Source organism: Gallinula chloropus (genome assembly GCF_964237585.1).
Source record: "Gallinula chloropus genome assembly, chromosome: 4".
Taxonomy (NCBI): Eukaryota; Metazoa; Chordata; class Aves; order Gruiformes; family Rallidae; genus Gallinula; species Gallinula chloropus.
The window spans coordinates 22944329-23014824 of NC_140088.1; the positions used below are offsets into that span (position 1 = coordinate 22944329).

Here is a 70496-nt window from a genome sequence, read left to right on the forward strand (position 1 = left end):
ATAAATACCCCGCGTATTGACGTCAGCCTAGGCCTTGAGAAATAATACTCCTGCCGCTTTCTGTGCTAAGCATGGGGAATGGAGGGGAGAGGGAGGAGGAACAGAAGCACAACCTCTTGGAAGATGAAGTCTTAATATTCTTTTAATCACCTCCCTCCCTTTGCAGCTACGGCCCAGCTGTGAAGAAAACAATGATTACCATTATCAGTGTGCCTTTCTGGCTTGAGACAGGAAAATCAAGTCTCAAAAATTCCTGTTCTTGATGATTTTTGTGTTTTTAATGAGGAGTAATGATGGGGACATACTCTGTCCTAGAGGTTGGAGGGGTAGCCTTAGAGTGATCCCAGTAATTCTAACACGAGTCTTAAAGAAACCTCATCAAAAATGCTGCCAGGACTTGGATTAGCTCCTTGGTGAAATGAGGGAAATGGTTCCTCCATCCAGAGAGGGAAGACAAAAGACAGGATTGTCATCAGAGCAGGTATCATCACAAGTGGCTTCGTCTGGCCCTTGGGAGATAGTTTCTAGCCACCAGAATTGATTAGACACCACTGGTCTGCCAGTAGAGGCAGTGAGACAAGAAACCTGAGTGCTCTGGAGAAGTTCTCTATTAATAAACTATTTATTTTTTTTAAATAATGTTTGTTTGCAATAACAAGCTTTACAACAAGACTGCTAAGTCTTAACTGCTTTCCTAAATCAGTTCCTTTTGAGTCTGACACAGCTGAAGGATGTGGTCTTGTACAGAAGGAACATCACCTTCATCTAAACAAACTGAATGGGGGGACAAAGAGGCTGTCCCAGCACTTCTCCCACAGAAAAGCACATAAACACAGTGCTTTACATTCTAATTGTTGGTATTATTTTATCTCACTATCCTAAAATTGTGAGCTATGCTCTTTCTAAAGCTGGCCAACAAAGAAGCACAAACACATTCATTAAATATACATGAGAGCTTAGAAAAGTCGGTACAAGCTGAATTTCTCTCTAAGAACTTTGAAAGGGGAAGCAGATGTTTTATTGCTGTGACAGGGCATGAGTCCTGCACTCACCTCTGCTGCCACTACCTGTGAATTAGCCAGGTGAGTGGTTTCCACCTGAAACTGTGCTATCCTTAATGCTTTCCAGCCAGTGTTGCTTGCCATGTGTCTCTTAGGGGAACACACATGGAGATGGAGGCTGTACCATGGTGATCGCCTCCCTTCACTGCTGCATGCCGTGTCTATCCTGGAAACGCAAACAGAGAGCTGAGAGCAGCTGGCTTAAGACCAGAAAGTCCCAGTTCATGTGTCAGGTTTGACCTCCCACGCTGCCAATCCAAAATACCCTAATTCAGAATTTTTCTGCCTCCAGGCTATTGCTGGTCACTGAGCCAGAGCCTGGCAGGTTGCAGACCTCAGTTTTCGGTTCACCACTGGCAGATACAAGGAGAAGGCAGTGAAGGAGGCTCTTGCAGGGTTCTCTGCAAATGCTGACACAGTTTTAACGAGCAAGTGCATTCCTCGGGACACGCACAGCTGGGAGCACAGCAGCAAAGGAGGCCAAGATTCCTGCGAGGACCCATGCCTTTCCAGCAGGTTGAAGTCATGTCTGCCGCTGCATGCTCCCCGCTGACATCCAGAGCATCCTTCAGCACCCTGGGGGGGATGCCAGAACCTCTCCTAGGACACGAGGTCTGTTTGTCTTTGCAAACTGGGGTTCCCCTTAGCCTGTACCAGGTGCCATGGAACTGCTGTGCTACTTCAGCTTTGGGGTGTTTTATTGCTCACTTGCTCTTTAAAAAATGAATTGGGGGGACGGTGGGGGACAGGGAAGATATCAGGTGCCAGGAGGTTGTTATAACTGCTTTGTTTTGCTCTATTGATACTGCATTACAAATGAGAAATGCAATAGGTGCAGAAACTGTCCGAGTCTTGCCTACTGGTGAGTACACGCAAGTGAGATAATCCACAACACATCAACACGTTTCCCAGACCTCCCCACAGCCATGTAGAACACCAGTGGGCAGTAGATACAAGTAACAAGGAAATCAGACATATATAAAAAAACCCCAAACAACACAGTTCATCACCGGCAGACTGAGTTTCGGGAGCAGGCGGAACGAAAGGGATGAACTTGCTACAAGATACAGAGATAGAGGAACCAGTTTGGAGGCTCAGCCCATCCCGATGGCACTAGTACAACTCACTGAAAGTGAAGGAATAGCTCAGCTGCTTTCTGGATAATATAGAAAGGGGGTGGGGGAAGGGAAAACTATGTATTGGTCGGTCCCCACATCCAGCAAAAGCCAGAGACACCGATTTACACACCTTGCAAAGACTGTGGCCACTTCCATACAGCAAGTTGCATACTCCCTCCTTCCCAGTATCCCTGTGTGTACCACACTGGAAAAACACCCTCTGAAGAGATGCTATATGCAAAAAAAAATTGCCCTTTGCTTCCTGCAGAGCTACATTGTCCTTTCCCATGGCAGGGATGGGTGGAACTAAATGGTCTTTGAGGTCCCTTCCAACTCAAACCATTCTGTGATCCTATACATGACAATACTGAGACCCAAGGGCTGGAGCTGGGGCTGGGCTATAACAACACGGTGAATTTCTCAGTCCTTCCTAGGCTCTAGGCAGCATTTAGGACTTCTCTGTTGATATTATCATTTGCTTCCCCACCCTCTTGCATGTCAGCAGAGCAGTGGGTGGAGGTCCCTAGACCAGCAGGGCTGGATGAGGAGGTGAGTTGAGTGCCCAGACCTGTCCATGTACCTCCCCAGAGAGCACTACCGGTTGCTGCTGCTGCAGCATCCCACGCTACTGTGATCCAGCAGCTAAGTCCTGGGAGCTGTGTCTGTGTGTAGAGGCATCATATCAAAAATCTGTAAATTCTGCCCATCCATCTGAGCAAACATGGCACCTTGGGTTTGTTCTCAAGCCTACAATGTGGGATTTCCAAGCTAAGCCAGTGACTTATCTGCCAATCTGCAAAGAGGCTTTTCAGGCAACAGAAGAAACTTGAGATGAAGCAAAGGTCCCATTTCACCAAGCCTCCCACCAGCTGGCCAGGACCAGGCTTAGGAGTCCCTGTGGCCACTGGGGTCTCTCCTTGCAAGCAGACAGAGTCCTTTACAAGCCAAAAGGCAGGGTAGCAATTTTTTAAACAGTTTCCTAGTATCCCAAAAATTGAGCTGTTCTGTTCCGGCCACATGGTGACCTGGGACAGGATAAGGCAGAAAGGAAGGTTAAAGACAGTCGTACTTGGAAACAGCATCATCACCCTTACAGGGTTTCCAGCACTGCTGCTTTGCTCTCTGGGGAAGACAGGCAGAGGTTTAGCTGAAGTATTGCTCAGGTTCTAATACTTTCTAAATGTCCCCCAGGATAGCACTTTATACCACAAATAGCAGAAAGGGACCAAATCTCCTAAAGGCAAAATTTTCAGCAGTGGCCACCAGAAGCTGTGACAAAGTCAGTCCTCACCACTTCATTGGGACACCAAAGAACTGCAGCACCTGGCTGGATGGGGACAGGAAGGCAGACACTTCCTTTCTCCACCTACAATAAAGTATGTGTCCAACAGAAGCAGCCAGCCCTGCATCTATACAAAAACTCTCTTGATCAAACACAAAAAGCTCAAGAGGAAAAGTTTTAAGAAAAAAATAAAATTTTTGCTTGTTGCTAAACTTAAAAAGAATGTAATTTAAAAGAGGAATTTTTAAGTGCCTAAATTGGCAACTCTGCTTTTGATGTGGAAAATCTTTTCCGGCCCAAGTCATCAGGGGCAGGAGGTTGTCCTCAGCAAGGTTCTTACTCCAGTCCCTTATCCCACAGAGGTAGAGAGGTCTTGGCCATGCCAGTGGGACCATGCAGCTCAGGTGGTGCCTGGCTGACTTGGAGGATTAGGGATGCTCGGGCACTGTTTCACCCAGGAATTGCTCTACTTCTGATATGCAGTATTTTACCTTACTTTTGCATGGGTGCACAATGGTGATCCCACAAAGGGATCTCTTAAAACTTATCCACCCTGAGAAAACAGGGAACTGTCTACCAGGAAACCTCATGTAGGTACATTTTTCATATTTTTTTTTCCTTTGGCATATCTTCAGCTCCTGTTCAACTTTTGGTTCTCCAGGAACAGCCCAAACTGGTAATGCTGAAGCTAAGCAAATTTGGATGGCCTCTGGAAACATCCCCAAAACTCTCAAAGAACCACTGGGCACGTATTTATCTCAGCAGTTTCAGGAGGCATCTGCCCTGGGATTGAAGTTTTAGGGATGTTTACAGGCATCACAGAGCCTCAGCCTTTCTTGCAGGATTGAGCACCCAAAAGAGGAGCTGCAACACACTCTTCCTCCACAAAGAGCGGCACCTGGCATGGTCTTCTCCCCACCCAACACTCACCCCAACAGCAAAAATAAACAAAAAGTAAAAGAAAAGTCAGGCTTCATATTCTGGATGGATATTTATTTGCTTAACAGATTTTCTTTTTTTTTTCTTTTTTTAATTTTTTTTTCTTTTTTGGTACAAAGCATCCAGGAAAGCTTTTACTTCTCTTTTTAAAAAATAAAAACTAGGTTTCTTTTAGAAAAAGACACATGAAAAGGAAAAAAAAATGTCACTTATTTGTAATTGCTCTGGTTTTATTCTGCCTTCCCCCCGCCTCCCCTCTCCCTTCCCCCCACCCCCCTTTAATTTGGACCAATTTTCTTTTTTTCCATATATATTTAATAAAATAAATAAAGGATTTTCTTTGTCGTGTATTGCAGTGCCATTTTTTTTAAACAAAGGCTTCATGGCTCAACATTGCAAGGTAATAACAAACAAAAGGATTATACATTAAAATCCTCCCCCTCTCAAGACTCCCCCTAGCCCTCCCCTCCAAACCACGAAATAGAATACAATTCAAGTAGTCTTTTTTTTTTTATGTTTTAAATGTATGGATATATAAGACAAAGCAAGTACAGAACTGGTTAACAGAGTGTCCCCATTTTATTAGCAAGTGAGAGTATATCATAGGGAGATGTAATTGATTCCCCCTTTTTACGGTTCCTAGACAGATAATATATATTATTTTAAAACCAACCTATTTTACAGCCCTCTGCCCACCTCTCAAACCCATCCACTCACCGAGTCCCGAGCCTCAAGCCAGAGACTTGCCTTTTTTTCCCCCGTCCCGTGCAGCAGTCCTAGCCCTGCAGCTGCCTGGTGCAGTCTTCCTCCTCCCTCCTCCTCCTCTGCATCCCCAGGGGAATGCCGTGAGGGGAGGAGGGCAAGGAGGTGTGGGGCAGGGAGTGGGGGGGAGTCCGGCGAGAAGGACGCAAAGGGCAAGAGAAGGAAAAGGAGATGGTGGGGCACGGAGCTGGTGCTTCTGCAGGGGCTCGGCGGCGAGAGCTGGCCGCCCACCCGCTCGCCCGAGCATTGGGGTGCGAGCAAGCTGTCAGGGTGGGGAGGAAGCGGTAGGTCCCCGGCAGCTCGGGAAGCCAAGCCCCACCGGGGGGTCCGTGCAGAAGCAGGGCCTTGAGTTGTAACTGGCAACACCTTCACCATTCAAAATAGTTTGTCTCTAGAACAGTTCCCTTTTAGTCTAAACTGTGGTGGTTTTTCTGGTTTTCTTTTTTTTTTTTTTTTAAGACAAAAAAAAAAAAAAAAGGATGCGTGTTGATGTATTTCTGTGTGTGCGTGCATCTGTGTACATGAGTAACAGCCAACTAGCTCATACGGTCATGACCAAGCTATATTTCAGAAGAGAAAAGAAACACATTTATCACACTTTTCCTAAAACGAAAAGCTAAAATTTCAAGTTCAGTATTCGCTATCTTGTCCTTCCCTCCCCGCCCTTCCCTTGCTATTTCTGGGTTTTTTCCCTTCCAACTTACTTTAGCACCATAACACATTTTAAACATTACAATCCCTCTTCAGATACTACACAAAATGTCCCATAAAAATAGTGCTTTTTTGCCAAAAAAGTTATATAATATATTATATATATAAATCAACTAAATCCGTGGCAAATGTGCAATGCAGACGCCTCCTCCATTTAAAGTGAGCATCAGCTCACTTTTTTCTTTTTTTTCTTCTTTCCCCTTTCCTTTTTCTTCTCTCTTTCTCGCTTTCTCTCTCCTTTTCCTCTCTTTCTCATGTCATCGATGATTTCAAAAAGGTGCAAGTCGATTTGGAATCTTGTAATGAAGCACACACACAAAAATGCAGATGGGGGCTCCTCGGAACTTCTTCTCAGGTACGCTTTTCTTTTAAAGGTGCAAAAGAAAGTTATTAAAAATAAGGAAAAACCAAAAGAAGAAAAAAGTGGGGCGGGAATGAGGCAAACAAAAAAATTTATCCCTCAATATTTCTCCCCATTTTATTTTTCTTTTCACTTTATTGTCACGAACGACACGGAATGGACTCTTCTTCTCGAGAAAAAAAAAAAAAAGATTAAAAAAAAATTTAACTTCATATCCTTTTTCCCTCTTGCTCGCTCTTTTGTCTTCTAGCGTTGGCACCAGGGATGTCACGCAGCGCCCGGCAGCAAAAAGTTCAAGTGCCAAACTGTCCCTTTGCAAGTACAGGCTTGGAAATACTTGGGGCGCGGGGCAACGAAACAGGCTTGGGAAACGAAACCACCCTCCCCCCCACCCTGAAAGGACAATGCCGCGGGAGTGACGCCGCTCGCCGCCGCCGCCATCCCCTCCTTGCTGTGTCAGTTTGGTTGGGGCCAGAGCAGCGTGAGGGTGCCCCACCGCCCCGCTCCTCGGCTTGGCAGCCCCGGGGATGGAGGGGCTCAGGGGCCGGGTCTCGCCAGTCCTCCCGCCCTCCCCCGGGAGATCAAAAATCAAGATGGCCAGTCAGGGTTCATTTCTGGGGGCCAGCCATTTCTGGGGAGGCTCGCGCTGCTGGGGGCCTCTGGCTGGGCAGGGAGATGAGGGGACGGTGCAGTGCCTTGGCTTCCTCGGCCGCTTGCAACCCCTCCGCCTGCCACCGGTACTGGCGAGCCCGCAGGATGCCAGGCACTTCCCGCTGCAGCCGCTGGGAGCTCTTCTTCTGCCACACGTCATACTTGGAGTACTTGGCATGCGAGGGCTTCTGGAAGCTCTCCTGCAAAGGGATCAGATAGCAAGGTCAGCCTCGCTGCAAACCTGCCCGCCCTCCAGATGGGGATTCCCCTCTTTGAGCTCCACCTATCCCATGGGAACATTCAAGGTTGTGATGGACAGGACTCTGAGCAACCTCTCCTAGTTGAGAATGCCCCTGCTCATTACAGAGGAGTTGGACCAGATCACCTCCAAAGGTCCCATCCAACCCAAGGCATTCTATGATTCTACGATGCAGCCCACCTCTGGTCCCCCATATCATTAAAAGTTGACTTTCTGCAGGGTATTTGGCCTGAGTGGCCAACAGTGGCCATCTCCAAAAGGCTCTGCAGAAGCAGCAGACCTTGCAGCTGGGGTTTGTCCTCTCCCACCCATGGTCTTCCCATCTTTTCTTTATTTATTTCCGAGAAGGGCCATCATCCTGACACAATCCTCCTACCTTGCTGAGGGCCGGCAGGCCTGCCAGGGAGGTGGCGGAGAGGTCGCGCTCGGACTTGACAGACTTGGCGCAGTAGGTTTCCAGCAGAGCCAGGTCACAGCTCCGAAAGCAGCACTCCTCCACAATCCCTCGGTTGATCCGACGGTTATTTCGTCCCACTGGCCTACCTGCAACAGCAGATCACAGGCGTTAGCCACCAATGTGGACCAGACCCTTTTCCCTACTCCACAGCGTCCATCCCTTTGCAGGCATTCTTCCACCAGCCACCGGAGACTGGTGGGTCCCACACATTTAAACACTAGCAGCACTTCTCTCAAACCAGCCAATACGTGCCCAGAAATCAGCTGAGTTTCATGTTTCTCCACAGGGACCAGTACTAGGGTCCCTTCTCTTTAATATCAAGTGCACCCTCAAGAAAGTGTGCAGATGACACCAAGTTGGGTGGGAGTGTTGATCTGCTGGAGGGTAGGAAGACTCCACAGAGGGATCTGGACTGGCTGGATTGATGAGCTGAGGCCAACTGAATGAAATGCAGCAAAGCTCAGTGCTGGGTCCTGCACTTGGGTCACAATGACCCCATGCAGCACTACAGGCTTGGGGAAAAGTGGCTGAAAAGCTGCCCATGGAAAAATTACCTGGGTGTGTTGGTCAACAGCCACCTGAACATGAGCCAGCAGTGTACTAGGTGGCCAAGGCCAACAGTATCCTGGCTTATATCAGGAATAGTGTGGCCATCAGGACTAGGGAAGTGATTGTGTCCCCCCCATACTTGGCACTGGTGAGGCCACACCTCAAGTACTGTGTTCAGTTTTGGGCCCTCACTACAAGGACATTGAGGTGGTGAAGCACATCCAAAGAAGAGCAACGAAGCTGTTGAAGGGTCTAGAGCACAAATCTTATGAGGAGAGGCTGAGGAAAGTGGGGTTGGAGAAAAAGAAGCTGAGGGGAGACGTATCGCTCTCTACAACTACCTGAAAGGAGGTTGTAGACAGGTAGATGTAGGTCTCTCCTCCCAGGTAAGAGGTGGACAGGACAAGAGGAAACAACCTCAGGTTGTGCCAGAGGAGGTTTAGATTGGCTATTAGGAAAAATTTATTCACTGAAAGGATTATCAAGCACTAGAACAGGCTGCCCAGGTAAGTGGTTGAGTCACTATCCCTGGAGGTATTTAAAAGCCATGTAGATGTGGTGCTTAGGGACATGGTTTAGTGGTGGACTTGGCAGTGCTAGGTTATTGGTTGGACTTGATGATCTTAAAAGTTTTTTCCAACCCAAACAATTCTATGTTTCTATTATTGAGACTTTCTCAGACAAATGTTGATGCCAACAGGGCTCCCTGCATGCATGCAGCATTAATTAAAGGTGCTTTACATGGCACGCACAGCGCTCATTAAAGGTGCTTTCCATGGCGGTGATTTATTCCCTTTCTATACCTCTGGCAGGGGCAGCCTTTTTGGGCACAGCTAGAGCGAGGAAGCTCAGGCCCAGCCGCCAGCGCTGTGCCGATTGCTGCGACCATCTCTGATGTTGATCCTGGCAAGCGAGTTTTATTACAAAGAAGCAGCACGGCACTGCGGCTGCCAACCCCACTCCGTTGGGTCGACACTCAGGCAGGTGAAGCGAACCAAGGCGGCTAAACTCTACCAGATGGGACAGCTCTGAGACAGCTGCAGAAAGAATACAAGCTCCCGCACCCGCCAAGAATAGCTATTAAACTTAATCTTTTAATAAGGGTTCCTCTCCTGTTTCTGCTTGCAGAAGGATGCAAAAGCCCATGTCCGGTGCAGCAACAACTGAGTGCATTTCATGTCATCGCTTAATGACTGCCAAAGTGCTCCAGAGGAAAAGCTTACATCAGTTTTACTGGTTTTCCTCCCCCTCTTGAAATAAAAAGAGATGGAGGAATTTGAATTTCTGATGCGAAAAAAAATTTCCTTGGAAATTGCGACTTCCAAAATGTAAACCAGCCCAAAACAAAAGGATTTTCTCCACACTTTTACATGCAGCGTGTTCTGTGCTTCTGCTGCTGTGGGGTTTGCAGCAGGGAGGGGCTCTGCATGCTGCCATGAGCACCTCTGACCAGCGCAAGGTGCTCCAAGGGAAGGCAGCTGAGGCCAGCACCAGCAGGGCTTGCAAACAGGATCTGGTACCATGTCCCAGGCAGGAGAATTTGGATGTGGGAAGAACTGAGAGTGAACTGTGGAGGCGCGATGCCTAATGCTGTTTGCTATGCCATGCTCGGCCAAGCCCCTGCCTCCTAGCAGGCCTGTGGGAACATGCAACATGGTCCATGTTGGCCCCAGGCATGACCTGAGATACCCCCAGGTGCTCCAAACGAAGCAGGCACTCCACTGTTTGCCCTTGGTTAAGACTTAAAGGCCCAGGGCTTGCAAGGTATTGGCCCATTTCCTCAGGGGGTACCCCATCTGGGTGCCCACCCAAAGTGCCTCGGGACAAAGTACATAGCATGGGGAGTTTTCTGTGCATACAGTGCAAACCAGTGTAAAACGAAGGCCCATGATGCAATACAAACATGCATGTGTGCAATGCAGCCCTGCACGTGTGATGCAGCCCCACATGTGCAATGCTGGACCCTGCAGGCTCTGCAATAGCGAAGCCCCTGACAGCCCAGTACCTGCACTCTGTTAAAAGCAGCTCTGCCCCCATTGGAGGGTAGCCCTCTGCTCCATGCTGAAGCATCACCACCACACTCAGAGGTCATGAGGGCAAGCATGGCATCGGGACGCGGGGTGATGGGGCAGCTGGCTCACACCATGCAGCCCACCTTCAGAAGCCATTTAAAAGGCCATTATCTTCCACATTCTTCCCCCCTGTGCCACCATACTCATTTTCTTCAGAAAGATTTCAAGCTCAAAGCTTTAGCCAATCCTGCAGGAAGGTGACAAGGACTGTTCCCTCTTCATAAAGGCTCAGCAAAGGTAGCACTGGTAGGACTTTAATTTTCTCTCTAGAAATGCACACAGCCGAGAAGCACGGTGGAGTGGGTGCTCCCTTTAAAGGCAGGGCAGGTGTGTTGGATGGCTGCAGCCACACAAGTGCATACCAGGTTAAAATGCCTGAGGGAGACAGGGAAGAGGAGCCAGCTTGGGGCCAGGTGCATATATATTCTTCTATAGGCATGTGATGCCTGGCAAGGTCCATGGGACACCTGTGCTGCTACTGACATCCTGCACCACATACAGCCCTTGCTCAGCACATATCGACCCCAGCACCCACACCCACATGCACGGCAGGTTCTTGAAGCATTGGGCTGCTTCAGAAAGGCATCCTGAGCACAGGCAGAAGCAGAGTTTGGAAGGAATAGAGAAAAAAATCAAGTCACCCCCTCTTCCTAGCACATCCCCAGAGGGCTACATTCACACTCCTGCTGAACAGAAGGTTGCACAAGTGACAACACGCATGGTTCAGGGAGAAGTTGTGGTTTTGAAAGGTTACATGTCTCCTTTTGAAAAGAGAAGTTGCCCTCTTGCAGCTATGTGTCTGTTTGGAAAGAAGGGGGGGACCAAGAAGCAAAGCAGGACCATTTTCATGGCCTTGCCATCAAGGGCACTTCCTGCCATGGGAGCGCAGGGTAAGATCACAGCAGAGCACGGTGTGAACAGCTCTGCATTTGTGAACACCCACTGTGGCACTGTCAAGGCATGCTCCCAGCAGGGACCACCGCGGCAGCACGGCCCTTTCCTCCCCGCTTGCTGCCCCTGCCTGAATGGTGGGCACACGCACAGCCCCCAGCCCCAACATGCTGCCTCTCCTCTCCTGCACAAAGTCCCTGCATGCCATTCCCCTTGCTGGCGCCGCTGCCAGCTCTGTTGTGACAGTCCAATAGGGCACATTTCCTATTACATAATTGTCCATACGGATCTCGCCAAATGCCAATACAATCCCCTATGGAAGAGTTACTTTAGGGGAAAAAAAAAATAGACAATTATAAACAAAAAAGGGATTTAGCCCAAGAAAGTACCTGGAGTCAACAGCCCATGGAAGACACACCAGGATGTTTCTAGTTAACAGCAATATCACTGCTGACCCGGATTGGGAAAAGCGTTTTGCTCTGTAACTCGGTTTATGCGCTGAGTACAGGTTGAATTTCCTGGCTTTTGCCCATGGGTGGCATCTCACTTTACTGGCACTGCCAAACCCAGGGAGCATTTTGCAGCTCTATCCCTTCCTACAAGGCAGAGCTGCACAGACAGCAGGCTGCGGCACTGCCGAGGCGCACAAGCCACTTCCCATTGGAGCAATGACCACCTCCTCCCGAGGAAACGCGCCTCCTCCTGAGGAAATGCACTTCCTCTCGGCCTTCAATGAATGGCTATGCTCTCCTTTTCCTCCACTTGTGCTCCACCAAGACCTCCCACAGCTCTGCTGTGCAAAGCCTGGCAATGAGAGCGCTCCAGCTGCCTGGGGGTATTCCCCATCTGGCAGCAGGTATCCCAACATGGTCATACCATCCCAGTGGTGGTGTGACACACCAAACCCACTCCTGCAAGAACCCGGGAGGCCATCCGTGTACCTGCGGCTCAGCCGTGCCTCCAGTCCAGAGGCAGGGGTGGCACCTCTGTGGCTGTGAGAAGAGTCCCTTCTCTGGCATCACCACCCCACTGCTTTGGGCCGTCCACACTCACCAGGCCGGATGGATGCCAGGGAGGGGTGCACGGTGCCGGTGCCACCCTGGCTGGGTCCCCTCTCCGCCAGTCAATCAGATGACAAGCCAAGTGGAAGGGGACTTTGGGTGTAAACAGGCCCCGCGCCCCTGTCGCAGGAATGTCGGGAGCAACAAGGGGGCCTTTGTGCAGTGCCGGGCCCCGTCCCAGTGCCCCTGGCCTGGCCCTCCCCCACCCCGGCACTGTTCTTTCCCCCCTGCTTTTTCCTAGTATTATTCGAGGAGCGCAAGAATGTGCCCCGTCAGCACAAGTGGCTGCAAAGAGCTAAATTCTTATCAGCTGTTGGAAAGGAGGAAACAGGAGCTGTTGTTTACAGAGAGGTCGGACGCCTCTCCCCCTGCAGCCCCTTCTGCCCTCCCTGCTAGCGTTGCATGACAGCAACTTCACGGCTAGGGCTTCCTCTTGAGCTCGGGGCTGCTCTCAGCATCCCTCCATGGGCCATGCCACCATCATTGAGGTAGGTGCCAAGGAATGGGGAAAAGGGATCTCAACCCTGTTGCAGAGCTGCAGCGGGATGCCACCACCCTTCTTGCACCTGCAAGCCAGCCCTGAAAGCATTCAAAGTCACACAGGACAGGAATCACGGCAGAGGTGGAGAGTAAAGCATGTGCAGCTCTAGCTGCAACCTGCTCAAGCACCCCCAGGATGCGGCATGAGGCTGGCATGATGCTCATCACTGTGCCCACCCTGCACCCCATGGCTGGGTAACCTACCAGCTCCTGTCCCTGCTGCTGCAGCTCTTTTGCAGCCCCATCTTTTGCAGGCAGCTTCAACATCATCAGCTCCAAGCACCTGCCAGCCATGATTCCTCCAAGGGCACCTAGGGGCTGGGACTCACTCCCCACACTAGCAGAGAGACTGACATCCTGGCTATCTGGGGGTGCACACTCCTCTGTCTAGGTTGCACACTTCCCTGTTGGGGATGCTGGGGGAAGAAACACTGTCAGTACCCTGCGTCTGCTTGCATGGATGCAAACCATGCTGTACTTCAGAGGTAGCTTCGCTACCAGTGCTTCCTTGTAAGAATGCAGACCATCGTTTAAGTACTTAAATCACCACTGCAGCAAAAAAAAAAAAAATGGATTTTCATGCTAATTTTGGTTTTCCCCAAGATCACCAGTCAGATGCTTGCAACAAGCCCCATCCACCTGTACCTGCGGGGATGGGGCTGCCCAAGTCATTCACCTCCCATACCAGTGACTGCATTAGCATAGGCTGCACATCACATTATGCATCCCACATTGAGAAGTCTTCATAACAAACCTCCCTAACCCAGTTTTAAGATGTAAAGCCATGACTGTACAACATAACCGTGCCCTGTCAAGGCCATAGGGTAACAATAGTCTACTCATGAGGGTTTATGAGGCCAAGTGATGGAGGTAAAAGGAAAAAAGTGAGGGAAGATGAGGATGTCCAAACCCTTCATGAAGCAGAGCCATCACCCAAACATGTTCAGGCTTGCACAGCACGGGCTGGCCAGATGTGAAAGGGGTTCAAACATGGACTGGGTGGACTTTGCTTCATCCCCTGGCACCTGGGCTTTCAAGAAATATTCCAAAAAAAAGGAGAAATTGAGAAGACAAAAAAAAATATGGAAGAATCCCCCTTGCAAGCACCAGCCTGCCCACTTGGCACCAAGAAAATTGTCTGCCCTCAAAAGTGTTTTTATTTTGGCCTGGGCAGCTGGGTTATTTGAGGTGAAAGGAGATCAGTTTGTCTGTAAAACAAAAGCCCCATTCCCTTTCATCCCCAGAGAGAGGGAGGAGAGAAGATGAAGCACGGGAGGGAGATAGATGCTCCTCTCTATACAGAGGAAGAGGAAGAGGTGTGAGAGTGGGACAGGAGCTTGCCTCCTCACCATGCTGGTAAGGCCACTTCTGGACCAGCCACCTCAGCCGAGGTGGCACAGGGTGTGTTGACAGAGGAAAGGTGGAAGGGGAGATGAGAAGAGGAAGGGCAGCTGGTGATGAGCAGCTTTGACACTTGGCTCAGTGAGAGGAAGGAGGCGTGCCCAGAGCATCCCAAAATCACACCTGCCCACAACACCCAGGGGGCCTGTGAAAAGCATCCCACTGCTCAGCTGGGACGAGACAGGGTGATCGCCCCAGCTAGCTGCAAAGCCACCTGCAGCCCAGCTGCCGCACACAACCTGAACCCCGGCGGCTGCTGAATGTGGGATCCGTGCCCAACCTCAGCAGGCAGCATCAGCCAAGTCTGTGGGAGCATCCAGGCTGGGAAGGGACATGTGGGTTGTCTCCTATCTTTGCAGCACCCCTTTTCCTGCACAAGCAGACTGGGATGAAAGGGAGGCTGGCTCTCGACCCCACTACTCCAAAAAACACCTTGTTACTTCAAAGTGACTTTTCAATTCCTTTTCCCACAGCAAAGACAAGACTGACAAATGTGTGGCACTGTGTGCACCTGTTATCTCCATCCCCTCCCTTGCTACTGGGCTTGGCATCTTTCCTATAGTCAGCCACTCTGTGGTTCATTCCTCAGTGGGCAGGAAGACACCAGGTCTTCCCTCTCCTAAGCAGAATGCAGGGCCAAAATCCCAGAACAAGGCGTCACACTCGAGGCACCTTTGCCCATAGATTACTGAGCATCCATTGCTACTGGTTTACTCATCCTCCTCCCTGTTTACCAGCTAAGGTGTTGTACACCACTAGTGCCAACAGTCCAAAGCATCCCAGAGACAAACCAACCCCAGCCAACTGTCCTGAACCTACCCGCACTCCGCAGACAACAGCGACATTGCATTGTCTCGCACTAGCTGCACTGCAGAAGGGCAAAGCATCACTCTTCAGTCACAGGTTTACCAGCAGGTAGCCAGGAGGATGCAAAGTGTATTTTGTGAGCGGCCTAGGAACTGCCGCAATACCCAAGCGAAGCCTGCCCAGAAAGGGGGAGCACTCAGCTCCCTGCCTGCTCTCAGGATGCAGCACTTGGGCAGCAAGGTTGATAAATAAAGCCAGGGCCTAAGCTGCAGAGGCTGGCTGCAAGCATCCTTGTTACTTTAATGACTTGCCCGCATCACTGGTGAGCCAATCACCTATGGCTCCCCAGTTATATATATTTGGCCTTCCCAAGCATCAAATGTGGGACCCAGTTTCCCCATGGCACTAGACAGACCCCAAAACTGGCGCAAGATGGGTACATGGCACTCTGAGCATGTGGCTTTTCTCACTCCTCTCCTGGCCTACCACTGTGTACAAGGCAATCACAAAAAGCACCTCTCCGGGAAACCCCTCCGTTCCCTCCCAGCCCAGCTCCACCAAAGCAAGGCATTGGGCGGGGGCAGCATCCTGCCCACTGCCAGAGGCCTCCCAGCACTTACTGAAGTAGAAGCCCCTGTCCCCGCAGACGAACTGCAGTGTGTCCACCAGCTCCCCGCCACAGAGGGTCTCCGCCGTGCCGTACGCCGCGGCCGAATCCAGCGCGTAGGCCAGGAAAGCCAGCAGCAGCAGCAGCATCCGCCTCGCTGCACACATTCTCTGCACCTGGGGACAGAGGCACAGTGTTAACACGGCGCAAGAGACCCCTCTCTGCCACTTTCCTTGGGGCAATGCACCCCCCACCCACACCAAGCCTCGGGTGTGATGCCCGGATATGTCGGGATGCTGCAGGGAAGGAAGACGGACGGTGCTGAGCTGGCCACTGGTGTGAGGTTGGCTTCCTGCGTTTGCCCCATGGTCAGCCACTCCAGCCAGACAAGGTTTGCATTGAAGGAGGTTTTCCATTGGAAAACCCCACTTCAGCCTCCCTCTGAAAAGCTTTTATTCCCCTTGCTCTTTCAGCAGCATGATTTTTTATTTTTTTCCTCCTTTTTCCTGGGAAATCATTCTGATTATTATTGAGAGGTTTGGGGGTTTTTTTTTCAGTTCCAGTGATGTGTTTTTGTGCCCTACCTGAACACACATTCCCCCAAAGCAGAGACAAATGAAGTTTCAATTTGTCCTAGTGCTGCTTTTGAGGAAAGTTGGGTTTTGCCAGGGAGCTGAGGCTCGGGCAATCGAGGAGATGATTGCACAAGCCATGTTTGCTGATGAGAGCTGGGACGGAGAAGACATCCCTCAGGAGGAGAGGAGTCCCACGGGAAATGTGCCTGAGGCATCACCAAGGAGGGACAAGGGCATATCAGCCAGAGCAGAGGATTAAAAAAGAAACTCCCTGGATGTTTGTTAACTAACCCAAAGATTTCCCCTGCCTCGGCTCCAGCAAACAGCTTTAGCTCCATGTTGGCTTCTGCAGGTGCAAAGCAAAGGTGCTATTGCCTCACTGGATGAAGCAAAATCCGTAGATGTTTCACTAAGGCACTAAGAGTCCCTCACTAATGAGTGTCACTGTATATATACAGCCAAATAACAATGGTGGCCAGACAGGTCAGATCAAAATGATGAGAAGTGTGGCAAAACAGCAGCCAACCTGGGGCACTGCTAAATCTCAAGCGGAGCATCCCCTCTCCCCGCTAATGCTCAGCCAAGATGCTGGGTTTCACATGCAGCCTTCATCACCATAGTATCTGAGCAACTCGAGAATAATATCAGTTAATGAATATTACCTCACCCCCCCGGGATGCTTGGAGATGGAGCCGAAGCCCAGGATAGATTAAATGACTCGCCCAAGGTCACGGGGGAAGTCTGCAGCGCAGCCAGGAAATTAGCCCAGCTCCCCCGGGGCCCCGCTACGGTCCTGCCACCCTTGCTACCAATTTTTTACTAACACATAGCTCAAACCATCACTGCCAGAAACACACTACGCTTACAAGTCATGAGCCCTTCTGAGCAGCAGAAGGACAGGGATCAGCAACAAGAAGCTGCAAGGTCTGGGTGGGCTGAGGGGGGCACCCCCTCTCCATGAGCTTCAATGCCCATTGCATTGCTCAGCCTGCGCTGGCAGCAGCCCTGGGAACAAACTGGGCTCAAACCAGCAAGTGATGGGACCAGGACCAGCTCTTCCAGCATCACCAGCCCCTTGTGCCCACCAGACGGGCTTTGGTCTGTGTCACACTAGGATGGCACTAGGCTGTGATTGCACCACACTGCCAAGCCACAGTGTTTTGTCACTGCCAACACCTTTTCACTTTGATTTTTTTTTTTGTTTTATCAAGTGTTTACTGGGCCTCCCCAGCATGACCTCAGCATCACCTGTGCTTCGAGTGATGCCCCTGGTGCATCAACAGATGGATCTCCCATCAACAAGACAACAATGATTGTTATTTTTCATTTTTCCCTTTCTTCTCTTTTGGCACATGCAGCTCCTGATTGCTGATGTCCCTGGGGCACAGGTAGCACCAGCAGCTCATTGCCACCGGGGCAGCAGATGTACGCCAGTCACTGCCACCGCCAAAGCCACTGATGTGGGACTTCATGACACCCAGGTAATCCCCCTGTCCCCAGTTAGGCTCTTGATGGCTGTGAGTGCAGTGGCTAACAAGCAGCCAGTGCACCAGCCTCCCCCAGGCCAGAGCTGTTTGCCCAGAAGGGGCTTCCTTGGTGGCCTGGGTGACAAATGCAATTTTCCCTCCACATCCACTCTAAAGAAAGGGTTGAGATGCTCTGAAGCAAGGGGAGAGTAAGGTTTTGTCAGCAGGGCGATATCTGATGCTGGGGAGACCTGATACCTTCGGTGGAAAAAAACTTGCGCTCCTCCGAAAATACCTGCCCCTGCACAGCCCACACTGCCAGCACAAGGCAGCCCCAGGCAGCCCTCCCTGCCTCCACTGCGAGCTCTGGTAGGGTGCCCACACAGCCCGTAACTCCAGCCAGGAAGTCACCTCAAAGCCACAAGGACAGGGATAACCCCAACAATGTCATCCAGGTCTAACATGGAGGTGTAGGATGCAGAGAAGTCTCCTTTTGCTCACACATCAACCATCAGCCCTTTCCCCCGCTGTCACCTTGGCACCTCCCTGCTCCCTCCAGCAAGCGTGTAACGAGAAACCCGGCAGCAAAGCAAAAAAGCATCTTTATTTACTACCTGGTGCTGCAGCTTCTCTCCAGCTTGATGGAGCAACCCAGCCCAAGCCCATAAGCCCTCCCCTCTTGCTTTGGCCCTGCTAACCCTGCAGAAGGAAAGCCCCCAGGCTTCACCCAAAGGCCAGACAGGTTCCAGGGGTGCCATCACCAGTGCAGAGCATCCCAATGACTTTTCAGTCAATACTTCCCGCTTCTCACTCCTCCTTGGCAGGGATGAGAAACACCCATGCAGGAGAGTTCACACCCACCCCACCACGACTGCCAGAGCAGGTGCTGCTCCCCAAGAAAGAGTAGCATAGCATGGCTAGGTACCTGTAGCCCATGACCTGATGCAAGTACCATGTTGGCTGCCCAGGATGTATGCAGCTTCAGCTGCCATGGCCAAGTCCTGCTCTGCATCACGAGTCAAAGCCCTATGAACCCCTCTGAGCCTTCATTCTCCTCTAGAAACACAGGACAATGCTGCTTCTGGTTTCTATTGCAAGCTCTAGGACAGAACCTTCAGCTGTGGGACAGGAGAACATTCATACTGACAGGTTTTTTAGAAAGCCTCCTGCCTATGCAAGAGGGAGCAGGAATAGAACAGTGAAAGGCAAGCAGGGCGCTTTCCTAAAGTACAAGGTTCTGTGTCCCCTAGGAGAGAGGCTGACCTCAGAAAAGGTTCATTCTTGCCCAAGCAGGCTGAATCAGCCATGCCAGCTGCCATTCCCCCCTCACGTGCCTGCAGAGAGCTCAAAAGCTTCAGGATGTATTTTTAACCATGGGCAGTGTGAGATGTGCCAGGTGCCCAACTACCTGAGCAATAAATTCCTCTTAACAAGGGCACGGACCCCCCCACAGCATGCAAGAGGATGATGCAAGAGGAATTTCTTGGTTGCACGGGTTCCCTAGTACCATCCTGGGAATCGCACCTGAGAGCAGCCTTCTCGGTGCAGGAGAGACTCAGAGAAACTATCAAAAGATGATGCTGGCCTTTCTTCATCTGGCAAGGGTCTGCTTTGTTCTCCATCCCTCACGTCCCTCTCCTGCTTTCCCTCATGCTCCCAGGTCCCTGTGTGAAGCCAGGATGCTGCTGGAGCCAGCTTGGACACAAGCTGATGCGTGCTGGATGCTCCCTGCTGCCTTGGGACTCCTGTGCATTCCTCCCTTGCAGCACAGACTGCCACAACCATGGCCAGGAACCCAAAAAAACCTCTCAGCAGCCTTCAGACAGCAGGGATATGCCAACAGAGAGAGCCCTCTCAGAGTGGCCGCAGTATGCCAAGAGCGAGCCTGAGGGCAGGTCTGCAGCAGAGCCCCCCTCCTACCCGAGATCTTTAAAGGATTTTTTCAGGGTCTGCTGCAGAATCAGTTGGATTAAGGATTTCTGTCCAGCTGCTGGGGAGACAGGGGCCAAGAGGCCACAATGTGCTTCAAGGCCCTGTTGCCAAATCTCAGAGGACAGCTCAGGCAGCTCTTGCATCCAGGCTTGCGCTAAGCCAACCAAACCACGGTGCCTCTCTTGGGCAACAAACATCTCCCCAAAAAGGGAGACTAAACCTCCTGTCTGACCTAATTCCTTCTTCAGTCTGGCCTTCATTACAATTTAATATGAACAGAACAACGTAGGAGGGAATTGACAGATGTCCCAGTCTGCAAAATTTGGATTTGGACAGCAAAAATAAAAAAAAAAAAATTAAAAAAACACAAACCCTTGCTGCTTTGTGGAGCAGTGCAGCATTTAAATGGGATCATGGTGAAAAGTCATCGGCCCAAACCCAGTGCTGTGTGCAGGAGGGAGAAAACAGTTTGTCCACATCAGCCTCCATCACCCTCCATCCCTCAAAAAAAAAAAAAAGCAGGCAGAGTGATGCTTCTCTGCTTGGACAACTACCTGTGAGAGATGCTGAGCCTCTCAGAGGGCAGCCCCAGTGAGCGGGGAGCTGACCTGGTTTTGAGCACAGCTCTCTGAGACGGGGCAGGACACAGGCGTGTGCCAACCTCACACGTGCCATGCGAGTGCCATCCCTGCCCACGGGCAACCTCGCGCAGGGCGCTGGGCCACAACAGCCCCAAGGTGCCAAGTAGCAAAGGGCTAACGGAGGCTGGCGGAGACAGGAAGTTGCCTTGGCAGCCAGAAACCACCCTGGGGCTGATGGTGAGCAGAGGCAATGGAACAAGGTGCCCTGGGGGTACCCGAAGGCAGAGGACAGCTGTGTGCTGTGCAGCCCTTTTCATCTGAAAGAGAAAGGATGAGATTGCCAACCCACCAGTTGGAAGACTCAAGCTTCAAAACACAGAACTTTCGCCCGTCGAGCTGTCAGGCACACAAAACCGACACAGGACCAGAGGTTTTGCTGTTTAGCTCAGGCTGGAGAAAAATAAAAAACTCCCAATTCTTGGCACCTGGCTTGCATGACATTTATATGGCTGAGGTTGGCAAGGCCGCTGCTATTTTTAGACCTCACTTTTTTGTCTTCACTGCTTGTTCCCATCGGCAGCCCACTCCACCCTGCGCTGGGGGTCACCTTTCCACCTCCCATCCCACAAGCAGGCAGAGATGCCTCCCTCCTCAGCTTGCGGGACAGGGGCTTGGGCAGGCAGGGGAGCGCTGCCTGTACCCCTCGTCTATCAGTGCTGCAGCGAGGATTGCCATAGCTGTGGAAAAATCAAGCTGAAAAAGGTGAATGGGGTATTCAGTACCATTTACTCACCCCGCTGGGGAGCAAGAACGTATTGCACAAATTTTGGTATGCAGCCCAGAAACATTTGATTTATTGCATAAAAAAAAGGAAATGCAATCTTGCTTAACTCTTCTGAAGACAGCTGGCAGGACCCAGGGAAGGGATTTAAGTCCATTTTAGTAGCCTCACTTAACTCCTTTCTTTATTGTTTCTCTCTCCTTTCTGCATTCCCATCCAAAACCTGGAGTATATCAGGGAAAGTTAACAGCAAGTTAAGCTGTTAAATCAGAAATTGCGGTGACTGGAGTCTACTGGCAAGTGATATTCCCACAACACGTTGAACTTGCTTTACGTCTTGGCAGAGCAGCTTTAACCATTTCAGAGCCGGGCTGTGACGCCAAGGCAGATTTCATCCCCTGGTGCTGCCCCACATCTCCTGACCCCTCATGCCAACATGTGGAGGGAGGTTGGTATCTCTTTGCCCAGTTAAGATGCACAGCAGCCTCTAAAAGCAAAGGCAGCCCGAAGAAGGATCGGAGAGGTCAGTCCCAGGACACGAGCAGGGAGAGGGTGGGCCACTTACAGTGCTCATATGCACTGCTGGAAACACACCAACCCCTCAGTCCCTCTAAAAATAAGACCTCACCTGCTGTGTTTGCTTTATTTAAAAAAAGAAAAGTACAGAAATGCTTTTCTGTGGTGCTCCAGAGGCAAGCCAAGCTCACTCCAAAGACTATAGGAATCAATGGAAAGACATGCACTGACACCTCTGGGTTGCCTGGTCAAAGCAGCAGCCCTCCTGCCGGGCTGCAAAACGGATCACCTGTCAGAAAAAGCACTGGGACACACACGCAGACACATTTCAGTTCTCAAATTTCATGTGACTGTGGGAGGGGACCCGCAGTGTCAAATCTTTTATCCCTTAATGAATTTTCACAGGAGCCGGGATAGCCCCTTTGAAAGGCTGAGTGAACTTGTGTGGGTGTCAACAACACGGAGCAAGATTTACAGCTCTGACCCATTCACCCCCACCAAAATTGTCAAGTTGGGTCCAAAACAGCTCAGCAAAGCTCAGATCAGAAGTGTCAGTCAGTTTTATTCCTCCAGATGTCCTTAGCATAAAGTCACCCTGACAAAACCCCATGACCCAGGCTCCTCAACTCCACTCTAAATCAAGGCAAGAGGAGGAATAAAAAAGCCGAACATGCTGAAACACACACACACACGCAACCTGACAACAAATACCCCAGGCCTTGACCTCCCAAGCACATCCCCACATTTGAAAGAAAACTACGGACCTGGTACATAGATAGGAAGCCTCAAGTCGAGGCTTGAAAGCAGCGGTTCTCCCGAGGTGTCTATTTAAAACCACCCACTCAAACCTTGTTTTTACACTTGACTGCTCCACGCTGCCTAAGCGAGACCTGGCGTATCAGACACCCTCCTCAAGAACCACTGGCTCTGAGGCGAGGCAGCCACATCTGCTGGTACAGTTACGCTAAATCCGAGTTTCCTCATGTGCCCCAATTCCCTACCGCTCAACAGAGTGCTAACGCCTTTCCAAGTTGTGCTCTTAAAACAATTACTATAGGGAAAAGCAACTGGGAAGGAAGAAGAAGAAAGGGGGAAAAAAAATAAAATCAAATCAGACGGAGCGGAAGGCTGCACGCCAGCTATTAGTGCTCGCTCCATTTTGGCTTTGCTTTCTTGTTTTTCCTCTCCGTATTTTTATCCCTCCGAGACCGAGCACGCCGCAGTGTTTTGCGGAAGAGAGTTTAATAATCCCCCCGGTCTCCGAAGCCGCAGAACCGCCTGCCCCTTCCCCGCGCCGCTCCGAACGCCTCTCCGCTCCCAAAACAACCCCGCGAGCGGAGGGAGCGCCGCGGGCAGCCCGGGGCCGCGCAGCCCTGTGTGACCTCGCATAGCCCCGGCCCCGCCGCCGGGCCAGCCCGGCCCCCGCACGGCCCCGGCCGCCCGCACAGGCGCGCTGCCGCCGGCCGGCCCCGCACGCCCCTCCGCGGCTCCCCACGCGGGACCGCCCCGCTCCGCGCCGGCTCCCGGGCGCGCAAACGGCGCTCAAGCGGTCCCGCTGCCGGCATCCTCACCCCCGGCAAGGTGCGGGGGGGGGCGGGGGGGCCGCAGGCAGCACGGCGGGCCCGCTCCTGCTGCCGGGACGCGGGGCACCCCCCGGGGATACCCCGCGCACCCCAAACCGGCGGGCCGCCCCGCCAGCCCGCGGCTGGGCCGGCTCTCGGGGTCCCTCTAGTGACACGCGTGGGGACGGCGGGCAGCGGGCCGGCGCGGCACGGCCCGGCATGGCATGGCACGGCGCGGCATGGCACGGCTCTGTCCGTCGTGGCACGGCGCGGCGCGGCGGGAGCCCTCCCGCCTGCCTCTGCCCGCGGAGGGGCCCCGCGGAACGGCGCGGAGCGGCGCTTACCTTGGCGCTGCCGCTGCTACTCTCAACTTCTGGCGGCGGCGGCGGGCCGGGGAGGAAGGCAGGCTGCCGGCAGCGCTCATCCGTGTGTGCCCCGGCGCTTGACATGCTGCTCTCCTGCCCTGGCAGCGATCGCGGCTTTGGCTCGCCTTCCCCGCGCCCTGGCTCGCTCTCCTCGCCTTGCCTTTTCGGTATGTCAAGTCCCTGCTTGATTTTGTCTGAAGGATGTTATTTTGTTACGATCAGGTATTTTGTTATTCTAGAGAGCGAGCGAGCGCTTTCCTTTCCTTTTCTTTTTTCTTTTTTTTTTTCTCTTTTTTTCTCCTTTTTTTTTCTGGTTTTCTCTCCCACCCTTTTTTTCTTTTTCTTTTTTTCTTTTTTCTCCCCCTTCTTTCTCTCCTCCTGCTTTGGCTGCCCCTTGGGTGGCTCTCACTTTTGTGTTTACTGACTGCGTCCCTCTGACCGGGGCGGAGGGGCCGGCTGCCTGACTGCCCGCTGCTCCCGGCTGGCTGCCCCACGAGCGAGGAGACAGGCAGGACGCTTCGGCTGCCCCCCTTTTATACCCCCCCAATGGGCATGCTCTGACTTCCCCAGCGAGCACCAGCCCGGCCACGCAGCCAATAATGTTGCAGAGCGGTCTAACCCCCTCTCTTCCCTCCCTCCCTTCCTTTCTTCCCTCCTTCTCCCTCGTAACCCTCCGGAGTCCAGCTCGGGGAGGGAAGAGGGGACAGAAAGTTTCTGCCTCGCGGTTTCTTCCCGGGCTCTTCCCGGGTGGGGGCTTTGACCCACCCGGCCGGCCTCGGGGGGCAGTGGAGGGTTGCGCGCATCTCCCGCTGCCCCCGCAGGTGAGGGGAGGAGGTGGGGGTCCTCGCCTCAACCCCCAGCCCTAAATGTTGGGGTGGGGGGCACCCCCTGAGCGCGCCTCTGACTGTCAAATGGCGAGCCCCAAGCCCTGGGGAAGGGAGCGGGTGTGGGTGCGGTGAGAGGGGGCAGCGGGAAGCCGCCTTGTCCACCCCGCTTGTGGGGCTCTCTAGGTGCGCACAGGGCACAGGTGTTGGAGCCGTGCGCCTTACCCCGCGCCTGCCCCCAAAGCGCTCCGAAGGACTCCCCGGTGAAGGCACGGGCATTCAGGGGTGCCACCCGCATGGCCTCCCCTGGGCTCGCACGCCTGCCCTAGAGCCCTGCCCTGTTTTACGCGCCCCAGCGCTGGCGGACAAGCCCCCGCCTCAGCAGAAGCGAGCCCCTGCATCCACCCGTGCAAGCCCGTGTGGACAACATGGACGCTCCCTCTCCGCAGGGCAGCGGCACACGGATTTTGCACCCTGCAGAGCACCTTCCCGGACTGGTTCCTGCTCACTGGGTTGCCTCTGCTTCCTGCAGGCTTTTGCAAGCGAGAATAGTTGCCTTTAAGCCACGGGGACTTTACTCAGGCGCGTACAGGAGCGTGGGGGCTGACCGCGCTCCCGCTGCTCCGCCGGTGCTGCGCGGCACTTACGTTGTGCTGCATTAAGCAAAACTCGCCTTCCCCCAAAGCCCTGCCCGCCCAGTCTGCCCCGCCGGGGAAGCAGCTGCCCCACGAGAAGGGAACCCACTCGCCTTGCCCCAGCAACCCTGGCCACCTCCCTCCCCCCCTCCCCAGGTGTACACACCCCCACCACTGCCCGGGTGGGTGCCCCATCGCAGGAGCGCACAGCCCAGGTTGTACCATGGGCACACACCCACCTTGGGGCAGAGGGGAGTGGAGCTGCCCCAGATCAGGCAGCAGGTTGGTCCATCTCAGGCAGCTCTTGCCGTAGGTAGTGGCATGACAGGGCAAGGATGCAGAAGCCCTCACCCTAACATGCAATAAAGAAAACTTCTCTTTTTTTAACAACTTTGCACGTTTTTCTTTCACAGGTAGGGGCTTGGTGCAACTCTGACCAGTCGGAATTGCCCTCAACACACCCAAGACAGTGTAAGCAGGACTAGTCCTTTTCTACTCGGTTTTGGACATCCTTCCCTCCCCAGCATCCTTCCGTTGTGCTCTGGGCTGTGCTTCTCTGGACTGTGCTGCTGCATACCCAACTCAGCAGACCTGGCGTCGGGAGCTGTGGGCTTAAACTGAAACATTGGCACACCTGGGAGAGAGACAAGATGCTCAGAAGGCTCACCAGACTCAAACACAGACATCAAATCGCGGCCCCTACATGGATGTCTAGGCATGTAGAGAACTCTCCTGTCTATCAAAGAGACTGAGCATCTGCCAGTATGTGTCAGAGCTCCAGACTTGTCCCAAAGAGAAGTATCTCCATCGATGCTTACCTTTGGCTTTAAGAGTTTCTCCTAGACGCCCAGGATTTAGCAAATCCCAGTCGTGGGTCCTCGCAAACCACCCAGCAGAGCTGGTCTCCTTAACAAAGAGCAACCACCTTTACGCACTGCGAAAGCAAAACCCCATCAAAGGAGAGGACCCAACCTTGGCAGGGGGGTAAGCGGGGCTGTAAGCTACTGTTAATAGCTGAAGGAGCCCAGCTCCCTTCCCCCAGCTCACCACAAGGACCTCCTGAGAGTAGACAAAAGAAAGCTTGGAGGGTTAATCTCCCTGAGAAAAACAAATGATTTTCCAGTAAACAACTGCAATAGCAAACAATGAGGGTGAAAAATAGCGATCATAAAAAAGTCTGCTCGGAGGAAGAGGCGACCCAGTAAGAGAGGTGTCTCTGGGGCTGGGGGAAAAACAAGGCAGCAGTTTGGTGAAGCTTCAGCGGCGGCAGCGAGCAGAATAAACCCCACAAGTTGCCACTGGATCTACTTGTGTTTGTGCCTTTTGATCTTTTAATTGCTTCTTAGTTATCCTTCAGTGCAAATAAATAGTGCATTGTGTCAAGAAAGAGGAGGGGGGCGGGGAAGGGAAGAAAGAGACACAAAAGAAAGATCTGTCGCCCAGAAGAGAAAAGGAACAGGTTCTTTCCCCCCACCTTTAAAGGAGTGAATATATCTGTATTTGGGGGAGGAGAAGGGGAAGAAGGGGATAGGATTAGAAATCAAAGCGAAATTGGTGAGAAGCACATTAAGCCTCGGGCATCCTTACAGTAGGAAGAAAAGAGGGAGGTGGTAAAACCCTCTGGGAGTTTACTCGGTGAGTTATGAGAGGATCCAGGAGTGTAATATTGTTAAAGGTCAGCCTAAATCTAATTTAAACTAGGGATGTGTGACCTCCGCCCTTCATTTAATACAGTCATAAGGAACATTACACTGCAGATAGCTGGAACAATAGCTGCCTCCACCCCAAACTCCGGCCCCTGGCATTGCCTGCAAGAAGGGCCCGTGAAGGAGAGCGGGAGGACCAATAAAGCTAAGGACGTGGTTAACCTGAGGATGGTGAAGCAGGCAGAGAGGAAGAGGAGGGCTGCTGGACCACAGCACTGTCCACCAAGGGGCTTGAAAAAGCACAGCACCCCAGGAAGCATTTTGGTTTGAAATTGTATGGAGCTGGAGCAAGGCGTTGCCCAAAACAACTGCAAATGCAATAAAAGTAGCCTGGCACATCTTGCTTTTGTCTGACCTCTGCGGTCATCGGTGCAGTTAGGGAGAGAAATCGTGGTCGTGGGTTCCCATTAAATTTGCAAGGGGCAAAGACAGCATTCACAAAGCAAAATTAGCCAAAGCAAGGTGAAACTAAAGGAATCTAAAGCGGGAGCTGGAGTGAAAGCAACATCCGAAAGGTGCCCTGAAACGACCAGGGGACGCCCGGGACTTGAAGAGAAAACTTCAGCTGCTGCAGCGGCTGTGGAAGTGTCTGGGCAGGCTGCAAAGCCCCCTGACAGCGCTGCCCATCAGAGCTGATCAAAGCTGTTCGTGGGTGGCCACCAACATGTGGCGATGGGCCGGAAAGCTTTCCAGGCAAAGGGGGAAGAGCAGGGAAGCTTGGGCCAGCCTGGGTCTTGCAGGCAAGGATGTGAGCTTCAGCAAAGGCAGAGGAATGTAAATAGCTGCAGAAATGCAGTGGTCACAGGCCAGGGTGGATGTCAGCAGTGCTGCCGGTGAGCTCAGCAGAGCAGATACCTTCAGGGAAGGAGATGTTTCCATGCTTTTTCACTTCCTCCCCACCTATAATCCAAAGAGGGGAGAAGTCACCTAATCCCACCCCAACCAAGACACCCTCCGATGCTCACGTGGCTTATTTCACGATTGTACCACAAATGACAAGGTGGGCAGAATGGGGATTTGAGGTGCGTGGTTCAGGTGTTCTGCCTACAAAAGTAACCCCAGTTTGCAAAGCACCTTATATTCTCGTATGTCAAGAGTGAGGTCAACTGGGAGAAGTCTGACTGCTTTACTGACATGTCCAACAGATCCGGCCACCGCAGGTTGAGATGTCCAAGGAGAGAAACGAGGAGGGTGAGGGTGGGTCATGGGATTGGGTCTCTTCTCTTTAAACACAAGGAGAAAAAGTCATCCCCACTGAGGACAAAGTGATTAGCTGGAGTCCTATATACAGCTCTTTAACAGTAGAGGAATAATTGCACTTGACTCAGAGTGTTTTTCAGTGGCTTTAAGAAAGTGATACCTTTTGTTTTGTACAGCCCAGGAACCTGGCAATAACACCGTGTCCTTGCATGCTGCTAAAATATATTGATCCTGGGGCACACTAAACTGTTGGAACAGGAGAGATTCATTGGCTAAAGGGGATGTGATATATGGAAGGTCCCTGCGTGAAATTGAAGTCAAAGAACTAAGAGTTGGAGAAATAATTCACCTGGGGGCCCTGGTCATCAAGGAGCTAACAAGAGCAGAGGGTGGCAGGTCTGCTCAGGGCTCCTCACACCCCTGGGTGGGGAGAGCATTTTGGGGCTGTGCTCCCAGCCCAGGGGCTTTCTGCCTGCCGCAGGATTGTTATATGGGCAGGGGAAAAGCAAGATGCCCTTAGGCATCAGCAGAGGAGGACTTTTTGGCATGTTTAGAGCAAAAGAAGGACTCCTGTAACTCCTACCCAGATCGACCGATGTCCTGAAGTAGTCATTCAACTTAGGTGTTCAGGAAGAGTGTTGGCAGATGCATTATGAGGTCCTGGAGGGTGCTGAGCATAGCAAAAATGAAGTTATTCTGAGGTAAGTTATTGCACTATGCCAGAGGAGTTTGTGATAGCGATATAAGGCACAACTGTTTCCACGCCTGATTATATGGAGGACAAACTATGAATTTTTTGTGGGCTGGACAGACTTAGTATTCCTGTAGTATCTTTAAAAATTCAATGTCCCCAGCTATTAGAGGAAAGCTCCAGCCTGAGCAGCCTTGCTTGGCACAAGTCTATGGGAAGTAGGATATGGGGTTCAGGGGGTGTCACAGTGGCTGAGTGCAAGGTAAGGATTGAAAAAGCATGAATGACATTCAGCAAGTGAAATTCTGTGGCATGCCATCTGTAGTGTGGCCCAAAGGAAGGATGCCAAAAGATCCCACAGTCAGATCATCCCAGAAAGGCAAAGAAGTGTCTCTTTTCTCTTTGTCATCTGTGGAACGTCTCTTGGTCATCCCTGTTTGCCTAAGTGGTGTTCCAGCTCAACTAATGTCTTCCCAAAGGGGATTTCTGAGAAGGGTGTAACAGGGTAGATAAGGAGAAATGCCTGCCCTCTCCCCAGCTTCTTGTCATTGCAGAGGAGTCTGGAAGGCTCCAAGTTTTGTCTGACTATTTGTGTAAAAAATGTGCAACAAATAAGTAGCGGAGGAGCAAGATATGTCTGTGCCTATATTAACAGCTAAGCACATCACCATTGCCTGTTTTTCTTATTTATTTATTTTTAAAAGCATTTCCATGAAAATATTCACTGGAATGTCATGGGGAAGAGGTCCAAGATCATTTAAGGACCAAGAAAGGCTCCAGCAGGTACAATTAGTTCTTCCAGTCACCAGCGGATGAAGTTGGCTCTTCATAGCGTTGTGCAAATATAGGTCTGTCTGTGGAGCAATCTCTGAGTAGAAACAGCTTGCAAATGAAATGCATTGTGGGAGGTGGTTGGAAACCCTTTGGACTAGAAGCTCTTTGGTGCGCAGGCTGTGCTCCATAGCTGTGTCCTTGTGGCCTGACAAGGATGCTTTGAGAAGGCAGTGCTAGTAGAGGGCATCCTTGTGTCCCTCGTGGAGGAGCTGGGGAGTGGGAAGGTGATACCACCCACCTTCAACCAGGAATGCACTGTGCCCTCTAAAGGCGCCTGTGTCTCACCCCCCACCCCCCAGCACAGCACCCTCACCCACTTGGCTTCCTTCTGCATGCACTTGGTAAACTTAAGAGTTCATGCTTAAAAATGTTTTATCTTTATCCTGGGACCATCAGTATGCGCTGGTCAATCTAGCTGCATGTTGCTGGATTTATGAGCAAAAGCAGACAAGCTCTTAAATTCTTCTTCCTCAAAAAAAGACACTGCAGTTGTTGCTGAGATTGTCTCCAGCAGCCTCAGCAGAGCAGCCAATGCTGAGTAGCTGGTGGCAGTGCCTGTGATGGGCCGTGCCAGAGGTAGATGCAGTCCTTGCACCGATTTTTCGTTGGTGCCACTTCTAGGAGAGCTTTCCCCTGGCCTCCTCGAGCAGGCAGCTTGCTCACCAGAGCTACCCAGGCGAGCAGGCCGTTATTTCCAGCCCTCTGCCACGTCCTCCAGCATTCGCTACTGATGCGGCTCACGTATTGCAGATGTGTCCTTTAGAGGAGCATAGTTTGAGTGCCCATTCAATACTCTGCAGAAAATCAGACACGAGAACCACTTGGAAATATCACCCTACAATGGGTTATTTTTCCAACTGTCCGAGAGGGAAGATGGCACTAAGTGCAGACGGTGATGCATTTTAGGGAATATACGCAGGGCCCTTATTTGCTGCAGAGAGGTGGAGTAGTGAAGATACATCTCTGTTGTGTAATTAATGGCTTTGAAAAAAAATCCCTGAGCCTGTTGGCTAAGCCTGAATACCTCTGAGGGGTTCAGGAATCCCAGCTATGTATCTTTCAGGCGTTTCTTCCTCTTTTTTTTTTTTTTTTTCTTTCCCCTTTTTGTATTGCTTCTGTGCTTCATTGCAGGTCTTTGTTTGCAGCTCTTATTGTCTTCGGGCAGAGGGTTGGGTGGCAGCATGTCCCCCAGGCCAGGGCTTCCCCCCTTATCAGAGACCCTCTTCTCCACCTCTGATTGCCTTCCTGGCAGCTGGCACCTCGTCACTCCTTCAGGCTGGGGGCTTGTTGGGCAGGATCAGTGGACTGCCAGGCACAGCCACATGTGCCCTCGAGTCTGAACTGAGCAGTGAAGACCTCAGAGAAGGATGTGGGGCTGGGGTCCCACATGCAGGCAGCTGTGGATGTGGGGAGAACGGACAGCATGGAGCTCACAGAGCGCTCCCGTGCCCCAAGCACAGCCTTCCTCCACCACTGCATCCGCACATCACCTTGGGCAAGTCAATTTCCCTCTAGTTTGCATCCCCATCCATCAACTTGGGGCAGGAATAAATCTGTCCCCTGCTTCTCTGTTCCGTTTAGGGCTGGGACTTTTGGTACCTACTGCTGGCAGCAGGCATACGGGACTTTGCAATAAGGCCCCCACTGCTCACACCCTCCCCTCATTCCCATTCCTGAAGCAGGTGACACAAGGACACCCTGTGCCCACTTGCGCTGCCAGCATCCCCTCCGCACCACGCTGCCCTTGCTGCGGGTGATGGACGCCCACGGCGAGGTAGGAGGTGCGGGCAATTTGTTTTCTTACTTAAATAAAACAGTCTCTCATAATCATAAGGAAGGAGGGGAGGCAACAGCACTTGGCAAAGCAACTTACACTAAGTGCACTTCACTAGAAATGTTTATACTCTGCCGCTGAAAAATCCACTGCGCAAGGCGATAGTGTGGAGCAGCACTGGCAGAGCAGAGGCAGACGAGGTGGGGATCATGCTCCAGACCCACTCCCAGCCAGGGTGGGCTTGGGGATGTCACCAGCTCATCCTGGCAGGAGGCTCCCAGGGTCTCTCACATGGGGACAATGGGTGGAGGGACAGGGGAGCATGGGGACAGCTCTGGGCTGCTGGCACATGGCTCCACCTGGGACCATGCACCCTCCAAAGCCTCAGCGGGGCTATTTAACCTACAACGACAGGTGTATAAATGGGGTTGGCATCTCCAAGTAGTGTCACAGGGCAAAGAAGTATAAACCAGTCCTGTTTGATAGTGGGACAGGGAGCTTTTAATGGTGCTGGTGCTCTGGAAAGGCTCTGGTGGGAGAAGCAAGGGTTTGTAGAGATCCTGATGCTTCTGGAGTGGGTGACCTCACAGGGTAGGACCCTTTGGGACTGATAAGCTAATTGCTAATTACCAGGACAGTAACCCCCACCGAAAAAAAAATACATGTAGCTTTTCAAAACAGCAGGTGGTATGCTTGCACAGCACGTGCAGGAGTGCGTGTGTGTGCATACATGTATTTTTGTGCTGAGGGGGAAGCAAGTGCTTGGCTAAGTAGGTAGAGCCAAATGGCAGGTGATTCAGATGCTACCTCCTATTTCTGGCACCATTTTGGTGATGCCACTTGAGTCCCTGTCTCTTCATCAGCCAAAGTTAGCAGACTTCAAAAAGACCCCCCGGTGAAGCCCCAGTACAAGCCCCAAAGTCCACAGGCAAAGGGTTAACCAAATTCCCAAGGTAGGTGGGAGTGCGAGTCAGACTGGGTGATATCGCAGACACGTTATTTGAAAAGCTAAGAAATTGTGGAATTCCTCACCTAATCCAACTTCCCCACAGTTTAAAGAAAACTGCACCGCAAGATACCGCCATGGCCAAGGGAGACCCCCCACAAACCTTTCCCTGCATAATCCATACGTGGCTATAGGCACCGTCAGCCACCTCCTGTGGCGTTGGGCTTCTAATCCTCCGTAAGTTTGCTCCTGGCGAAGCTCATGGGCTGCAGCCCCTACCACCAAACCTGTAATGCCTTGACCCATACAAGCTGAAGGGGACCCCTCCATGCCTCTGACATCGCTTGTGGGCAACGCCTGGCCCTCCCTCACCCCGCAGTGGTCCCTCTGCCTTTATCTGAGCTGAATGCAGGCACATGCTGCTTATGCCACAGCAGCTGGAGAGTAGTTAAACCACCTGCATGAACAACTGTTCGATGACACAACACAAAAATCAGAGGATATCATGCTCTGACTTCAGCAGCCCCCAGTTTAGAGCATGCCTAGCACGAGAGGCAGCTGCAGTAGCCTCTGTAGCTACGCAAATACCTGGACATGATTAATGATTAGCAAGTGTAATTGCAGCAATGGAAATTGCATCCCTAGTTCAAATCTGCCTGCCACTCCGCCTTTTGATTTTTCCAGGTGGGTTTCTTGCTGAGCCATCTCAGTCCACTATGTAGACCTTTATGCAGAAGATTTTTTTTTTATTTTTTGGGGGGATCTGGAAGTTGCATAGATTTTTGTTTGGATTTTCTTTTGCATTAAAGGCAACCATTTCAAATATGTACAGATCACACAGGTGTTTTTTAGTCAAAACAAGCACAGTAACCACAAGAGGTGCCAGACTGGAACAACCTCTTCTCCACTAACCTAATCCAAAGGGAAAAAAAAGAAAAGAAAAACATGTTTTCCAGAGATAGAATGAATTCCTTTGTCTCTGCATGTGATATAAAGAGAGAGAAAAATCTAGCAATGGATACCAGGCATCCCCTAAATGGGACAGGAAACCTCAGTGTCGGAGCTGGGGAGTGATTTCAAGCCAGACCGGCTGGGTCCCTCTCCAGGCCTCCCATCATTGCAGGTGATGTGTCCAAAACTGCTGTTTCTCACAAGCCGTTTTGTGTGTCCCTTTCTGGGTGAACCTCACTGTTCCCAGCAAGCCAGCCCAGGGCCTTTGGGCTCATTTGGGCAGTCTGGCTACTGCCCTCGCTCCCTAATTAGCTTCCATGACCATCATCTCATATTTGCCCATGTCACAGGGGTGTTTCGTCCCAATCCCTTGTTGAGACCTCACTTGTGCAAGGCAGCAGGTCCTGCCCCAAAGCCAGAACTGTCTTGGGGAGGGCAATATTCGTGAGGATGCCTCACCAATACCCCCACACGTAGCAACGTAATCGGGGCACAAAACCCCTCCGGTGGCTGATGCCTGTTTCATGGCCGCTTTCTCCCACCCACCGCCGCCCTCGCAGCTCCCAGAGACCCACATGAAAGCAGTAATAGCACTGTTGGGGTATACAAAGTAAAAGATGACTCACTGCAAAGCCTTTGCTCCCACCTTCGGGAGGCAACCAGATAGGGAGCAATCTCCTGGGGAAGGGGGGTGGAATTTAAGTCAGACTGATTTTTTCCTGAAAACCTTTCATTTAGTCTAAACAACTGACTTGGGATGTAGGCACTTGGCTTTTAAATTAAGCATGCTTTTCTGGGCACGATTCTGCCAGGGTAGCAACGGCCAGAGCCAGGTTCTGGTCTTGGGAGCGAAAATAGTCCCAGATCCCCGAAATAAAATTGGAAATCTGTCCTTGACTTTCAGTAATTGCTTTGTGGGGGGTCTGCCCTGGCCAATGGGTGGTTCACAGGGAGGTGAGAGACAGGGAACAGCACTAGCTTGCAAGTGGGCTGTATGATTTTATATGAGGCCACTGCAGAAGGCTGGGGCAAGGGGAGCAGTTTCCGCCTGGCTTGGAGGGTTTCAGCAGAACCCACAGTTCCCACTGCTCTGGAGGATGAAGTCTTCTCTTGCTTCTGCAACAGGCATCAGGTGTTGTCCAAAAGGGAATGTGTATTAGCATGGGTGGAGGATATTATAGACTAAGAGTGAGGGAAATTTTAGAGGGCTGCTCGTATCGAAAATGGATTTGCTGACAGCTTGGTTGTACTTGCTGATTTGGAGCTAACCATAACAAAAGTCTAAACAAATCACCGCTTGAGGCATTTTGCACTGATTTTTCTTCCCTATTACTTCACTGAACTCATCTCAGCTTTTTCCACCCCACCTTTCTGAAGTCCTGCCAGTCCCAGTTTGCTGTGAGCATGACAAGCTCAGGATTTAAAGGAATCACCCACATCACAAGCAAGTGCCGGGTCTCCTCTCATATTTTATTTTAAGTAGCCATAAACTGGAAATACCAGGCTGTCTTGGGTCCAGCTAACAGCACACAACGTAGTCAGCAAGGCAGAGAGTGTCTTCTGCTGCAGAGCTGTATGTGATCTCCCCTGACCTGGGAGGAAGACTACTTGGAAAGAAAGTCTTGGGAAGAGAGAGCAAGGACCTCACTTTTCCTTCCCAGGGATTTATTCTTTGTTTGACCCTGTCTTTGGGAAGGGAAGAGTAACATTGGCAGGCTGTCTGGGCTGGTGGCAGGGTTCACTGACATGTCTCAGCTGTGAGTGGGTTGTTTTCCATCAGAGATCTCCACTGCCCATGTACTGCTTTGTCCTGTAGAGGAGCCCCTTGCATCAATAGCTTCACTTCACAGTCACTCCCACACCCCCTCTTCATAGGGCCTAAATACCCACTGCCACCCTCAACTTCTTCTCAGGGCACCCAGCTGCTCCCAGAGCAAGCACTTGACATTGGGGTGAGCAACCAGGTCCCATTGAACAATGGGACCTTCCGTGGGTTCAACCAGTGCAAATCTATTGTGTCGACAGCTGACTGGTCTCACTGAGCCTCTTGCCCACAAAAAACCCACTCCAATCCAGACAATGAATCTCATAAGGCCCTTGACCAGTGTTCACCATGAGGACTCTTCTCACACCCCATGTCTTGGTTGTGACCAAGTCTCTCTCAGCCTTTCTTTGGATATGTATGGGGAGCTTCATGTCCAGTAGAAAGACAGGTTTCAGGCAGGTCTCCTCATGCTCTTTTCTGCTTCTTCCCCCATCTCCCTTTTATCCCTGATGTATTTAACAGTGAAAATGTGGCCCATTGTCTTTTATCAGACTCGTCAGGGGTGTTAATCAGCCTCTGGTTGTGCTCACCATACGCAACATCTTCCTGACACTCAGCACTCCACTTTCCCTACATAACATCACTCTGCAAGTGATTTAATGACATATTTATCTCATCCACATCAGGATCCCCTCACGGGCTTGTCCTAACTCAATCCCAGAGACACCTGACTTAGTTACATTTCTCTCTCTAGTTACTCATCTGCGTAGACACAAGTTGCAAAATTGCCCATTAGTACTTGAAGAACCTTCTTTTAAAAACCTCGGGGTGATTCACGCAGTTAGGAGGGGACCAAGCAAAAGTCTTTGCTGACGTTCATTTGGGTAACTAATTATATTTCTATTATTGTATGTGAGTGAAGAGCCCCTCCCACCACTGAGGCATTTCATGGAGAATAATTTAGACCCTTTGCTAAGATAAGAGGCTGTTATAGATACTGCCAGATGTTAAGTCTTTAATTGACTAAGTAATACAAATTACCTGTGTGTTGCTCTGTTTAGCCTAAATTCAGATGAAGTTCTGCCTAAAATGCCTGTGCTTTTCACAGCTCCTAGCCTGCCAAGTCCCTCCCAGCACCAGCACCAACATGAGGCACAGGGACTCAGCCAGTGCTGGGATGGAGGTACGAATTGCTTTAGAAAGAAAAGGCTATAGGAATGCTTCCTTAATAATTGAGTTGCAGAAATTACTTGATTTGGAAAGAAATTGTAAGATCCCAAACCTAGAACTGAATTAAAAGGGGTTTGGAACAGGCACTGCAAAATGACACTCGGTCTAAGAGGCTCGGGTGTGTCCCTCTCTGGTGATCCTCATATCTGTCTCACCTGGTACCCTAGGTCTCCAGGGGAGTTTGTGGCAGAACCATTCCCCCATCCTCTCACAGCTGAGCATCACCAGACTGCTGACTGAACCAGGGCGGACCTTTGTTTCAGCGCTCTATCGCTCCGGACGGGCTTTAATACGTTTTCCAGGCTTTTACCATTTTCCCAAGTGGTCCTGTGTGCAGCTGAAGCTCTGAGCACTCCCTCTGCTGGCTACTGCACCATTCCATAAAGCCTCCCTTTGGGCCTCATCGCCGCCGGGAAGGGATGTCAGCTGGCATAATGGCTATCCCCAACAGCAGAATGTCTGATCAAAGCTGTGTCGTGGCCGTGGAGGACCATGATGCCATGAAATGCCTTGTGATGGTTTGAGCACCAGCCCAGTCGTAATGCTGGGTGGGGAGACATCCCAGCTTTGTTTGAAACATTAATATTTATGCTCAAGAGAGGTATCTATGCTCCAGCAGTCCTTCAGTGCCAGGGGAGAACCAGAAGAGCCCAGGGCTTTGTTATACAGCACAGGATCTTTGGGGCAGGAGATTACTGAGGACCTGCTCAAAAGGGGATTTCTGCCCATCCAACCCAAAACAGTCCATAGGTACATGTGTCCAAGGAAGTACTAGGCAGGTGAATTTTTCCCCGATTGTATGTCAGAGAGGTGCACTGCAAGGTGGAAATGGAGTCAGCAGTGAGGGTGCCCTGGGCTGTGAGACCCTGGCTGGTGGTCCTGGCTTTAGGAGCCTGGAGGTTCAGAAACACAACCAAACCCTCCTTGGAGAAATGCCACTTTTAAACAAAGACCAGAGCAAGAGCAGCTGCAACCCAATTCATCACCACTCCAGATCACTGGCCATGCTGGTGATGTGTGACATCACTACCCAGAGCAGCTCATGGGTCAAGTTTGCTTGCTGTGGTCCAGCCACCTCCTTGCTGTTCCAACTCCATTAGTCCCATGGTCTTGGTGCAAAGCCTTACTCCAGCATCATATCTCCAGTGAGTTTTCCTCCAGCATTTTGCATGCTCTGCATTTATTAATCTTTCCCTGCGCTGTTTTTGGGAGGGTGGTGGGGGGTGGTGGTTCCTGATGGATATGCCACCTTGCCCTGCCCTAGAAGGTGCTGCCAGGCAGCTGCAGGCAGGGCTACCAGATCCAGCTGTGGACTGCCCTGCGCTCCATCCCCTGGCAGCTGCCGGGATTGCAGGAGAAGGCAAAGCTGTCGCTGGAATCGGGCTTCACAGATTGCCAGCATTTTTTGTGGTGCCCTATTTCGGTGACAGAGCCGCGGATAATTGCTTTGCTCTGAGCAGATATGTGAAACCTCAGGATCTTTTCCAGGTTGTGAGCACTGTTACACCCAACAGGAGAGGATGAATTCCTTGGGAAAGGTTCCAAAAACTCAAGCTGCACACAGGGTAAAAGAAGAAGTCAGGATGTGAAAAGCCCTTTTGGAGATGAGGAAGGCAAAGTGATGCAAGGTTTGCAAGGGCCAAGGCAAATGTCTTGGAAGTCATTCCTATACTATGTTCTCAAATGGGATGCACAGCAAAACAGGGCAGTCAAAGCAATGGCTCCTCGGGGGGAAGGAAAGCATCTTGAGAATGACATCAGGGCTCTGTAGTCTAAACTATAAGGTGTTCAGTGCTTGGTGCTGCTCAGTGTCCTTGGGGTGGGGACAGAGATCTTGCAGGACCAAAGGAGTTGCTGGAGGATCGCTTTCCAAGAGGAGCTCCACCCTTCGGTGGTCCTTCTGCTTCTTTGGCATAAACCAGGCTGAGCCAGGTGTCCCCTCCCCACCCTGGCTGCATGAGCCTTGTCCCCTTCCTGCCACCACTTCCTCCCTGCCAAGAAGCACCCATGCTTTGGTCAGTCAGAATGCACATGGGTGCACAGGCAGTCACTTTGTGTACCTGCCTCTAACACCTGCACTGGGATGAGGTCTGAAAAATAATCTGCCTGCATTTCATCAGAATTTTGTGGGTTCAGGATTATTCCTCGTTTGGGGTTAGAACTCATTATTTCAGGACGAGGTATGCAGATGCATTTGGGAAAATGTGGTCAGGTTTAGCTTGCAGACATTTAAAAAAAAAGGCTGGAAAAGCAATTTCAGAGGTGGGAGAGGAGCACACTGTGGTTTGCACTCTGGGTGTGCTTTTGTCAGGCACGGGTCAGGTCTTGAGCTGATTCTCTCAGGTCTCAGTGATTTCTCTCTCTCACCACTGAAATCAGCAGAAGTCCAGGGGGCAAGATAGCATTTACTGGGGCTAAGTTTTAAAAATCCCCTGAAGCATTCCCATACCAGGTAGGAAAAGCTGGAAACTTGGGTGTTCAAGATCTGCTGGCAGGAATGTCTGCAGAGCCAGGACCCTGCTGGGTCCCAGCTTCCAAAGCGGAGGAGGTTTCTGATAAGTGGAAAGAAAGGGTAGATTTTTTTTTCCATTGAAACTTCCACAGAATGGTTTATCGGCAGTGTAGGTGGGTGGCGTCATTTATATTTGATTTTCCATTTTCCGATTAGAAAAGAGGAAACTGCATGGTTTTCCCACTAAAAGTCACCTTTCAGAGGTCGGCAGTTCTGTAAAACACTCCCAGCTCCTAAATTCAGCATTACAAAGCCCAAATTACAAGTGCCTGGAAATCAAAAGCCAAATTTATTTCCGTTACCCATTTTCTTCCAAAATCTGAAATTTCACTGTGAGCAACCACACGCATCCTGGAAATCCTGGCATTTACCGGGCAGGAACCACCACAACAACAACAAAAAAATGAAGCCATATTTTGGCCAGCTCTTTCAGTAACAGAAAGGCGCTCAGAGGAACCCAAATACTTTGTCCGGCTCCCACCTCCAGTCCTGAAGCCGTCTGGGGATGGAGGGAAAGAATTAAGGCTCGCATCATTTCCTTGCGCGTTCCTACGGGCTTGCTTCGCTTCCCGTTATTGTCCTGGGTCTGCTCCTGCCTGCTCTGCCCAACAGGACGGGGGAGGAGGGGGGGGGATGCGAGAGGCAGCCTGGCATTGGGCTTGGAAAAAAATGGCCTCCTTCCTCTGCCGCACGCGGGAATAATTCACCCAGAGACAATGTGCTGGCAATGACTTTCCAGATCAATTTATAGCCTGACCTAAAGCTTTCTTCCTGCCCAGGGTGAAGGGAGAAGGAAGGAGGGCTATTTTTTTGTGTTCAAAATAGGTGTCTTTGGTGAGGTTGGTCTAAATTAGAGGGAATTTGGGGTTTTAGCACTGAATCTGCTCAGTGCACGCTTTCCAACTCAAGTCACTGCTGCAGATCAGTTATGAAGGAATAGCACTGCAGATAAGGAGAGAGGCTGTAAGCAGGTTTAGAATTTCCCCAAAAGCTGATAAGATGGTTACCAAAAAAAAAAAAAAATCCCAGGGTATAGTCTGGATATTTCTTATATAATGTAAATCTATGAGTTCCCAGGGTAATAGACTGTGTTCTTCTATCTGTGACTTCCTGGAAAAGGAAATAATAAGAGTCGGATTAGCTCCGGGAAAGTGTCAGCCTTCCCTTCCTCTCCAGATAAGCCATAGCAGTGCAGTCCATCCAACGACCCAGAGGCCATGGCCTGTCACACAGCCACTGCAAACCCGACCAGTCGGTGCCTCGCAGCGGCACCCCTCTATCTACCCCCTTTTCTGTGCACAGCGTTCCCCTTCCCTCCAAGCCATTTGGGTAAAGGTTCACGCACGCAGGAAACAGGGGCAACTTTGGTCCTTTCTTTTCTAGGCAGTGTTAACAACTCGGCAGCCCGAAGAATTTGTCTTGCAATCCCTTCTGTGACTCAGCTTTCAATTCCCTATTCAAGCAGCATGAATGAACCGAAGCCTTTATTTGCATTCTCTTCAAATTGCCCTCCACCGCTAGCATGAGACCTTTGGAAGTTTGTTGCAAGAGTAGCAGAGCCAAGATATTTTAGCCGGGCATCATGCCCCACCGCTACCGCAAAAAATCACTTCAAAGCAACTGCTGAGTCAGAATAAAGGGGGTTGGATGCATTTGCCTCCCAAAGATCACAATGCACAGCCGGGCAGGAGGGGGAGCAGGGAGGGAGGTCAACGGATGCAGCATTCCCTGTCCCTGAGTCACTTCTCCTGCAGGAATTCGAAAGATGGAGCATCTCCCAAGCACATCTGAGAGCAGGCAATGGCCAGCATGAGTGCACAGGGATTTGAGGGAGCTTTACAAAGAAATCCCACCCCGGGCCACGTTTAAGGGCACCCTGGGCTGCTGCCCATCCTTAGGTTTGGGTGGGGTAGGGGGCTAATGCTGGCTGCTCTGTCACAGCGCGGGATCAGTGAGCCGGTAGCATCACGTTTGTGAGCCGAGGAGCCTTGTGCTCCAGTATGGAAAGTGTGTAGGGTTGCCTTCAGGCTTCCTTCCCCAGGGTCCCAGAAAAAAGAGGGAGGAATACCTTTGTTCTCCTTTGGCCTTCACCTTGCTGCAGCTTTTAAAGAGTGAAGAGCTGGCCCTGTCTGAGGCCTTGATGTTCTTTTCAGTGTTGGAAAGCAAAATGTATTCATAAGGAGTTTTAAATTTTTTTTAATTTTATTTTTATTTTTAAGGTTTTCTACAGCTTTTAAATTGATACAGTATTTTCTCCTGCACATCCCAGAGAGCAGTGTGTCTCACCATATGCTGTACAGCTCCAGGAAAGCTCTTGCTTTGGGGAGGAAGGGAGTAACAGCAGCTGCATGTGCTTTGCAGAGAGCTCAAAGTACCTGGTTCCCCGAGGCAGACCTGGCGTTGTCCCTTCCTCCCAGACCAGAGATGGTCACCACTCCCTTCTCCTACCTTCTCCACCAAAGGACCTGCTATCTCCTCTTCCCAGGAGACACAAAGGCGGAGGAATGGTGAGGAATGGTCATCATGACCCCTTGCTGCTCCTCGTTCTCTCTTCTGCTCCAGTCCCAAGTAATCAACAGCTTGGCCTCTGGTATGTCCAGACTCCCACCTCACCTAACATCCAGACCTGCTGAGAAATTATCAGGCAGCATATTGAGCTGGGTAAGAGAGGATGGTCCTGCCCCATCTTAAGATTTCAAAACAATTCCTACTCCTTGTTTGCTGAAAGCTCCTGGGATTTTTCAGCAGAAGGGGACGAATCCACCTCAGGGTAGCCCAGAGCCTGTCAGTTACCATGTGGTCTTGGGCAATTGGGTGCAGAGGATGAAATCCCCGCTCTAATGCCTGCAGAGCAAGCACCTGAACCTCACACATGCCTTCATCCCTTCAAACCCTGCCTTGCTAAAACCAGTCCAGTCCTGTGGGAAGTGCTGGTTTTGATGAATCAACATTTTCCAGCAAAAAAAACATGGCATTTGCAATTTCCCAACCAGTCCTAATTGAGAGCATTCAGAAAAAGCAAACAAACAAACGAGCAAACCAAACAATGGCAGAGGGTAGGAAACGAGCTGGGCATCTCTGAAGAGCTGTCTTCACCCAAGCATCGCTGCAGTGGCAGAAGTGCCAGCAGATGAACAGCTCTGGATAAACAGGGGTGGATGCAGGAACCACCATGCTCTGTTGGAGGATATGACTACTGGCCCCTTGGGCAACGAACATGAGACTATCTCTGAAATGCAAGATGTATCTCTGATATTCTGAACGAGGGCAGGACAAGACTGGGTGACTCCAGCCTTGGGTTTTCTGCTGTGGAGGAGTCTGCTTCTCTCAGATGTGCTTTCCCTCCAGACCACACAAGCAAATGCAGTGGCACCAGCAGAAGGGCACTGGTGTGACGGATGTGGGAGGGAGCCCCTGTCACAGGCTCTTGGATGCATCAAGGAAGCCTGTAAGGAAGGTCACCATGGGGAATTGCTGAGATTTCCTCTTTAATTCCTGTGTCTTCTTCTCAACAGCTCCTCTGGCTGCTCTTCCAGCCCTTCAGTTTGCAGTTGTTTTGCCAGTTTTGTGCTCATTATAGGAATGGGCGCAACAAATCATGGCAGGGATGAGATGGCAGCTTCCACCTGCATGGCTCCATTGGAGGCAATGAGATCTGGTCTGGGAAAAGAGGCTGTTAAAACCAAAGCAGACCAGCTTTCAAAATCTGCCACCAGTAAAATGCAGCCCTGGACACCACTGCCACCTCTCCCAGGCTGCACCCACCTCACCAGGACCTCCTACATGGCTTACACTCTGCTGGCAGGGGGGTCCTTCAGCAGAGGGGACATGACCCTTTCCGATGCTCCCTGCCACCCCAGCCAGCTGGTATTGGCATGGCAGCTTTTCCTCCAAGGAGGTGGCAATTTTGGGGCCAGGTGCTTGAGAGGCATTTGCAGCAACAGGAGAGCGGATGCTACCCTGAAACACCCAGCTCTTGGCTGACACACTCAAAACTCCTTTTGGATGAAATTCCCTTTATGCACATGACTTGTGTATGACGAGCGCATCTCACAGCAAGGACTCTGCCTGGGCCTCCCCCAAGCAGAACGGAGAACTGGACACACTTTCAAAACTGGTCATGGCAGTCATCCATTATTTTACTGCATACAATTAGTAGGTGACTTAATTCATTGCTTAATCTGAGCTGTTTCCATTACACAGCTGAGGAAGTTCAGTCTCCAAGCTGCCTCGCTATATTTGGGCTGTGAACTGCAGGAAGCTGATCAGCGTGACATCGCCACAGACATTCCCCTGTAATGTTTCCCTAGAAAGAGAAATCTTGTTCAAAGTTCTCTGCCCTCCCCTCCTTGCACCCCAGGCACCAGGGGTCCTGGGTGCCCTGTGTATGTGCTCTGGCACTGCATATTCCCCTTCCCTCCCTCCCTTCCTCCCTCCATCCCAGGGAGTTCATCTGGACAGCAGAAGGATAGTGTGATAGTGATGGGTGACTCCGGGACCTTTTAAAATTGCCTTACCCAAGCACAGATGACAACAGCCTAAGGTAACCACCAGTGCCCCCTTCTCAAGACACAGACACATGAACTGGCACAGTGCTTGAAATAGGTCAAAAATGTTTATTCAATTCCTTTGAAGGTGCGGTAGCGTAAGTGCGTGTTTCTGCCTGTGGCCCGTGAGCTCCCGGCTCTGGCCTTGTCACTAGTTGCAGTAGTTTTCCAGTTGGTAGAGAGAGCATGTGTTGTGGCAGCATTGCTCAACGATCCCTCGCTTCACTTTCTCAAACTCCTCCTGCTGGAAAGGCAGCTCTCCTACCTCACCGTGCAAGGGACCGCTCACTGCCAGGGAAGAAAAAGACAAGCCATGGGACACCACGCAGCATCATCCCTGACTGCTGAGTCCTGCAGAGATACCTCCTCTCTTTGCAGAGATTAAATTTTTAAGACAGAGTTGGCTAGGAAGTGTGAAGGAAGTTGCAAAGGTTTCCCTGGGTTGATGCAGCTTGTAGCACCTTTAAAGCTCTGTATTTCCTCTTCCAAAATAATCCTGTGGTGCTTGGAAGGAGCCAGGCTGAGGGGATATCAGGAGTGTGAGGGACAAAGGGATATAGGGACTTTATTGAGGCAGGTTTGTGGAGAAGAAGAGAAACCCTGCAGACTCTCTGGGTTCAAGCAGCTAGTGAATAAGGTAATAAAATGGGCTGGTCTGCTCCAAAGGTAAGGGTTGGGACTGCACCCCCCCTCCAGACAGTTACCTGCTCTTCTGAGAGCCTGGGCTAACAACCGGGATGTCCATGGGATTGCAAGGACGGTCCACATCTGGGGCCAGGTACACTTCCCGGATGGTCCTGAACCATCTCCACCTGTTAGTTGCCTGGATGTAGCCTCAAGCCAATGGCAAAAGTGTTCATGTGTGTCCCCGCTCACAGCTGGGGATGCTTTAAGAGGGAATGATGTCCTGGAGCATTTGGACACAGACCAAGATCAATAGAATGTCTCGTTTGCTGGTGGGAACTTGAAAACTTGTGGACAGAAATATTCCAGTTTTAGTTGTCCAATGAAAACATAGAAAATGGCAAATAAACCAGTGATTTTTCCTGTAGGAAGAAAAGAGGCCCTAACAAGAAAAAAGCGAATGCCTGGAAAGCGAGAACGAGATGATGTTTCTAGGGCAATGTGAAAGTACCGCACGAGATGCAAAATCCCCAAGCCCCCAAAGCGTGACGCAATGAACAAGGCACAGGAGTAACAAGATCCCATTATACTAGTGTCCTAGGAGGAAAATTTAGGAAAGGTTTAGTCTAATTTAGGAAAGGTTTAGTCTTAGTAAGTAGAAGAGGAAACAGCTAGTAACTGTTTTGTGATTTAGTTGTCTTCAACCTTCAAGCCAACTGTGAGCAGGCTGTAAACACAACCAGCTTGTGCGACAAAGAAGTGGTGGCTCAGGAAAAACCCTGGAACAAGAGGTAGAAAGTCCTCAGATACTTTCAAACTGGCAGCCCTGATGGAATTCTCAATACAATATTTAGGGAAGTGGCTAATGAAACTTCTAACCTGTTTGTGGTGCCCTTCAGAAACAAATCATCAGAGAAGGAGGCAATTAAATTCAAATCAAATAGTGGCAAACCCTCTGCTGTGACATCACCTTGCTTCACTTTCCAAAGACCTCTAAACAGTTTCACAGGATGGTTGTATATGCAGAATCACAGACCAGAAGGCATTGGAAGGGACCTTTGGAGATCATCTAGTCCAACACCTCTGCTAAAGCAGGATCACCTGGAGCAGGTTGCACAGGATCACCTCCAGAGAGGTTTTGAATACATCCAGAGAAGGAGATAGAAAGAAAGAGCAGGAATTGGACACAAATGAAAACAGTGTGTGATGCAAAGATAACTGGTGGGAGAGGCTGTTCATAGTCGGAGGAGGTTAAGTAATGATCCATCTTGAAATGAGAGGGTTGAAATGACTGGGATTTGGCAAGGGTGTCTCCTGCATCTATTCAAAGTCTCCATTAGTAGCTTGGAAAACAGGAGAAAGCGTGTACTTTCTGGATTCATAGAGGAGCTAAAGCTGAAAGGAACTGCAGGTATCCATTTCCAGGAGAGGCATCATCCTTGCATTACAGCTGGAGTATTTTAGGTCCTGTCCCCATCTAGACACAAACACCATGCTGAAGGTCAGCTCTTTGGACTGCCTCATCCCACCTGCCCTGCCATGCAGACACAAAGTGCTGGACCAGGGGCAGTGACCTGGTACCGAGGGTGTGTGGGCAGGGCTGTCATCTCCTGCCTTGCACTTGTCCAGGGAGGGGAACTAAAGCAACTCTACCAGTATTTCACCTCCATGAAATAAGAGATGATATAAAGCTGTGGCAACTTCAAGCCTCTTGAAGGACAAAATTGGTACTAAAAAATACCTTTGGAACTAGTGAAACACTGAAAAGGTGGGATGTTATTCAGTAAGAAATGGGAAAGATGGTAAAGAAAAGTAGAAAGAACTGTGTTGCACATCCAGGACAAGGGTTTGACTGTGGTAACAGTCCTCCAAGGACTGCTGATCCACCCAGAGGAGGGCTAAGTCATCCAATGATCACTATCAATCAGCTGTGTTGCTTTGAAAAAGGCAAGCCACCTGTGTAGGCAGGAACACAGTGTGAAAAACATACAGTATCATTTCTCTAGTTTGCTCACTCTACTTGGCACTGGAAAAGCTTCATCTGTGGTCCTCTGTGCTCCTCCAGGCATCATCACTTGGTAAGGATACAGACCAAATGCAGAACAATTTGCGTAGATGGACATCTAGGAAATATGACCTAAGAAGGTAGTAGAGGGGTGCACAGGGGATTTAGCTGAGTGTAGGTTAAAACCAGACATGGAAACAGTCTTAAATTATTTTGAAAAGCAGACAGAAAGAAGAAAGGACTAGACTCTTCCCCATCCCGATTATAAAGAAGACAAGAAATAATTTACACCAGAGGACCTTCAGGTTAGATATTGAGAAGAAACACTCAAAAAAAAGGTCAGTTAACCATGGGAATGTGCAGTTTCAGAAGGCAGAAGCTTCCTCGCTGGAGGTTTTTATGAACATACTAGAAAAGCATGGGTCAGAAATAGGATAAGGACAACTGATCTTGCCTTGGGGCAGAAGGAAGATTCCTGGGTTCCTTTTATTTTTTATGAACACTCCCAGGCTGGTGTAATTGCCACAGAGAGAAAAATATAAGCTTGAGCTTTCAGCTACAATTCCTTTTGCCTCATAAATACTCTTTCCCTGCCTTGCCCTCCCATCTGCCTTTTTAACCTGAAGAGCTTTTCATTTGCAACTGTGATGTTGTTGGTATGTTAAAGGTATTCCTGGCATTCCCCATCAAGGACATTCCTGGTGTCACCATCAAAGATAGGCAGTTGTTGCCTTTTGCATCACATAGCATACAACTGCATTCAAGGTCAGTCTGACTTACCTAGAGGATGCTCAACATCCCGTCGGGCTTTGGGGGAATAGAAGAAACCCCGCTCTCCACACACCAGGTAGAGAGCCTCCACCAAGTGGGATCCACAGAGATGTTGGGTGGCAACTGCATGGCTGGTCCCAGGGCCAGAAAGAGCCAGAAGGGCCAGGAGAGGCAGTGATCGGATCCAGAGAGCCATGGCGAGTAGGGTGAGGACCTAAGATTAAGAGGCAAAGGAGGTACAGGGAGGTCGAGGAGGAAGAAATAGGTTGTCATCAAGCATTTTATGTCTTTCAGGGCCTTTGGCATGAAAATAAGTCCAAAGTAACAGATGGACCTTCTAAAGATGTCCTAGCTTGAGATAGGAGAGCTTTCTCCATCAGGCTTTACAAGTCACAGTAAATGCCTAGTGATTGTAAGCAGAAGTCCATCTCCATCCACATGCTCACATAAGTCCTGGCCTCCCTGCTGTCTTCCCCTGAAAGGCCAAACTAGACTGAAAGAGCCCTTTTAGTATATGTGGCCTGGAGAGCCAGGATCAGTAGACACCTTCAGAGGAAAATATCTCTCTTCCATGTCAAAAAGGGGCTGTTATTTACAATGATGGCCACAAATAGCACAATGTGCTCAAAGGCCTGAGGAGACCTCATTTTCCTGGACTAGTGATCCAGCACTTGTCACCACCAGCTACATCAACTTAAAACCAACAGCTCTGCCAAACAGGTAGAAGCTAAAAGGGGGGCAGCCAGACTTACCCAAAGAAGTGGCAGCAGGAGATGGAGAGAAGTTTGCTCTGAGAGATGAAGACAGTCTGGTTGGTAGTAATATCCCCATTCTCTTTCCCATATTTATATGCTAAGCATTAGCCCAAATGACACAAAAGCTAGCACAAGCTCCACCTCCTTGATGACACTCTAGCCAAAATTTTTGCTGCTTCTGCACATTAATTTCCTTCTACATCACATCAACAGGTCTTTATACAAGTTAAGATGGAAGCAACAGTTTGCAGTTTCCATCTCATTTCATCTGACTTGTTTTTGCTTCCCTGAAGCTCTGTCCTGAGCCATCAGTGACCCTTTTAGCAGAAGATAATGGTGCTATTACAGCTGCAATGATTGCTAATGACACTAATGCTGGCAATAGGCACTGCTGGCATTGAGGTGGCTCAACAGCTGTTTCTGAAATGTAAAATTAAAGGCAAACATGTTAATCTGTTTGATTAATATCACCTTGGAAAGTATGCAGCAATGGGACCAAGTTGTTGGTGACACCATGCTGCTGTCAGGTGTTAGAGGAAGGCAAACACATTATTGTGCTGAGGCTATCTGTGGCCTCGCTTGCTGGCCACGCGGTGCACAGTGAGAGACACGTGTCCACAGCTTGGGCTGGGGAAGAAACATCATCTGCATTTCACAGAAGACCTGAGTGGTCATTCTAGCTCCAAGTGGGACCAGAGTTAGAGCATTTGAAATATCATTGGTGAAAAAAAATAGACCTTTCTCCCTTCACCCGCTGAAAAGCAGGTCCTCTCCTTCATCTGCCAGGTGCCCCTGCAAATTCCTGCTTGGGGTTAAGCAGAACAGAAACTAGGTCTCCGCCGTTGCAAGTGAGAGCTCTGAGTACCTCCACTCCTCTCTGGGGCTCTGCCTGGAATTGTGTCTTTGAAAGTGAGAAACATTTCCAGTAAATCCCAGTGAAAACCAGGAGATAGATTATTTTCTACATTCTGGCCCTTAAGTTCACTTTTAATACGAGATAATGGGCCAGGAGTGGAGGATGAGAATTTTGAGACTACGAGTACTCAGCACCACTGAAAAGGAGACATTTTCATCTGTTTGAACCCTAGTGCTTTTTAAGCTTACTTTGCTTCTCTATACCCAGTATAACTAACTCAGAAGGAAGTTCACCGAAATCAGCAGAATGCCTTGAGACTCGAACCAGACCCTTGATTTCTTGAGTAGCCAAAGCAATACCAACCATCAGCATCTAGGAGGTAGGAAGCCCCATATGACCCTCTCATGGCTGCAAGTGTGAAGTATCATATGTTTGCTAAATGACTGCGATAGCAAAAAGGCTTGAGAGAAGTGCTAAATCTCTGATGAGCATACAGAGAAGGGACTCATTTGCTCAAACGGATGCAAGACAAGGTTATCAGTTACATCCCTTGCCATGTAGGTCTTTTGGCCTCCTGCTAATACATCCAAGTTGTGATGCTCAACTACAGTTAATAGCATTTCTGCACAATGTGTAACATTATCTCAGTCTCTCTTCCCCTCAAAAAAGATATTGGATGTACTTGAATGACCTAGTGGTATACCCATGAAGAGGGCCTCAGGTTTCAGCAAGATATGAGTATGGGGAATTCACTTACTCAGACCTTCTTTCTACCAGGAGAAGATAGGGAATTAGCAGCCACACAGAATAAAACCTCGCAATTTAGCCCATTTGAAGTAGGTTGTCAAAGTCAGGACCAGAAGCCCCGTGCCACTCATGCTTCCTCCAGAGCAGAAAACTCTCACAGCATCTCACACGAAGAGGACAACTTGCAGAATTACCCTACAGGTCCACTTAACAGTCATTTTCCTGTGGTCACCACACAGCGTGAGGTCTGATGGACCTCAGGCCAGTGGTCACCTTGGAAAAGCTCTGGAGCAAGGTGTTCCCCAAGTTACACAGAGTTTTGTCATTTACGATTTTCCTTCTTGCACTTTTGAATGTTACCTGAACTCATGTGTTACTGACAGTGGGACTTTGTAGGGAGGCTACTCTACCCACTCTCCCTGCTGGGTAGCTTCCCTGATGGGCTTCCCCCTTCCCCAAGGCATCCCCCACTGAGGTATTTTTATTTTATGTTGGAAGGGCCATCTTATTAGTCTGTTGCTTCTCTTACTCTTGGCTAACTACATCTTGGAGGTAGCTTCGAAAAGCTAATAGTATTTCTGCAGCATGCCCCAGCAGGGAAAGGGCTGACAGTGCCCCAGCATTCAGGAATCCCTCTTGGCCTGCTCTATTCTGGATGCAGAAATAAGTTGCACTGGAAGGAAAAAAGCACAGATAGCACACTGTATCAAAGTTCAGCATGGGACAATTTTTTGGGGCAAAAGTTTCCTACTATGAGGGGTTTTTTTCCCCTTCCAAAATGTGATTGCTTTGACTATTTATTGGAAATCATAATTTCTTACCATAAGCACTCCTTTGGAATAGGAAAATGCTAGCAGTGTTATAAACCAGATATAAACTGGATATAAACTGCACAAAGTTTTGTCTTGGACGGAAAACTCCCATGTCAGCGGTGAACAGAGAGAGGACCAACAGGGGAGTCTGTTTCTTGGCAGAAAAGCTTTTTCTACAGAAAAATATCAGCTCATTCCTTACAGGTTAGGCTTCCCTGTGATTTTCATGTCATTAAGCAGCAAGGGACCAAATGCTTATCTACCCTTTCCGCTACTCATGCCTTTTGTGACCACCCAGCTCCTCAGCTCCACATTGGGCTCATTTGGCCAAAGGGTGGGAGCAGCTGGGTGGGAGAGGGGTGCTCCAGGCTCCTGCCCTTCGTGCTAAACCACCTCCAGACGTGACTCAAAGCCACCTCCCTCCCTCACATCCCCCACCCCCGACCCCAAGCAGTTGCATCGGTGGGAATGAGGTTTAGGCAATCCCTGGTGTCATGTAATCAAGTTTTACAGTCCGTTGCCAGCACAATAAAATCTTTACTACTGTAGATGTCTAGCATTTTCGAACCCTGTCCTGAAAAAATAACAAGCCCACTACAGGGGAACTAGTTAACAATTACAAGTTTGTGCAAGCTTTACTGACAGCAAAGGTCAGGTCTGGAGGTGAGAGAGTTCTCAGAGAGTGCCCAGGGACCCTAAAACACCACCCGCATCCCCACTGCTCTCTAGCACTCACAGCCACTGCTAAGGCTGCTCTGCTGGTGTCCAGGCATGTGTTGCCCCAAAAGTGGAGCAGTGAGCAACAGGCTGGTGACCTTTTCCATGGAGAGTGAATTTGGTGGCTTGAGAAACAAATATCCTGGGAAGGAACCACCTGCTAATGCAGCTCTGTGCTGCTCCAGCAGCCTGCCAAAACACCAGGAGGGGCCTGCACCCTAAGAGCAGCTTTTGGAAGTGACCAGCTTCCTGGAGGTGCCTCAGTCTGGCCACTGGTAGCTGGGCATCTGTAACTGGGACAATGCATTCAAGCACCCAGGCCATTTGAGCTACAGAGGTGTAGCTTTTCATTCAGCATGGAGAACTGGAGACACCCCGGGGCCCAGCAGTTGCCCCCTCCAGGCTTTGCTCCACTCCCCATGCAGGGTGTTGCAGCACCCAGTGTCATGGCTTGGAGCAGGGAAGCTGGCATTCTCCATGCTTCCTGTCTCCTTGTGGTTTCCAGCAACTGTCCTCCCATCGGCATCTCAAAGCACCCATAGAAAGACAGCATCTGGCCACTCCACCAGCAGTACTGGTGCGAGATGAAGGGCGGGTAGGTCAGCCTAGCACCACACCAAGGCGGGTGCTTAATCATGGGAATGCTTGAAACCAAATCCTGCAATGCCTGCAGAGATACGTGGTAGGTGGGGCAGCCATCATGGTCTCTAGGGGGAGAGGGGGCTGCTATAGCAAAGGGTGAGGCTCTATGGCTTATCTGGAGCCACACAATGAGAGATGCCCTCACTTCAAAAGAGAACTGGGGAAGCAGAGAAGGGAGCTGCTCACTGGGATGCAGGTAATCTCAACTGCTTCTATAAACTAATCTGGGTGGCTGCCTGGGTGTAGGGCATGTGAGCTGTCCCCATGTCCCCACCAGGCCTCAAATGTCTCAATTGACACACTCCTGTCAGACTGGGGATTTCACAATTTTCTGGGTTCTTCCAGGCCAGAGACATTATCTTGCCACTTAGAGTACAAAGGGTTGATTCATGAAACAGAGGGTGTAACCCAAAGCCCAGTGTAACCAACCGGGTTTGGCCCATAGGTTTCTGTCACCTTTGGGTTAGTTGCTAACAGCAGAGGGTCATGAGTACATCTGCACCTCTAGAGACGCCGCTCAGTGGTAAAAGATGCTCCAGGGAGAAACTCTGAAGCACCAGTAGCTTTCATGAGATGACAAGAGTGTCATCCCAGGTGTGCTGTGGCTCTGAGAAGGGCCTTCAGTGACCTGAACCCTCTGGACAAGCCTCCTGAGCACATTGCGTCTTTCTGAAGAGAAATGCTGATCTTTGGCCAGCCCAGCTCATCTGGGACCATGAAACCTGCAAATTGGTTTGACCGTGACTTGCTCAAATCCCCCTCTGGACTCTGGAGGGTCAAACCTCTATACAAGTACAGCTACCCAAGCAAAATAGACCAAATTTTGTGATCTCTAGGGTGAAGCTCCCCAAATCTTTCCCATCCACCTTGGTAAGAGCATAGGCAAGGTTATAAATACAGATGAAAAAAACAGGTATGCTCCTTTTAACCCCATTAAGAAATTACTGGCCACATATTTTCTGAGAAGGTAGAGGAAAAAATAGCACCTAAGAGCTACTAATAGTTCCTAGACACAGCTATTAGCAGATGCAGCAGGACAAATTAGTTTGTTTATCAATGATGAGAAGATGAATTCTGTGGCTATTAATGGCCCCAAAGTAATCTTTGGTGTAGCTAGAGAAACATTAGAAGCGGCGATGACACCCTGCTAGAGGACAAGTAATGAACAGCAAAATAACAAATAACTTCCACAAAGTGAAGTGCTGGAAAAGTAGCCTGATCAGCATCAACTCAGAAATGCACATTTTCAGCATTGTACCACATCTGTCCTTCTTCATGTCATAAAGGTCCATGAGAACAACCAAAGAGGATCTTAACCTGCTCCTCAGGAAACAACCATGAGAGAGGCTGTTTAGCGCATCAAGGAGTTTTCTCCAGTGTCCAAAGCTGTAGGCACTTAAGTCTCATGATGCCACCACCATGGCTTCCACAGCAGGTAGCATCACAGGCACCACTTGGAAAGCAAAGGCTTGACCCGGAAAAAGGAAACAATGACCTGGAGAAGCCATTGGTAAAATACCTGGTCCTTGGCCGTGATGCTGGAAAGCATGGGCAGGCCACAAGAGAGCAGCAGACATAGCAGAAATTGAAGGGCACTATAATTAGCTGAGGTAGCAAGAGGGTAAAGAGAAATGCTAAAAAAATGAGGGAATGTTTTTTGCTGGCTCACACTGGCTTTGTCTCCTGCTGTAAAGAGGCTTCATGGATTGAAAATAAATGATCATGTCACATACTACTGTGTTTGCTGCTGCTGCTCATCTCCGCAGTCGTGAGTGCACAACTGACATCTGCCATGATTCCCCCATTGATAAAATTTGGGGCTGCAAATGATGCTGTAAGAGGACATTGAATCATGGAATAGAACAAAATCATAGGATCGTTTAAGTTGGAAAAGACCCTCATGATCATGAGGTCCACCCATTAACCTAGCACTGCCATGTCCACCACTAAACCATGTCCCTTTGTGCCACATCTACATGACTTTTAAACACCTCCAGGGATGGTGATTGAACCACTTCCCTGGGCAGCCTGTTCCAGTGCTTGAGGAACAATGTGCTCATTCTCACACCACACTTTCTGCTGAGTGTAAATATGAAATTTTGAGACACCGTTTTCTAGAACAAACTTTTCTTTAAAAGTCCTTGTTTTGCTATCACGGTGCTCTTGGAAATTTTGGCTAACACTAGCCTGGTGCTGCAGCCCTGAGGGTCCCTTTTTCTCCAGTTGTGGCTTGCTATCTGGGAGTGCTACTCACTCCTTCTCCTTCACAGGGTGCTCTGAGCTTTAGCGCTTCAGATGCCTCCAGGTGGTCTGGGACCCGAGATGGGAGCTGTGATTCCTTCCTCCTTCCCCTTCATTCCCACAGTGTCACCTGCCTGGGAATTGGTGTTTCACCAACAGGCACAGCTCTGTGCCAAAGCATCTTTCCTAAGACAGCATCCGACAGTGAATAAAACCCAACCCACCATGGCTGTTGTGAATGGTGGCTGTCCCCAGGCCTCCATCTCCCTGCATTATCACCAGCTATGCTGGTTATTCCTCACTCCCAGGATGCTCCACCAGAGCTGAGAGGTGCCAAGGACTTGCAGAAGGGCTGACCCCCCTCCCTGCTGGACCCCTCTGTAGAGTACTCTGATCTCCCCTGCCAGGGCACAGGGACTCCCAGGTTCAGTATCATTAATTATCACTGGGTAAGTGGGTTGTTTTGAGCACTTAAAACTACTTTAAGGATTTGGATGCACACCAGCAGCCAGTCCATAGACTTGCCTACAGGTTCCTAGACAAGGAGGTGTAAATCCTACTGATAAAGCTTGTTAATGTTAGGGGGCTGGGGAGGGGGAGGCAGGGGGGTGTTGGAGCCAGGCACAGGGATCTCTAGGGGCCAGGACAGGTGAGCCCGCCACTCCAGTCCCTTCCTCCTTCCAGGGAGCCCCTTGCCCGGGGAGGGGGGGAAGCACTGGGGTGCTGTGGTTAGTCAGGGTCAGGCTGATTTACGGCAGCAGAGGAACCGGGGCTGTTAATTCAAAGTTGCCGCTTATCGGTGTTTAGAAAGCAAGCTCCGATCTGTTGGTTAGCGATTTGGCCTTTGCTGTAAATAGAGGGGCCCCGCGCTTTGCTCTGACATTTTTGTCCTTATTATCTTGTCTCAGCCTCTGAGGGAGGTGGGAGAGTTATTTAAGGCTGACCTCAGTGGAAGGAAAATGAACAACTCCCTTACCCCACCCTGTTTTTCTCTCTGCCCCTGGGTAACAACTGTTGCATTGAACTATCTGTGCAAGATACTTAATCCTCCACTCTCCCTGCAAATATTTTGTAGATCAATTCACCCTGCTGTGCCCAGAGAAAATAATCACAAAGAGACCAAGTAGAACTAATGTCAGGGGGTAAAAGTGGCTTTTGCATCATTATCCTCCCAGGAAAATCAGCAAGGGTGGGCTTTGACCCCACCAGATGCTGCATCTCACCACTGAGTCTGTCTAGTCTTGGATTACCATGGTTCAGGTCTAATTCAAACCTGTGTTTCACAAGAGTTTCAGAGCCCGTTGGTCCATTCCAAACTAAACCTCCGAACGCCGCATACAGAAACACGTGATTGTGGCCAGTTGAAGCTGGAAGGAGTGTTTTGGACTGGGGGTCCACACACTGGAAATTTAGATCAGGACCCAAAACGTCTACAGTTCTGGAGGATAGGCTTTAGGGGGTGTGCAAGGAGTCTGTGTGGGTGCCATCCAGTACTTTACACCCTGTTGGGACATACATGCTTTTAGGAGGTTTGCAGTACAGAAGTCAACATGTGTGACGTTCTCCACCTGCTCCTGGGTGATGTACAACATGTTTAAGATGGTCAAAGTGAATTTGTTAACAGAGACACAACCCCCCACCCCTCATTCATTTGGATCACAGCTCTTGCAAGTCTAAAAATTGTTTAATCTCCAAACACTCATTTTATTGACCTGCCATCGCCAGCCCTACCAGCTGCACAATGAGAGTTCTATAAGACTCTGGCAGTGCATATGGAGTGCAGTCACATAGGGTTTTAAAGCCCTTACCTAATCTTTGCAAACCTCTCTATTCAGTTAAGAAAAACAACAAAAAAAAACCCCCAACCAACACACCCCCGGTCCCCCAATAAAAAAAAAACCCTCCTTATCAGTTTTCAAGACATTTCAGACACTTTCTGCTTTCAGCCATGCCAGAAAAATGTCAAAAGATCATCTTTCCTCTGGAAAACATTTCCCCAAACATTGCAACGAACAAGTGTTGGAAAGCTGAAAACAAATTCTTTGCGGTGGAAAGTGCAGTACCTTTCCTGGTCCCTGGGGAAAAAAACAAGTCTGATTTGAGCTGGATTAGTAGCACGAGTGACAGCTCAGGTCTTATCCGAATCAATTCCTGTCTCCAGGGAGTGGGGTGGTGCGTGTGTGCTCACATACCTGCGGCTGTAGGATTTGTAAATAATTGAGTTCTTCTGATCCGAACCATCACAGCACGAGAAGAAAGATTTGGTCCTGAGGGGGCTGACAGAGGTTCAAGCCCCAGATCTGCCACTTAGACGCTTCTTCCCAAAGCTGTTTAGGCATGTAATTACTTTTCAGGCTCTGTGCCTGGTCTGAGCCTCTCTGATTCTCTGCCTCCTTTTATCTGTGAGCTTTTTGCAGGGACAAGAGTACTCCTCTACCTCCCAAGCGTGTAATGAAGATGAATTCATTACAGCTGTAACACTTTAATGAGCACTGTGAAGATACAGGGTATCCTTACAAGTCCTAAAGTAGGTAACTCCCTCTCAGACAGTGCTGGGGTGCCTGAATGCATGGTCCAGACCTGTGCTGGCAATACATTAATCCACCTCTGCCCGTGATTCTGGAAGGGATTTAGCGAGAGAAAGTGTCTGGCTTTCAAGCTTGTGCGGTGACTGGAATTAGTGTCCTTAAACATAAGGATAACTCTGGAGTAGGAAACACTTATGTGGCCTTCTGGTCTCTGGGGAGTGCATTTCAGCTCCTGGGCACTCAGTATCCTTTTCACCACTCCCACACTGATGCAGGAGACGTCTTAGGTCATTTAAAATAGTGCCTATGATTAAGGAAGCAGGATCCACTCCTAATTACTCTCAGAAGGATGTTCAGCACATTTAGGATTGGGGCTGCACAGCCTAGTTACACGCAAACCAGACTATGTTACCAGGTACCACACATACACTGGCCTTCCTACATGGCCAGCATTACTGGAACTGAACAGAAATAGAAATGCTGGGAGAGAAAGCACATGGTGAAGGCAAGCCCCTGGTGTGTTACTGTTTAAAAGAACCCCCCCCAGCTACTGTTCCACGTGTAACTGTGCAATCAGTAATATCCTGGCAAAGAAAGGCTCGGATCAACTCGTCTGCAAACAAGGGACCATTTTCCACCTCTGAGTTAGCGCTGTGCATGTGCACCAGTTGTGGGTCTCCTGCCGCAAGGGGCCCCAGCTCGGGTTTGCATACTGCCCGCAGGCGAGGCGGCTGGCTTCAGTCCGGACCGCAGAAGGATGCAAGAACCAAACTCAGGATGCTAGACCAGAAATATATTTTTTTTAATTCTTAATGTCATGTCAGCAGCAGCACGATTCCAAAATGAAAAATAATTCTGTTTCATATTTCTTTACACAGAGAGACAGACAGGCAGATCCAGGCACAGCAGCAGCGACAACAGCGGGACACCACTCGGCGAGGCACTGGGGCGCGCGGATACCAGAGGCTACGGTGGGGCCTGGCTCAGAGGAAGGCTTTTCTCCTTTCTTCCTCCCTTGACAGCCCATGCTCCATCTACAGGAGGACTTAACCTGGGCCGACCCATCACCTCGGCTTTCTCCAGGTCACGTTTTACAGAGCTTGCAGCCACGATTGGTGAGGTCTGGGAAAATGGCACGAAGGCTCCCATAACCCACCCCAAAGGACATGAGCTCATGCTTAGCTCTAAGCAGCCACATAATCCTACAAATCTGCTCCACTGTCAGGAAAAGGGAATTTATAGCATCTTTTGCTGGAGGCTGTGACTGGGTAGATCCTCAAAGTCTTTTCTTCTGAGTGATCTTGTTCAAGGCAGCTCTATAAATCTGACCAGCCTTGTGCAGAATACTTTAGGGGATACCTTAAGACAAAATTGAAAGCATGGGAAAAATCTAAAAAGACTCAGGAAAAAGCCTGAAAACAGGGATACTGGAGGGCCACAGGAAATCCCAACAATATCAGAGATTACAGCGGGGGCTGTGGGCGCCTCTCCAGCCCACAGGAAGCTGATGGGTGATAGAGACCAAATGTTCCCCGATATGGGAGAGCGGATTAAGGGAGAGTCAAGGATACACCAGCTCTATTAGTGGAACTGCTATGGGAAGCAGCAATAATCTGTGACGACTGGGCCAAGGCAGCTTCAGAGTATCAGCTGCTTCAATGGGCAAACTGTGCTTTAGAAGAGTCTGTCAAGTGACGTGAAATAAGTTTGTCTTTAGAAAAGGAATACCATCTAGTGGCCCAAAAAGGCAATAAGGAGGCGCAACAGCAATTAGACAATCTGATGAATTTAGAAAAGGAGAAGGAAAAACTGCAGAACTAAGGAGAGGGATTAACATATATAGTGCAGTGATTCACCCTGGAGCAAGGGAGAGCTCAAAAGGGACCTGATCATAGTAAATGCAAAGCTAAAATTAGGCACTTACAAAAGCAGATTGGGATGCAAAAATTAAAAATAACTGCTGTAGCTGCAGGAAGTGTAGAGAACTGGATCGGGAGCCATCAGAGGAAGATGATTTCAAGGATGATGTGGGCAAATGGGAAAAGGAAGAGAAGTTGAGAATAGCAGCATATCCCATGAAGACTGCAAGTGCTGTCCCAGGGCAGACAGGTACGGCAGATCACATTGCTGTAGCTCTTAAAATGAAAAAAAAAAGTGACCCTAAGGCAGGTAGCTGTGGAGATGAAGCCACTGAATGAAGGCACAACAGTAGAGTGGAGTGAAGAAACTGCTTCAAATTTTGAATTGAAACAGTAAGTTGCTCTGAGCATGTACTTCACCAGCTTTTCTTCATTGCACGTTGGGCACTTCCATGAATATTTGATCATGCCCCCATGGGCATTTAATCAAATTGTCCTGTGGAATGGTAAGACAAGAATGCAATTGGCAGCATTAACAACAGTCCATAGGCTTGAGGAAGATGAGGAGTCTTTAATGAACTGATGGGGAGCTGTTCAAACATCAGCAGGACATCACATTGTGTACCAACCAGCCACTTCCAATAGAGCACAGGTATCTCCATTGCTCCTGGCAGCCCTGAGGGTGATTCAGGCTCCTTGGACAGTGGATGAATTAGGAGAGCTAGCAGCACAGATGCACCCCCATGGTTCACAGCAAACTCCCAGATGGCAATACGCAGGGGAAGAAGCAAATTTCCAAGCTGCTTTCACATTAAGACACAGACAGTATACTTTTACTTGCATCCCACAGGGACAAGCACCTGCCCTGCTGCACACACTTGCATTAGGAAAGTGTTTGAATGGTGGTATCTAGGGGACAAAGAAAAGAAAGTGTCTTACGTGGATGATGTTCAGGGGACAGCAGCTAGAGAAGAAGAGGTACAAGAGAGAAGTAGGTGAGTTGTAAAATTGATAGACCAAATGGGATTTGAAGTCAGTTTGAATACAGCGCAATTAACGCAACCCCAACTTAACTGCTTGGGAATTGGAACTGGTGAAACAAGAAGATGGATAGATGCTAGAAAGGTTAAACTTTCTGTGAAATAAAGACTCCCCCTAGTCTGTCCCAACGCTGAAGAGTGCTGGGAGGATTTAATTTCTTATGGCAGCATATCTATAAATGTGTTAGTATCTTATGGCAGAGTATCCATCTTTGCTAGTACCAGCAGAGCATTGGGGAAATGACAGAAAAAGAATCAGGGAGGCAGCTGGAGCAAAGAGCAAGACGATGCTTTATCTAACCTGAAAGAAGCTGCTTGAAAAGCTGCTGCACTAAAATTCCCAGTCAAAGAAAAATTGTCATCATCATCATCATTTCAACATGAGCTGATTCTGTGGGAGTAGTACTGCTACAGAAAAATAGTGAAGGAAAATGGATACCAGTAGCACACAAGTCCTCCCCTCTCCAGAGACTGGACTAAAATTTCCCTGGCCATGCGAAAGCCTGGTTAGAAGCAGTCTGAGCTGTGATTGCCTTCAAGGCCTTCCCTCTCAATGGTCCAGTTGTACCCCAGTGTACTCATGCTCTGCTCTTAAGCACAAAAAGAAGAAATGGATGTTAATGTGTATATATTTTTACAGGAAACCTGCAATAAACCAAAGGTATTGTGGACTTGTAAGAGTGCTAAATTTGAACAAGGAGGAAAAATAATCCAAGATACTGCTATTAGTGGAATGAAGGAACAAATGGTGGGGAAACTAGAGAAAGGATCATGCAAGGAGCTTACAGGCTGTCAGTAAAAGACAGACCCTTCTACACAGTATCTCTCTACAGATAGCTACTATGCTGATAATAGAATAACATACTGGATGCATGATAGGGAGAAAAACAATGGCAAGCACATAATGGGACACTCATGGAAAAAAGAGGGGGTTTATTTTACAAGCTTAGAGAAAGACCAGGAATAAAATACTTGCAAAGGATGTTAAAATACATGGGAAGACTGAAAGCAATACTTAGAAACAATTTAGTAAGCAAGTAGATAAATGGAGTCAGAGTGTTTACTGCAGCCCAAAACAGGAATCAGCTGAAAGAGAAGATGGGATGGATACTGTGGCTGGCTGAATAAGAGCAAGTTATCTTAGACTGTCATAATAAGTTATGTTCAGGAGTACAGGATACTCTAAAAGGAGTGAAAAGAATTTATATTTGGTCCCAAATGAAGTGAGAAATGGAGGACATAAATAAAAACTGCATAAGGTGTGCAACAATGCAAAAGTGGACTAGTAAAAGAAAGCTGCCAACCCTATTGCATTGGCTAAACCAAGGACCTTGGCAAATACTGCAAAGGGATCATCCAGATAAACCGTTCCAAATTAAAGAAGGGTATCGTTTTCTCTTTGTCACCATGAATATCTTTCCAGGATGGGTTGAGGCTTTTCTACCTAGAAGAAATACAGCCACTGGAACTGCAAAAATGCACTAAAGAGAATTGTCCATAGGTAGGGAACAGCAGCTGGGATAGGATGAGGTGAAGAGCAGGGGGGTTGTAAGTGAAGTAACTTGATCCTTAATGAGTAACCCAGGTATTAAGCAAGGACTGCATATACCCTACCACCTGCAATGCTCCAGACTGGAAGAAAGAAATGAGTCAGACTATTAAAAATAGACTACAGAAAATTGTAGGACAGTATCCAAAGTGACAGGCTGAAAAGTTAACCTTGATATTAGTAGCTTTAAGAAGCAATGACAGATTAGGGACCTGTTTACAAGTCTACCTTATTTTGTTTGCACAGCCTGCTCCTTGGCGGTCCCATATCCAAGACGCTAAAATATCATGGCACAATAAAGAAGAAAACAAGGCTTGGGTAAGTAGCAGCAAGGTGAAAAAAATGGGTAAAGTGAGAAAAGAATACAATTCATGTAGGACTTGTGAAATGAGGGGCAAATTTGAAATCAGATTAAAAGGAACAAGAAATAGAGACAAAATGGAAAGGGATTTGTTATGTTACTAACAGGGTAAGTCCTCTAAGGTGTTAAATAGATGAGGGCAATGGTAAATACATACAGGTTTGTGAGTCTCAGATCTCCCCCTAAGGGGACAACAAATTCTGGCACCTGCCATGAATTTGTCAAGACACGGAAAATGCCCCAAAGGAGGAGCCTCCGGTGCACGTTCTGCGTGAGCCCCGCACTCACAGCACGCCCCAGCGCAACCCCCTCTCTCGGAAGCAAAGAGGGTGCAGCCCACGCCGTGTTTACCTCCCGTGTGGCTGCAGTAGATTTGTTTATATGCTTGTATACTAACGGGAAGGGCTTATGCTTTGAGTTTTGCTTATTTTCTATTTTTGGAGGGCAACAGATTTTACTACAGCTCCTCGAACAGGCAACAGCTGACAGAGTCACGGAGCAGCAATGCAAACTCTGAGGCAAGGCGGAGGAGTTGAGGGCTCCGGCAGTTGCAAAGATTTTTAACTTGGCTTTTCACACCATATTAATAGCTTTGGTCTTTTTATAAATTGCATTAACTTTAGACATTTAACAAGGCAGATAATGACTCTGAAGCTCTTAGGAGAACTAGAGGTGACCACCTTCAGTCCTTTATGGGTTTTGAGGCCAGATCATGAAACAAACACCTCCGTAAAGCCCCCCTGCCCAGTCCTGACAGGGAGCCCGGCATCGCCACAGGGTTTGCAGCATCCTTGTTGCCCTCATTTATGGGCAGTAACCCAGGAGCTGGTGACTACCAAAGGAGAGCAGAACAGTGACCTGCAGTCCAGTAACAATGAATTGCTATTGCTAACAAGGCCATAAGCTGCGCATCAACTATACAGGCTTCATTGTTACATCTGGCCTGTTTGGAGCTTTATTTCAGCCTGTTTTACTGGAGTGACCAATAATACTTTCATGGCTAGATCACTCACCTATTACCTAATCTGCTTCAGTCTTGCATAGCTTGCTCCAGCTACTTAATCATAGAATCATAGAATGTATAAGGTTGGAAAGGACTTTTAGAGGTCATCTCGTCCAGCCCCCCTACAGTAAGCAGGGACATCTTCACTCAATCAGGTGTCTCAGAGACCCATCGAGCCTGACCTTGAATATCTCCAGGGATGGGGTCTCCACTACCTCTTTGGGCAACATGTTCCAGTGATACACCACCCTCATACTGAAGAACTTTTCCCTAATCTCCCCTTATCGAGTTTAAAACCATTACTCCTTGTCCTGTTGCTGGATGCCCTCATGAACAGTTCTTCCCCAGCTTTCTTATAGGCACCTTTCTGGTACTGGAAGGGTGCTATAAGGTCCCCCCTCAGAACCTTCTTTTGTCCAGGCCAAACAGGCCCAACTCTCTTAGCTTATCTTTATAGGAGAGGTGCTCCAGCTCTTTCGTCATTTTTGTGGCCCTTCTCTGGACACGGTCCAACAGGTCCACATACTTCCTGTGTTGGGACCTCCAAAGCTGGACACAGTACTCCAGGTGAGGTCTCACCAGAGCAGAGCAGAGGGGCAGAATCACCTCTCTCGATCTGCTGGCCACACTTCTGATGCAGCCCAGGATGCGGTTGGCCTTCTGGGCTGCAGTTGCACACTGGTGGGTAATGTTCAGCTTTTCATCCACAAGTACCCCCAAGACCTTTTCCTCAGGGCTGCTTTCCAGCACGTAATCTCTTAACCTGTATGGATAACAGGGATTGTCCCAACTCAGGTGCAGGACCCTGCACTTGGCTTTGTTGAACCTCATGAGGTTCACCTGGACTCACTTCTCTCTCCACCGTGTCCAGGTCCCTCTGGATGGCATCCTGTCCCTCCGGCACATTAACTTCACCACTCAGCTTGGCGTCATCAGCAAATTTGCTGAGGGTGCATTCAGTCCCACTGTCAATATCATTAATAAAGATATTAAGCTGCACTGGTCCCAGCACAGACCCTCGAGAAACTACGCTTGTCACTGTCTTCCATCTGGATTTGGAGCCTAATCTAATAGTAATAATGTAAGACCCCGAATTAAAAATTGTTACAGCTCTTAAGGGAGCCTTGAGAGCTACAGCTCAAGATCTGGATCCACCCAGATTGGGAAATCATAGCTGAAGTTTTGGAAAAAATGCTCTAAAATTACAATAACTGACTGAACTCAGTAGTTTTATTCAGTTACAAGACAAACCTCTAAGGAGGAACAACTTGAGGAGAAGCAGTCAGTCCTAGTGTTGAACTGCTGGTTTTGGAAATAGCCTTTAAAGCAATTTAGGAGAAGAGGTCAAATAAGAAAGTAAACAGAAAGGAAGGATTGAAGCAGGTAGGAGATGGAGTGGTGTCAGTAGCTAAGTAGTTAAAATTTGAGAGAGCTGGGGGTTAAGTATACGTATGTGAAGGTCTGAAATGGGATAAAGTGTAACAGATTGTGAACTATTATGGCTGAGCCACAGTAGAAGTAGCACACTGGAGAGCGATATTATATCTAAGCATTGGAGAATACTTACTCCTAATAGCCAAACGTTGACTCCTAAGCCTTGAATTTCTTTAAAGAGGAAATTACAAAAATCATATATAGTGGATAAGGATGGTAAAAGCCTATACAGAAATGTTATAACTGACCATGCAAACAACTGTGTGTAATTCTCCCCTTCACTGTCCCCCACAGCTGTTTAGCTGCCTCCACGTGTCCCAAGCCCAGCTCTGATACTGCACAGCTGCATAACCTTGGGCCAAACTTCTGAGCAAACCGCTAAGTTATGAGACAGCCTTCAAGAAGATAAGAAGGGCAAAAGCAGGGGGAGGAAAACTGAGAGCTTTGGGTCAGATCAAGCTGTTAATATCTGCAGTGAAAGCTGGATGAAACTGGGTTTGAGCATCCTAACCATACGTTACCTTCTTTGGAAATGGCCAGCAACAGCAGGAGCTACACCAGGTGACAGTGATACTGGAATATCTAGGAACAAGACAATGCTGTACCTGTGTGGTAGGCTGGAAAAGTGAAAGCATGTGAAATCCTCCCAAGGACTGGCAAACTAGAGACACCAGTGGCCCCGCTCAGTCCGCAATAACCAATAAACTCAGGACACCAAGGGGCTGCTGAGGCTGCCCAGAGCCACTAGCAAACAGAAAGATCAGTAGCTGTGACTGCTGTGACCGACAGCAGCTAGGCTCTTGAGCACTCCTTGCTGTGGGAACTTTTAAAACAGCTTGAAGGGGGTACCCACGATCTGGTCTGGGGTGGCCAGGGCCTGCTCTGTGGTGCTTGTGTTTGGGAGAATGCAGGTAGATCAGGGCTGCTCTATGTTAGACAACTCCTGGCTTTGGTCAGTTAGAGGTTCAGGGGAGCTATGATGCTTAGTGCAGCTTGGCAAGGTTGTGCAGCTCAGGGGGTTGTGCCTAAGCATCCCCCTGTCCAAGAGGGTTGAGGAGAGGTGGGGAGCTGAAATTTCAAACCTCGTAGGGTTGACTTAGGCAGAAAAGCTTTTTAGCACAGCTCTGCATTTCCCAAATGTATGAGGCTGAAAGAGGCAGGAAATGGTGGGGACTGAGGGTCCCTCATTAAGTTGCTATAGGAGTTGCTTTGGGGCTAAAAAAGCAGATAAATTTATTCTCTCAAACTGCAAAAAATAGATTTTTTTCTCTCTTTTTTTTTTTTAAATATATAATAGAGAAGCTTTTCTCCTCTTCCTTGTACCCAGGAGCCTAGCACACACCTTGTGACTTCAACTTTGTCTTGCACGCTTGGCCATGTTTTTGGTCTGTGTTAAGCCTCTTTCAGCAGTCAATAGAAAAGCTACCCAAAATGCCAGCAGGCCTTGGGTCAATGCCTCTGCCCTCCCCAGAGCTGGCCCTACACACAAAAGTGGAAAGCTGTTGGGGGTCGCATGATGACAGGCGGTGGTGCAAATGTTTGGAGAAGACAGGTAGGAGTTATCAGCCAGAAAGGAGGCAAGGGCAGAACAGGCGGCTTTGGGGCTGCAAGGGAAGGAAAGAGCCCAGTTCTTGTATTAACTGATAACATTGAGCGCGTTAATCAGTGAGTGAAGCTCATCCCTTACACTCTCCAGGGAGTGACAGATCGTCTGAGGGCTGTCCAGGAGCTCGATGCTGTGGGTGTAGGGCTCATATTTCACGGAGAAGGGCCGCTTGATGTGAGCCGCGTAGCTCCTGCAAGGAAAGGGTGCAGAGGGCTTGATACAAGAGATGAGTCTTGAGTCTGCCTCCTACCCAAAACCATTCACCCAGATCACAACAGGTTAATGCCTTCTTTAGGCAGAGTTCCTAGATCAGTACAAAACCTCTAGTTTCCCTCCACAGGGCTATAGCAGTAATTGAGATCCCTCTTGTTCAGCAAGGAAGACTATGAGTTTGACTGCAGGTTTCCATAGGTTAAGCCCCTGGGCTTGCATCAAATGGGAGGGTGTACTGAATGGGTCAGATCCACGGCCATCACTGCTTCCATTTCTTTTATTTTCTTTTTCAAAAGTGCCAAGGAGATTTAGAAGCTAATTGCAGGGAAAGCCTGTTGTATTATAGTTTTATGTTCCTAAATACTTTCTGCCATTCATTTATTGACTAATCTCTGCTTGGGGAGAAAAGAACTAGCTGCAAGCTGTATTAAGGATAAATCTGACAGGCAGTGGCTCAGGCCTGGGCGAGGGGATAGGAGTGGCATCACCAGAGCCATGTGACTCAGTCACAAAGCAACCTGGACTCTAGATCTCAGTGATGAGCCAAACATTGCCTGATACCGCCCAAGAGCAAGACCTTGTTGCTACCTGTCTAATAGAAAAGTATAGAGTCAAGTGAAAACATATCATGGGTAAGGTTTCCCCAAAGTTGCTCATGGTCACCTCCACCACCAAGATTTGTAGGCCTGACAAGGCAGAGCATTCCCCCCCCCCCCCCCCCCCCCTTATTTGCCATGTAAATACGCAGCTAGGAATCTATATTTAGGTACACATGGCTACAATCTCATGCTGGACAGGCCTGGGGACAAACAGCACTAGCAACAGGCAGGCTTCTCGGCTCTGCTGAAGCGTCACCCATCGCGCCGGAATCGCTTAGCTTAGGGTACCCTCTTGTGGCTACGTGGGTCTGCTGTGGCGCGGGGCTCGGCGACGAGCATCCCTCTCTCAGGTGCCACTCCGGCTGGTGCTGCGTGCCGTGGGGAGGGAAGCCTAGTCCTGAACTGCCGGGGTGTGGGGAAATGGCTTGCCGCCAGCTCCAGACAGGCTGGCGCTTGTAGGAAGCTGCCATGCTTGTAGGGAAACAAAAAGTGCAAGCAGAGGAGGGTTCTGCATACACACGTTGTCCTAAAAGACACAGGCACCCAACTCCCCCAGGCAAGGGCTAGCTCACCTCCTCACTAATGCTATCAGCCACAGCGATTGACCCATTAGCACATGAGCACAGCTGCTAATGGTTAGAAACCTGCCCTCCATCACATCAGGGGTGTGTTCACTTGACACCTTTTTTAAACATGCAAGTATGACTTAGGTGCCTGGCAAGGCTGGGGCAGGGTAGGGGAGGGGGTAGGGCAGTGTGTCCACCCGGGAAAAAGTTTCCAGGAAAAAGTGGAGGAAAGTTTTCTTTCTGGGAAAGTAGGCTTTTCTTAAGGGATAATGCTGATAGGTTCATGGTGGCAGCTACCAGTAGAGAAAAAAAATACAGGTGTTTTAATGCTTTCACCTCATGGAGTAGCACCTGTGTGGCCTCTGAGCTCTTTAAAGAGGGTAATTTAGAGTGCTTGTCACTATCAAAACCCTCTAGCCTAATCACGGTTGTGTATGTGGTGTATTGTTCAATTTTAAAGTCAATGAAATGACTCCTTAGACAACAGTTGGGTTTTTTAAAGCATCCCAATGTGTGTGAGAGGATGGGGTCCCCAGGTGCTTGTTTTGAGCAGCTATAGACCTCCAGTTGTATGAATAGTGCAAATGAGGGTAATAAAAGCAGAAGTTGAAATATAGCAGATCTCACCCACATTATTTACATTAAATTTACCACTTGCAAAATCATGTCCATTGTGTATTACTACATCTCATCCTATCCCTTTCCTAAACTAAGATAAAATTGTATAGGCAAAATTTTCCTCTGTTGGTCAAACGTTAAAGTACAGAGCTTTTCTCCTGTGGACAATTCTGGATAGGGCCAAGAAAATGCTCTTCGTCACAGATGTCTGTGGGTAGAGCTGCCCCTCTCCATCCTCTTTTCAGTCGCATGGGATGGGGAAACCCAATTACACAAGTGGGGTGCTCTCTGCTAACCCAAGTTAACCAGCCTAGGAAGTAAAATTTCCATTTTTTTATCCCCCCCATGGATAAATCTATCCTCATGAAGAAAATATTTTTGTTTGTTTGTGTATGAACTACTAATAAACAAATTGCTCAGCAGCTGCTCAAAAAGACAAACATCTTTCTGCATCCTAAATTCAGAGAATGTCACCATTTTGATAAGCTCTTGAGCCCTCTCCTAAAACTTTTACCTACAGAGCAAACTTTTACACGATGCAGAGGCCCATGCCATGTGTCTGAAGAACAAAAAGCAAGATGCTCCTATGAGGGATAGCTACTCCCTGACCTGTATCACTTGGCCCTTCTGCAGCAAGGATGCAGAGACCATCCTGCTGAATAGTTTGCATCTCCAATTCCTGGACCTCCAGTCCTCTGTTATGTTACTTGGCCTTGCCTAGGAACTGGAGCTAGTATGTAACTCCTTCCTAGAACTTGACAGATGAGCTAGATTCCCCCTCTGTCTGTTCTCCAATAGTGCTTCCCACACTATCAATGCCCTTGAGTCCAGCATATTTTGGGGGGGTCTTGGATGAATACAAGGGATTGAAGTCAGACCATGTAGGAATTGGAGAATCACTTTGCTTTGAAAGACCTGACAACAGTTTCCAGAATAGTTCTGAGACCATGAACTGAAAGCAAGCCCTGTTTCAATACATTACAGCTTTGTTTCCTTCTGTTTGGGCTTCCCTCACTGCCCAGTCCTACCTCAGTTTACTTTTGGCATCGCTGAAGCTCTCAGACACAAAATATACAGGCTGGTAGTTCTGGTCCTGGTAGGGCTGAACAGCAGCAGCATCAGGGTCAAAGTCCCGCACCTCTGGTTCATCTGACAAGGAGTGCTGTGGACACAGCAGGAAAATGCCAGCATGAAATCAAGGGGATTTGAGAGCACATGTGTGATAGACAAGCGGAGAACAGATAGGGCAAAGTCATTATTGCTGCACAGAGGAAGGGGTTTTGCTGTATAGGGTCTAGAGCAGAGAGGCAGGTTATGCTGGGACTTACTATGAGCTCCCCATAGGAAGAGAGGAGGCCGGCTCCATAGGCTTTGACTATCCCATTCTGCCTGCAGAGCCCAAATTCCACCGTAAACCAGTAAAGCTGTGAAAAGAGAAAGAAAACTGCATGGGGATACAGCTTCTCACCTTTGTCTCCCTGTGATTTCTGAGGCCTTTCATCATGGCCAGGATTGGGGGTTGTTTAAATGAATGGGTGCCTGGCACTTTGTCCCCTCTCCTTACCCTGAACCCATCACTGACAGAGCAAAGTGCTAAACAAAGCTGCTGCCGCGCTGGGACAGATGTAAACTGTGTCCCTGCACTGGTCCCCTGCGCACCCAGGTGCTGTGTGGTGCTGCCATTCAGTGCCCTTGGAGCTGGATGGGTCACCTTGCCGAGGAAGAGCCAAAGGAAGCGGATGTCATTTAATCCCATCCCAAAGAGTCCCAGCAGTGCTGTCATTAGAAATACGATGCTTGATGATACTCTGGTGCCTGAGAAAATTGGGTTAATGTGCAAGTGAGCTCTGCTGTTTAACTGATCTCCACTCTGCACAGTCATCGTGAAAGAGCAGGGCAGGGGCAGCTCAGGTAGGGGCTCTGAGCCTGCAGCTCTCAGGAGACCAGGCTGGACCTGTCACCCTGATACTGCACAAGTGCTGCTAGAGGGGGCCCTGACCCCATCCAGCAAAGAGGAAATCTTACTGTTGCAAGTTTCTCAATTTCTTCATCAGTTGCTCCCAGAGATGCCAGCCCAATGTCCTGAGAAGACAAAGGAAGGTGTGAAGATCAAGACAGATTTGGTCTGGGGGCCTTATATGTGGATTGTTCTGTTTTATTGTATTGAGACAATAGATATTGTTGCCCTGAGCTGCCATGCATCTATTGGGGTTTCATCATGCTCTGACTAAAAATGCTTTGCTGCAGAATCTGGTATTTTTACTCTGCATTAAGGTTCTCAGTCCATCACTAGGGCTCCTGAACAATGTATTCAACATAAACAAATCCTAGAACAAGGCTTTAAGTGGTGAGACTGGGGTCAGTTTGGGTTCTCATCTTGTACCCTGCCTCTCAGGGATGAGGAAGCAGATGACCACCTTACCTGAGAGAACTGGGCAAATGTCTTGTCAGCCAGCATCGGGACATGCCCCAACAGTTCATGACAGCAATCCCTGCCAATGCCCAGGGAAAAGGAGGAAAACATGGTCAGGATTGGACAGAGTTTGTTCTTTAAGGAGGAAGGTGAACTGCTGGTGAGGTGAGATGGCTGGGCAGGGAAGGCCATCGGGGTTGGGTGATACTCACGGCTCAGGGGAGTGCATGGGCGAGGATGCATGGCGGATGTACTGGGTGCACTGGAAGACGCGGAAGGCCAGGCTGGCAAGGAAGTCCCGCGCTGACAGCAAGCCGGCCACTGGCCGGAGCTGGAAGCCGGTTCTCTCTGAAACAGAACATACCATATCTGTGGGGCTGCATTGCCCACGGGCTGTGCTGGTGCACTGTCTTCTCAATACGGACAGCAAAAGCATCCGTGCTGGAAACTAAAGGTCCTGCTGTGCCAAGTCGAACCGTTTTGCTCCTATTAGGAAGCAATTGTCTGCTCTTTAGGTGCTGGTGTGATCATTTAACTTTGGGGATGACCTTCAGTTGCAGTCCCCTGTGTTTACCTACACTCCCCACCACCTGGGGTCTACCCTGTCTGCTGTTGGCATCACATAAGCCTCCAGCATCTCTCCTTCCAAATCTCAGCTTACATGCTGCTCTTTTGGGTTCCAGCTGTGGTGTTTTCCAGCTGTAGCTGCCACCACCATGTTGCAAACCTGGTAGACCCTGGTTCTGGGTGCCTCAGGCTCATACTCACCTTTCAGGAAGCGGGAGACCTCCTCCAGCTGAGGAATGTTGTTCTCATTGTACCCACAGAATTTCTCCAGGAGATTGAAAGCTTCAAGGTACTCCTTGCAGGCATGGGTGGGATACAGGCTCTTCAGGGTGCTGTACACCTCCTTCCTTCAGGACAAGAGGTAGCAGATGTTCAGCGGCCGTGTGTCTAGTCCTCTCCTGTCGTCTGGTTATACACTATCAAGGACTCAAGCCTCTAGGTTTCTTGGCTTTTTTGCCTTTCTCCACTAAGCCTACATCTGATAAGCACATTGATAGGGGTATGTAAACATATGGATCTACATTAAAATGATCTGGAAAGTCAGCAGTTGCATCTGCACAGACCTATTTGTGACCTTGAAAGTCAGAAGATTGTATAAAAGGAATTAGCTGGAATTAAACTATTCCCTGCAGGCTAGCTCCTGAAGTTGCACTATGAAGACAGTCAATATAATCAGGAGATGACCTTGTTTAGGAGCCTGTATACTCAGCTCATATAAACCAGCCTTGTTTTCAGAGTCACTCCTGCAGTGACACTCCTGGAAATAGTAATGTTCAAAAGGAAGCATTTTGCTAAGTGAAGCCAGCAAAGTACCATGCAGATGTTCTCCATGGACCTCATACATCTTTCCACAGCTATGATAACTGCTCTTTGGAGGCTGCCATTACACCAGGTACCCTCAGAGAAGTGGAACTCCAAATTATCTACCTGGGGAGGCTGATTTGGAGAAAACTCCTGGAGGCCACAGTGTGAAAGTGCTCTCGATGCAGCCCCAAGAGAGCAAGAGGCAGAGCATCATTGTTTTGGAGGTAATTTGTTCTCCCAAATG

General features: G+C 49.4%; 3 protein-coding genes across 3 annotated transcripts in view; all 3 read right to left on the reverse strand.

Moving 5' to 3' along the window:
- Nucleotides 1-5821: 5821 nt before the first annotated feature.
- On the reverse strand, nt 5822-23825 carry IGF2 (insulin like growth factor 2). Its single transcript, XM_084263886.1, has 4 exons — nt 23287-23825; nt 15543-15705; nt 7521-7687; nt 5822-7085 (listed from the first exon to the last, which is right to left on the reverse strand). Exons 1-4 carry the CDS (start codon nt 23389-23391, stop codon nt 6843-6845), a joined length of 678 nt encoding a protein of 225 aa, XP_084120012.1. The 5' UTR covers nt 23392-23825; the 3' UTR covers nt 5822-6842.
- A 19248-nt stretch (nt 23826-43073) lies between these two features.
- Nucleotides 43074-47153, reverse strand: INS (insulin; the record flags this gene model as incomplete). Its single annotated transcript, XM_084264218.1, is given in 4 exon segments — nt 43074-43210; nt 46332-46533; nt 46535-46536; nt 47075-47153. Coding segments are annotated over 4 exon segments (420 nt in total).
- Nucleotides 47154-64502: 17349 nt separating this feature from the next.
- TH (tyrosine hydroxylase) overlaps nt 64503-70496 on the reverse strand; it is a gene marked incomplete at both ends in the record, with an annotated part of 17353 nt that continues 11359 nt past the window's right edge. The window contains 7 exons of the mRNA XM_084263824.1: nt 64503-64662; nt 67497-67630; nt 67797-67892; nt 68494-68550; nt 68891-68960; nt 69094-69229; nt 69650-69795. Coding sequence (XP_084119950.1) covers nt 64503-64662; nt 67497-67630; nt 67797-67892; nt 68494-68550; nt 68891-68960; nt 69094-69229; nt 69650-69795 — 799 coding nt within the window. The remainder of the gene's footprint in view (nt 64663-67496; nt 67631-67796; nt 67893-68493; nt 68551-68890; nt 68961-69093; nt 69230-69649; nt 69796-70496) is intronic.

What these genes read in the sequence shown, in the direction of transcription:
- IGF2 (XM_084263886.1), bottom strand. Translation starts at nt 23,391, where the DNA reads ATGTCAAGCGCCGGGGCACACACGGATGAGCGCTGCCGGCAGCCTGCC. An exon ending in GTAGCAGCGGCAGCGCCAAG is followed by an intron (nt 15,706 to 23,286) that starts GTAAGCGCCGCT and finishes CTCTGTCCCCAG; the next exon opens with GTGCAGAGAATGTGTGCAGC. An exon ending in GGACAGGGGCTTCTACTTCA is followed by an intron (nt 7,688 to 15,542) that starts GTAAGTGCTGGG and finishes CTGCTGTTGCAG; the next exon opens with GTAGGCCAGTGGGACGAAAT.